The sequence below is a fragment of the Equus asinus genome, chromosome X (genome assembly GCF_041296235.1).
Source record: "Equus asinus isolate D_3611 breed Donkey chromosome X, EquAss-T2T_v2, whole genome shotgun sequence".
Taxonomy (NCBI): Eukaryota; Metazoa; Chordata; class Mammalia; order Perissodactyla; family Equidae; genus Equus; species Equus asinus.
The window spans coordinates 96,005,884-96,077,972 of record NC_091820.1 but is presented as its reverse complement, the minus strand read 5'-3'; the positions used below and the strand labels follow the sequence as shown (position 1 = coordinate 96,077,972).

Here is a 72,089-nt window from a genome sequence, read left to right as displayed (position 1 = left end):
CCTTAGAGCACTTAGATGACTGGGATCCCATTTCTCACATTCTTCCAAGAACAAAAGAAAATTCCTAGCTAGCCTGACTCCAAAGGGAACTTTACCAAAGTTTCAGCACACTTTTGAAAGGAAAACAGCTGAGTACTCACCAAGGATGAAGTTTTGATACCAAGGACAAAGCCTTGAACCTGAAAGGACAAAGCCTTTAGTGACCCCGAATAAAGTCAGAGAGCTCAAAATGCAGGGAGAGCAGAGCTCAGAATCTGACAGGAGACTTACCAAACCAAAAGTAGGCTGTGACTCATGGAAGTGATGAGCACAAGAGGCTCAATGTGGGTACCTCACTCAATTCCGGGAGTGACCATCACTCAGGGGTCACATCCCTTGGATCCCACTTTCTGACGCCATTTAATGTCAACTTTAAAATAAAATACTTGTTCACCTTACCAGCAAAATAAGTTTACTCAGGAATAGCCAGAGGAATTGCAATTCAGGAAATGCAAGCTATAGCACACCATAGGCAAATCCAGAGAGCAAAGGAGGAGAGACTGCTCTTATAGAAAAACGGGGGCGGGGGGGGGGGGGCGGCCCATGGCGGAGTGGTTATGTTCACGCACTCGGGTATGGAGGCCCGGGGTTCGCCGGTTTGGACCCTGGGCACAGACCTACACACCACTCATCAAGCCATGTTGTGGCAGCATCCCACATGGAAGAGCTAGAATGACTTGCAACAAGGATGCACAACTATGTGCTGTGGCTTTGGGGAGAAAAAAAAAAGAGGAAGATTGGCAACAGATGTTAGCTTAGGGCCAATCTTCCTCACCAAAACAAAAAAGAAGAAGTAGAAAGCATAAAAAAATTAAAAAGAAAAGAAAAGGAAAAAGGGGGAAGTTGGGAGGGGCTGTTCTAAATGAAAATTCATTGGAGGACAGTAAGAGTTCAGGGTGGGAATGGCTTCTCATTAACTGGGCTGTTGCTAGGCAAAGAGAAAAATCTTCCTTCCTCCTGCTGGAGTACTAAAGTAGTTGCACTTCCTGCCCAAAATTGTAAGGTAAGCTTTGATGGAAGGTATGGGTGTGAGAGCACTCCGTACAAGGCTTCCCACCTCCATTTAAATGAGGTTTCCCTTTCTTAATCTTCATACCATCCTTCAAAACTGAAGGAGAAATTAAGACATTCCCAGATCAACAAAAGCTGATGGAGTTTGTTGGTTCTATCCCAGCCCTACAAACATCACTAACGGGAGTCCTTCACACTGAAATGAAAGGACATTAGACGGTAACATGAAGCCACATGAAGAAACAAGGAACTTTAGTAAAGGTAACTACATAGGTAAACTTAAAAGCCAGTATTGTTGAATTTTGGCTTGGTAACTCCTACTTTGTCTCCTACATGATTGGAAAGGAATTTCATGAATCAATAATTATAAATCTATGTTAAGTGTCACACAAAGTGAAAAGAAGTAATCTGTGAGAATAAGAGCATAAAGGGGGGCATGTGTCTGTACAGAAACAGACTTTGGTATGCCTCTGAAGTTAAGTTGGTGTCAATTCAAAGGAGATCTTTTAAAATTTAGGAAGGTTAATTGTAATACTCATGCTAACCACTAAGTAAATTATACACACACACACACATACACAGAAGTGAATCAAAAAGATAGGCTAGAAAAGAAATCAATAAACCACAAATAATCCACTTTAGTGGGAATTGAGGGAGAAAAAAGATATAAGACATATAAAAAACGAATAACAAAAGGGCAGAACATTCCTTCATTATCAGTAATCACTTTAAATGTAGAGCAGTTAACTTACCAATTAAAAGACAGAAACTGGCAGAATGGATTTAAAAAATATATACTGCTATATGCTATCTACGAAAGACCATCTTTAGATGCAAAAAAAAGAAACAGGGTGAAATGGAAAAAAATGTAAAAAGGTATTCCATTCAAACAGTAAGAACAAGAGAGCTGAGGTGGCTGCACCAAAATCAGACAAAATAGACTCTAGGTAAAAAATTGTTACAGGAGACAGAGAAGGTTATTAGATATTGATAAAAGCATCAATTAATCAAGAAGATAAAATAATTATAAACATATGTGCATCAAACAACAGAGACCCAATATATATGGAGCAAACGTTGACAGAGTTGCAGGGACGAATAGACGTTCTACAAAATAGTTGATGAATTCAATATCCCACTTCCAATAATGGATGAAAACGTCTAGAGAGAATATCAGTAGGGAAGTAGAGGATTTCAACAACACTATAAATCTACTATAACAGACATGTATAGAACTCTTCACCCTAAAACACTGGAATACACATTCTTCTCAATGGTACCTGGAACATTCTCTAGAAAAACTGTTATGTTGGGCCACAAAAGTCACTCTCAATAAATTTCAAAAGACTGAAATCACACAAAGTATCTTCTCTGACCACCATGGAAGGAAGCTAGAAATTCATAACAAAAAGGAAAACTAGAAAATGCACCAATATGTGACAACTGAACAACACACAGTTAAACTATTGGTCACAGAATAAATCATGGGGGAGATTAAAAATACCTTTAGACACTTAAATACAGAAACACAGTATACTACAACTTGTGAGATTCAACAAAAGCAGTGCTTGGAGGAAAATTTATTAATTGTTAGGTAAATGGAAATCAAAACCACAATGAGATACCACTTCACATCCACTATGATGGCTATAACTTTTTAAAAAAGGAACATAAGGCGTGTTGGTGAGGATGTGGAGAAATTGGAACTCCTGAACATTGCTGGTGGGAAAGCGAAATGGCTCCGCTGCTGTGCAGAACAGTTTGGTGGTTCCTTACAAAATGAAAGACATAAGTACCATATGACCCAGCTACTCCACGCCTAGGTCTATACTCAAAAGAATTGAAAGGAGATGCTCAAACAGATTCTTGTACACGAGTACTCACAGCAGCATTATTCACAGTATTCAAAAGGTTGAGACAATTCATAGGTCCGTGAGCTGTCATCAAGGGACGAATGGATAAAGAACTGTGGTATATACATACATTGGAATATTATTCATCCAGAAAAAAGGAATGAAGTACTGATATACGCTTCAGTGTGGATGAACTTCAAAAACATTATGCTAAGTGAAAGAAGCCAGATACAAAATCTCACATATTGTATGACTCGATTTAAGTGAAATTTCCAGAAGAGACAAATACGTAGAGACAGAAAGCAGACTGTTTGCCAGAGGCTGCAGGAGAGGGGGAAATGGGAGTAGCTGGTTAAAGTGTATGGGGTTTTATTTTGAGGTGACAACAATGTTTTGGAGCTGAATAGAGGTGGTGATTCCACAACATTTTAAATGTACTAAACACCAATGTATTGCTCACTTTGAAAAGGCTTCTAGAAGAAAATATAGGCAGTACACTCTTTGACATCAGTATTAAAAGGATCTTTTTGGACACCATGTCTTCTCAGACAAGGGAAACAACGGAAAGAATAAACAAATGGGACTTCATCAGACTAAAGAGCTTCTTCAAGGCAAGGGAAAACAGGATTGAAAAAAAAAACACAACCCACTAATTGGGAAAAAATATTTGCAAGTCATATATCCAACAAAGGGTTAATCTCCATAATATATAAAGAGCTCACACAACTCAATGACAAAAAAATCAAACCACCTCATCAAAAAATGGGCAGGAGACATGAAAAGACATTTCTCCAAAGAAGATATACGGATGGCCAATAGGCCATGAAAAGATGTTCATCATCGCTGTGCATCAGGGAAATGCAAATCAAAACTACACTAAGATATCACCTTACACCCATTAGAATGGCAAAAATAACCAAAACAAAAAGTAACAAATCTTGGAGAGGTCGCGGAGAAAAAGGAACCTTCATACACTGCTGGTGGGAATGCAAACTCATGCAGCCACTATGGAAAACAGTATGGAGATTTCTCAAAAACGTATAAATGGAAATACCATATGACCCAGCCATCCCACTACTGGGTATCTATCCAAAGAACTTGAAGTCAGCAATTCCAAAAGTCCCATGCACCCCTATGTTCATTGCAGCATTATTTACAATAGCCAAGACGTGGAAGCAACCCAAGTGCCCATCAACTGATGATTGGATAAAGAAGATATGGTATATATATAAAATGGAATACTACTCAGCCAGAAAAAAGGATAAAATCGTCCCATTCACAACAACATGGATGGACCTTGAGGGTAATATTATGTTAAGTGAAATAAGCCAGATAGAGAAAGACAACCTCTGTATGACTCCACTCATCTGTGGAAGTTAAACATGTAGACAAAGAGAACAGATTAGTGGATACCAGGGGAAAGGAGGGGTGGGGGTGGGCACAAAGTGAGAAGTGGTGCACCTACAACATGACTGACAAACAATAATCTACAACTGAAATTTCTCAAGGTTGTTAACTATCAAACTCAATAAAATTTTTTTCTAAAAAATGGATAATTTTATGCTATGTGAATTTCACCTCAATTTAGAAAAAACACATCACTACAAATTCCAAAAAAAATCTTAAAGGATAATAAGAAGTGAGTATTATAAACAAATTTGTGTCAATAAATTTGACAACTGAAAGGAACGCACGCAATATGTATTTACGTTATGATTCTCTTTATATGAAAATGTGTGTACATGTATATGTGTTGTGTATTTATGACTAAATTGTTCCAAATTATGCTAAAGAATGGCTACGCCAATGTAGGTGCTCAGACGCAATGTATAAGAGTACCTGTTGCCCCCCAACTTCAGAAATAATCTTGCAAAGCAAGATTGCCTCAGCATTTACACTTCAAAAACCTGTCCTGCAGGACAGTTTGCACAGAGACCTCTGTATGAGGAGGAAGATAGCAGGGTCAGTATTTGCCCAGGTCATGGGCCCTAGGGAATTGAGGGAACTGGCAGGAGAATGAGTAACTGGAAGACTGTGGCATCTGAGGTGGCTAGGGAGGGAGCCCGAGGATGTGGAAGCCTGAGGATGTAAAGAGACGAAGTAGACGGGCCATGCAATGGTTTCCAATGCCCCTGCCCATGAGGGAACTCAGACAGCTCGGAGAGCCTGAGTTGAGCCAGACAGTGCGACTGTTTGCTAACGTGTGAGACTGCCTCTATTCCTCAGGGTGCGGCTGAGAAGTGTGCACTGTGGTCTCTGTACTCTAGGTGAGAAGGCCGAGACTAGACTTTGATCACTGAGGTACCACATAGAATAACATGGAATTATTCCTTATGTAATGGCAATTATCCCCTTAGTTCATATTTTTAAGACATGCAACGCGCCAATGTATGGATCCTTCAAGTAAATATACGTAAAGAATGGAAAAGTGGCAAGTGGTTGGAAATACCGGTAGTATGCGAGACCCAAAATTAGAGGCATAATTTGTAAACAGGTGGTACACCTCACCTATGTCATCATTTATAAGATTCTAAGTTGAAATTTGTTATTGCTGTTATTTTCATTTCAAAAGTTATGCCTGCTTGTCGTCTAAAGTGCAAACGTCACGGAAGTGTGGAAAATGAATTGTGTAAGTGTCTCTTTCAACTCTTGCCTGCAATTCTGAACTACTAATTGCTAGTCAATGAGAATGGTCGCACAGAACTGACCAGAACGTGAGATCACGTGCTATTGTTGTTTGGAACTGAGAATGAACGACTGAACCTCCTCAAACACATGGACCTGGAGCACCTGGTGTCAGCTCCCTGAGAAAGGCACTGGGCAGACAGGCTCGTTCTCCCTCCCTCTCTCTCAGGTGCTAAAGTGAGATCCCTCCCACAGGCCACCTTGAGGAAGGGGGAGGGGGCGGTACAGTGCCTGGATGAGAAGACAAATGGAAGCATGGTGAGAGGTGTGAAAAGGCCCATTTCCCATTCCCCTGTGTGCAAACCATAAAATTGTTCGTGGTGTGGTCTTCGAATACATTCAAATGATGGGGAATAAGAAGTCAAATATGTGAGTCCTCAGCTTCCTTCCTTCCACAGCCCTCACCAGGCAGAAGGCATCCTCTGTGAAGCCCCTTTGTGCCAGGTCACATGCTTGTTTCTGCGGGCCTTCAGGCAGAGCAACTGACTGATTCACACTGCCTGCAAAGGCCAATCTCTGGAAGCAGCATGTGTCCCTTCTCACAGGATTTACTGACAAACTACCTATGGACTCAAGCCTGATGTGTCTGCTAGGGACTGCCAGGGTGAATGGGGGGCAGGAGGAGAGGGCAGGGCCTTTCAGTCCTGGACCCATTGGCTCACGGTTGGGGCAGGGCAAGAGCGATCCAGGACACACAGCATACAACGTGCAACGTCGCTCTTTATTATGAAAATAAACAGCAATCGTGAGTGGGGAAAATACAGAGAACAACTGATCCTTCGGGTCATTATGTTACCTGGCCTACAAGTTAACTTTGCCCTGTCGGTCAGCCAGGCCTCCCACCCCAGGCATGGGCATGGCCGTAGGCTGCAGAAAAGAGAAACAAAGATGACGTGGATGAAGGCAAAGACGAGATCCAAGGGCTCCTTTCAGGGGATTTGTTTGAAGGCCTCCTCTGGGATCTTGCCCCCTGTCTGGAGGGAAGGAGTCAGGATGTCAGAAGGGCCAGCTCCCTGAGTTTCATTCCCAGGCCACTGGGCTCCACCATCCTGGCCTTCCTGAAGGCCCAGAAACATCCAGCTTTAACCCACTTGATTCCCAGACCTCACCTTGAGCGTAGTGAAGGCCTGACCAGCTCTGGTGTAGTTCCACTCATTGTCCTGAAGGCACCTGGAATGGGAGAAGAACAGGTGATCTCCATTAGTATCGCAGTACAGACACGCTGACCACGCAGTGCCACCGCTAAATCTATGCCACGTTTTTGCTGGGACGCATGTACCAGAACGAGCACTATGAGTAATGATGAAGAAAGACCCAGGGAAAACCCAAATGTCTATCACTAGCATTCAAAACTGAAAAACAGAGCTGTGCAAAAGAACAAGGGAGCTTAATATATATTGATAAAGATGTTCAAGAAAATAACAAATGAAAATTTTAGAAATACAAGTTTCCAATCATTTTTTATTGAGATATAATGCACATACCATTTTAAAGTGTACAATTCCGTGCCTTTTAGTATATTCACAAGATTGTGCAACCATCACTACTATCTAGTTCCAAAATAATCTTATCATCTCAAAAAGAAACTCCTTAACCATTAGAGATCACTCACTATTCCTCCCCTTACCACAGACCCCGGTAACCCCTCGTCTGCTTTTGGGCTCTGTGGATTTGCCTGTCTTGGACATTTCATATAAATGGAATCGTACAATACGCAACGTTTTGTGACTGGCTCCTTTCACTTAGCATGGTTTCAAGGCTCATCGATGTCATGGCATATATCAGAACTGTGTTCTTTTTTATGACTGAATAATACTCTACTATATGGATGTACCAGATTTATTTATCCATTCACCAGCTGAAGGACTTTCGGGCTGTTTCCACTTTGTGGCTGTTATGAATAATGCTACTGTGAACATTCCTGTACAAGTTTTAGAGTGAACGTGTGAACTCATTTCTCCTGGTAGATACTTAGGAGTGGGACTACTGGGTCACATGGGAACTCCATGTTTAACCTTTTGAGGAACTGCCAAAATGTTTTCCCCAACTACTGCACCATTTTACATTCCCACCAGTAATACACGAGAATTCCAATTTCTCCACATCCTCACCAACACTTGTTATCATTCGTTTTATTGATGAAAGCCATCCTAGTGAGTGTGAAGTGGTAATTCATTCTGGTTTGGGTTTTTTTTCGAATTTATTTTATTTATTTACTTTTTTAATTGCGGTAACACTGGTTTATAGCACCATATATGTTTCAGGTGTACATTGTTATGTATTTTGACTTCTGTGTAGGTTCCATCATGTTCACCACCCAAAGACTACGATTCACCACCACACACATGTGCCTAGTCACCCTTTCGCCCTCCCTCCCCCACCCCAGGTAACCACCAATCCAATCTCTGTTTCTATGTGTGTGTTTGTCGTTTTTATCTTCTACTTATGAGTGAGATCATAAGGTATTTGCCTTTGTCCCTCTGATTTATTTCACTTAGCATAATACCCTCAAGGTCCATCCATGTTGTCGCAAATGGCCGGATTTCATCATTTCTTATAGCTGAGTAGTACTCCATTGCCTATCTAGACCACACCTTCTTTATCCATTCATCCCTTGATGGGCACCTAGGTTGCTTGCAAGTCTTGGCTATTGTGAATAATGCTGCGAAGAACACAGGGTGCACGTGTCTTTACGCATTCATGTTTTCATGTTCTTTGGGTAAATACCCAGCAGTGGAATAGCTGGATCTTATGGTAGATCTATTCTTAAGTTTTTGAGGATACTCCATAGTGTTTTCCATAGTGGCTGCACCAGTTTGCACTCCACCGGCAGTGTATGAGAGTTCCCTTCTCTCCACATCCTCCCCAACACTTATTGTTTCCTATCTTATTAATTATAGCCATTCTGACGGGAGTGAGGTGGTATCTCATTGTAGTTTTGATTTGCATTTCCCTGATAGTTAGTGATGTTGAACATCTTTTCATGTTCCTGTTGGCCATCTTTATATCTTGTTTGGAGAAATGTCTGTTCAGATCTTTTGCTCACCATTTAATTGAGTTGTTGGATCTTCTCGTGTTGAGAAGTATGAGTTCTCTGTATATTCTGGATATTAACCCCTTATCAGGTATATGGTTGCCAATGTCTTCTCCCAATTGTTACGGTGTGTTTTCATCTTGTTGATGGTTTCCTTTGCTGTGTAGAAGCTCCTTAGTTTGATGTAGTCCCATTTGTTTATTTTTTCTTTTGTTTCCCTTGCCCAGTCAGACACGGTACTTGAAAATGTGCTGCTAACACTGATGTCAAAGAGCGTACCGCCTATGTTCTCTTGTAGAATTTTCATGGTTTCAGGTCTTACCATACTGTTTTAGTTACCATGGCTGTGTAGTATATTTTGAAATCAGGGAGTGTGATACTTCCACCTTTGTTCTTTTTTTCTCAGGATTGCTTTGGCTCTTCGGGGTCTTTGCTGTTTCATATAAATTTTAGGATTCTTCATTGTGGTATTAATTTGCATTTCCTTAATGACTAATGACGTTAAGAAGCTTTTCATGCGCTCACTGACCATTCATATATCTTTTTGGAGAAATGTCTATCCAGATATTCTCCATTTTTAAAATTTGGTGGTTTGTCTTTTTATTGTTGAGCTGTAAGGGTTCTTCATATATTCTTGTCAGATACGTGATTTGCAAATATTTCCTCCCATTCTGTTGGTGGGATTTTCTTTTTTGATAGTGTCCATTGATGCGCAAAGGCTTTTAATTTTGATGAAGTCCAATTTATCTATTTTTTCTTTGGTTGCTTGTACTTTTGGTGTCATATATAAGAAATCGTTGCCTAACTCATGAAGACTTACACCTATGTTTTCTTCCAAGTTTTTACAGTTTTAGTTCTTACTTTTAGACCTTTGATCCATTTTCTGTATGTGTTTGCATAGGGTGTGAGTCAAGGGTCAAAATTTGTTGTTTTGCGTGCGGATTTCCAGTTGTCCCACCACCATTTGTGGAAGAGGCTACTTTTTCTCCATCGGAAGTTTTCGGCACTCTGGTTGATAATCAATTGACCATAAACGTGAGGGTTTATTTGTAGACTCTCAATTCCATTCCACTGATTCATGTGCTGTCCACATGCCAGTACCACTCAGTCTTGACTACTGTATCTTTGTAGCAAGTTTTGAAATCAGGAAGTGTGAGTCCCCTAACTTTGTGCTTCTCTCTCAAGACTGTTCTGGTGCACTTTCATGTGACATTTAGGATAGGCTTGTCGATTTTTGCATGGAAGGATTTTGATAGGTATTGCATTGAATCTGTAGATTGCTCTGGGTATTACTGCCGTCTTAACAATATCAAGTCTTCCAACCCATGAAAACGGGGTGTCTTTCTGTGTATTTATGGCTTATTTAATATATTCCAACAATGTTTTACAGATTTCAGAGTATAAGATATGTGCTTCTTTTGCTACATTTGTTTCTAAGTATTTTACTATTTTGATGCTACTGTACATGGGCTTCTTTTTTAATTTCATTTTTGCATTGTTCTTTGCAAGTACATAGAAATACAAATGAGTTCTGTATATTGCTCTTGTATCCTGCAACCTTGCTGAACTTGTTTATCAGTAGTCTTTTGGTGGATTCTTTCAGATTTTCTATGTACAATATAATGTCATTAAGCATTACACTAATTTTAAAATCCTTTACATATATAGTGGGATTATACCATTTTCATGGACCCAATTTGTTTTGGGAAGGAAAATATCCAAAAAGTTATTTTTCCAAATTGCCGGCAAGTTTTCCTGATTCACCCCCCGGCTGTCCCAACTCGCCCCTATTCCCATGCACACCCAGCACTCACTTCTGAGACCACTCGAGGTTCATCCCAGACTGGGTGGAGAAAGCCTGCACCATTTCCTGCTGCTCCTGGGAGACGGTGGGCACGGAGCTGGAGGTGGGTGTGGGAACTGGCATGAAGAACGCTCTCTGAGTCTCGTCGGGGGTGGCGTCCCTCACAAACAGCTGGTCATTCACGATGCACAGACTGGAGGAAAAATGGGCCCCCGGACAACTGATGAATGGACAACCCCACAACCCCGGAAATGAGCCTGCTCCCACGGCCACTCAGCAACCAGATTCCTTCCAGAGCCCTATACTGTGCCTGCCCTCTAGATTCCTTGGCTCGTACCTCCACCCTTCTCACAGAGCTCACCTTTGGAGAGACTGTCTACCAGCTTCACTACATTTGTACTTTACCTGCAACCCAGGGACAATTTTGCACTTGCATTTACCCTGTACAACAGCCCAAGGGGCGGACAGTCTAATCTCCATGTTCAGAGGGAGACACTGAGTCACAAGGAAGTCATGTGACTTAACCAAGGTCACACAGCTAGTGAGTGTTGGGGCCAGGAAGAGAACCCAGTGTTCCGACTCCAGACCCCATGCTCTTACCCACTAGGCTAGGCTGCTCCTCGGATCTAACTGGTGGCTTTCCACAATACTGAGAAAACCCCGAGGTCAACACCACCACATTCCCACCCACTGAGCCCAGGCTGGGCTGGGTGTTCCCACTCACAACACAGTACTCACCTGGAATTGCTGGCAGGGACAATGATGAAGGTTCGTGTGAAGGCACGAACAGAACTCTGAGACTTTCCTACCACTTTAAAAACAAACAACAAACAAAAATACCCCCGAAGAGTCACACATGCTTTACATGCTCACACGGCATTACCTAGTCAGGATCTGACTTGATAGTCATGCTGAAGGGGACAGTTGTTCACTGGGAGTCAGGGTGTTGGGAATGGAGCGGGCAACAATAGGAGCAATCTGCTCCCAGTCCAGGGACCCTACTATGTGTCGGGCTCTGTGACAACCACTTTACAGGCTCAGTTGATTCATTTTTCACAGCGACCCAAGAGGTGGGTATTATTAGCCCCATTTTCCAAATGAGGAAACCCGGAGGTTAAGGAACCGGCCAAAGTTCACAGAGCCAGGATCTGGGATGAGAGACATCAAAACTCCACAGCCTGTGTCCCTGTACCTGAGCTGTGCGGGGCAGACAGGCATGGACACAGGTCAGACCAGGACGGTTTGGAGGCAGAGTGGGGACTGAAGAACACAGATTACTGGAGTAGGAAGACAGGGGAAGGGACCAGGGAAGCTGGGAGAGTTCTGAGAGGGAGCCCAGCCGGGGGGAAGGAGCAGTGGGGCATCTGGGGTGGGGACTCCACATACACTCACCTTCACTGAACACCCCGTTGAGAGAGATGCACAGCACCCTTTCCTGAAAGGGAAGAGCCCAGGGGCTCAGTCACCACCTAAACCTCCTACCCACCTGCGGCTTTCTGGGCACGCCTGAGGGAGGAAGCAGGTGCTCACCGTTTGGAGCCAGGTTTCTACCAAGAAGGAGCTGAATTCATGCTGAGTTCTGGGCAACACACAGAGGGAGCGCACGATGTCATGTTTTGTATGTTTCAGCAGCTGAACCCGCAAGTCTGTGGGGGGGTGAGAGTGAAGGTCAGGGACTGCCACACTCTGGGCCTTGACTGACCCCTCCACACCCCCTTTCCCTGCCCAATCTTCCCACACGCACAGGGGTCCTTGAGCTTCTTTATGTTCCTGTTATACTTGACGTACTCGCACAAGCTGCTTCTAGGAGAGAAGGAGGAGCAGGAGGTGGTGATCTGTCCAGTGTGGGTGTTTCCAGGAGCTGGCCTGTGTCTGCTGGGGAGCCACAGGGCCCAGGAACAGAGTGTGAGCTGTGATACTCACAGAGCTGGGTCCTCGGGGTTGAAGGGAATGCTCAGAGAGAAGTAGGCCTCGTCGTGGTAAGCACCAAGAAGACCCTGTCGGTCTCCATAGTCATAGATGAAGTAATACCTGTGGGGGAGCAATGAAGACAATCTGTCCCCGTGGTGTAGACGTCAAATAAGACTCAAAAACTCCCACAAGCAGATCTGTGCTTGGGTGGCCTGGCCTGTCCCAGCCTTCCCCATTCCTGTGCTCCCGGGAGTACTTACTGCTGCAAGAATTGCATGACTAGATTTTTCAGTGTCTCAGATCCTTTAGAGCTTTCCTGGAATCAAAAGACATTGAGATCATGTGGCTGATAAAGCCTCCCTTGTGATACCACAATGTTGTTGATCCTTCTTGCTCACCTTGCCAGGCTTTAAGTAGCAGGTGTCAACGTCAACGACAATCGGCGTGGGTAACTCCCGGCCATCCTGGAGAAGGGAAGAGGAAGTCAGCAGTGCAGACCAGGGAGGTGGCCCTAGATGATCAGGGAAAAGGATGGGCCCAGGAGAGGGTGAGGGTCAGAGGTCAGGTGTGAAAGGCCCCTGGAAAATCCATGGGCAAGACTACAGTGGGCGTCTTCATCATGAGGTCTTGGAAGTCTCTACTATTAAATGCAACTTTTTGTGTGTGTGGGCGTTAGCATGGGCATTTTCCCACCAAATATATTCATGTCTTTCTCAGGAGTCCCTGTCCCTTAAAATGGATAAAGGTCTCATGCAAACATATAACCTAGGCGAGCCCCAAAGGGCTTGGGGGCAGATGTGGAGGCCATCAATGTGAGTGAGAGACAATCACAAACGTAGGCACTTACCAGGCGTAACAGCTTGGGGAAATATTCCTTGATGGCACTGTCCAAAACCGAAAATAGAAAGAAGTGGTTGATAGTTCGGGGCTGCAGCACTTCTTTTGATTTAAAATACTGATACCATAAACACAGCCCAGTGTCTTCTGCCCATCCAGAAGGCCCCTTTGCCCAACTCAGCCTCTGATTTCATGGCTATTGGGGCCACTTCCCCGCTGAGCACTGAGCATCTGTCATATGGACTGTCTGAAAGGCGCAGTCTCTAGATCTCACTCCACACCTTCACATTCGTATTCCCTCCCTCCTGCCTTCCCTTCCTCCTGGCTTCCCTCCCTCCTTCTCCTTCCCCCTGGGTGGCTCTCACCTACACTGCTCTCACTCCTCCCCATGCACAATATAGCATTTGGAGCCCAGGTCCAGGGTTTCCTTCCCCTCCCTGCCCCCCTTCCTTCCTCCAAGACCCCACCAAAGGCTGCAGAGAGGAGAGGGAATGGGGTGGGAGCCCAGGGCTCTGCTACCTCACTGGGGGTCCAGCATTCTGCCGGGACCAGGACACCTCCAGGGATGGCCCATGATGCTGAGGCAAGGAAGTGAGTGAGGCCAGGCTCAGGAGGCAGGGAGGGAAGGGGAGGGGATGAGAACAGAGAGGGAGTGAAGGTAGGACAGAGAGATGAGAGAGACACAGGGGAGTAGAGACAAAGGAGAGAGAGAAAGCAAAGCAAAGGGAAGAGAAAGAAGCTCTGCCCTGGTGGTGGGGATCAGGGAAGAAGAGAGGAGAAAGGGGTGATGGCTCCCCTGCTGCAGCCCTTTCCTTCATATGCCCTGGCTGGCCCTGGACCCGAGGTAGGAGTGGAAAACATGCACTTGTTTGGGCTGGGGGCCCACTGGATGCTGGTTGACACTTTGCCACTTGTGTGAGCTCAGTCTGAGCTGGGAATGGGAAATGGAGGAGCCACGGGGGCAGGAGACCTTCCCCAGAAGGAGTAAAGGGTCAGGTCCCAGCTCACCATGGGGTGCAGGCCTATGGCCCCCTCTTATGATCACCACCTTCTCTCCTGATGGCCCCTGTGCACCTGTGCCTGTCTTAGTCGATTCCTTGTCTGAGGAATCACAGCCTTCTTGGGTGACCCGCAGTTCTTCAAGGAAGGACCAGGCAGGATGATGTGACATGTGGATGGAGGGAGGGGCAGTGCCCCCGAGAGGCCTTTCCTTCTGTCTCCTCAGCCACCTCTGCCCTCTGCCTTTCACTCGTGCCTCAGGAAGCCCTCTCAGTGGCGGTGACCCACTTCTGGCCACTTGACTCAGGGAACCCAGCTTTCTCCCAAGGAGTGCCCAGCTCTTGGCATTGTGCCAGAAGAACAGATGTCATGAAGACAGCAACCCGGGGCCTTGGACCTCAGCATGGGGTAGGAAAGATCCTATGGCAACCTGGGATCGGAGGGGAGACCCATTTGAACTAAGGGAAAAAGGATCCTTCTCAGGGCAGGAGAGGGAATCTCCCTATTGGCTCATAAGCAAGAAGCCCTGTCTCAGCATGAGACCTTGGTCCAGAGGGCCCTTCTCAGTCCAGGGCACCAGCATCTGGCTCAAGGCTGGTGAGTCCTGGTCCTGGCAAGTAGGAGGAGCCCTGCCGCCTGGAACACACTCTTGGGAGAGCATGCTAGAGCAAGCCAGGTGCAGACTCCGGAAACAGACCCCAGAGCACGTGAAGAGGTGAGCTGGTCAGAGGAAGGAAAGGAGCCCTCTAAGCACAGATGAGGGACACAGAAAAGAGATGGCAGGGCCTGTGGTCCTCCCAGAAGACCAGGCCCACCACCTCTGCAGAGGGGCATTGTCAGGGGTCGTTCAGGCTCCCGTGCGTGAAAGTCCCCAAGAAGGGTGACAGGGGTTCACACCGACCTTATGTAGGTGGACTGGTCTCGAAAGGTGTCACACAAGGGGTTGCCTTCCAGCCACAGCTCTTCAAGTTTCAGCCCTTTCATCTTGCCCACCTCCCACGCGGAATTCAGCTGAGGAACATGGGGAGGAAACTGGAAAAGGAGTCCCAAGGAAAGACAGACATCTGGGCCCCTGCACACCCAGCCCCCACCCTCTCCCACAGGCACCTTCACCTGCCTCCTGTCATCACTCTGATGAGCACCACCACCTACTCTCAACCAACTTTGGTTGGCTCCCTCTTCCCACCTCATTTTTGGAGAGGTTCAGGATCTTGACTGTGGGGGCCTTCTGTATAATGTCAGACAGGCCATCCAGCTGGTACAGTTTGTTGTTGCACAAGTTCAAGGACAACAGCTTTTGAGGAAGAAGAGTTAGAGTGATGGTGACATCTGGGGCCTGGGAGACAAGTCTGTCCTCCATCCCATCTGTTCCACCCCCTATCATAATATCAGCGCTAGGCCTAAGGCCTCACCTTGGGGAAATTCGTTTCGATGATCTGCAGGGTGGCAGCCATGCAGCTTCTTCGATTCAGGATTATATCAATATCATGGTCCACCAAGTCTTCAGAAAGCCAAGAAGAGAGAATGAGAAGGTTGAGATGGGTCCAGGGCCAGCACCAACCCCTCTCCACGTCACCATCCCTAAGTCTCCCTCCCAGGCAGATCTTTCTGTCCTCACCTGCCTCAGAATTACTGCTGTCAGGCATACCTGGGTCAAAGCGGAGCGTTTGGAGGTCAAGAGCTTGCTGGGAGACATCATATCGTTTGCTCATGGCCAGCTGCAGGGAGAGATGGAGAGAGAGGCTCTGAGGCTGTGGTGGTGATAGGGAAATCAGGGGCTGGGGGAAGAAGAGGTGGGTCTGGGTGTGGGCATACAATGTACCTTGAATCTGCATTACCTTTAGCTGCTCCATTTCTTCTGGTTCCAACTTATTCTGCACAGAGTAGGGTTCAGCAGAAGGATCAACAATGATAGATATCTGCAGGAAGGCGAGGTGGAGTAAGCACCATGAACTTTAATTCCAAAGACGACCACCGGCCCCTGGCCTGTCCTCCTCCCCCGGGACTGGGTACAGGTACGGCCCTCAACAGACACCTTTTGGTTCTCCACGCCACAAATCTTGTAGCTCACATCCCTCAAGGCAGAGGCAGGGCCAGCATCCTGCACAAAGAACCGAGCCCAGTCTTTCACGTAGTGGAACTACAGGGATTGAAGGCAACAGCAACAGCGTCAGAGGCCATGGCCCCTGCCGAGCCAGGGCTCTCCCCCTTTCCTGTGCCCACTCATCTGACTTCGCCATCGTCTCTTACATCCACTGGAGTGAAGGGGACACTGCAATGGCTCTGGATTGAATTCATTAGCCATGTCTTGTCATACTTTCTCCCATATGGAATCTGGGGGTGAAAAGGGTTGGAGAGAAGAGAGACAACATGGAATCAAGCCTGGAGAACAGACCCAGCAGTGTTCTTTTCCAACCTTCTATTGCGCTTCAAAGGATTTCAAAAGAAGGGACGACTGGCATGATTTCTTATGTTTGTGCCAAATATAGATTTCCTACATTCCTTTTCTCTCTATCCAAAGCTCTCCTCCAAACAATCAACTTAAAGTGGTAGGCATGATCTTCTTTTTGTAAAGTTCCAGGAGATCCTCCCTAGGGCAGACCCTGCTCGCACCTCAGACAATGTCTCCAGAGACTCGACCCCCATCCTCCACACTCAGCTTCAGCCAAACTGAGACATCCAGTGTGGAGCTGCTCCACCTTTGTGACAGTAGTTTCCATCTTTGCCTTTAGACAGGCTCCTCTGTTCTCCCTACAGTCAGCCTGTTCCTTTTATATGGCTTCTTTGAATTTTCCCTTAGATGAACAAGGTTAACTCCTTGTAATAAAAAGGACAGATTACAAACTGTCCCCAGCAAAGTACTTAGTGTCTCTACATGAGCCCAACACAACCCCCGAAACCCCGACCTTTCTCCTTTCTCTCCTGTGCATTGCCTACAGTTTTGTAGGACACTCACTGTGATCTTGAACCAGCTCCCTGGGGTTCCATCCTTTGTGTTATCCCCCACTTCTCTCTCCAAAGGTTTTCTGTTTCTCCACGCAGCCCTCTGGATATGGTCTTCATTATGCCATTTCACTCTTCTGTTTTTGTGTCGAGTAGTGTAGGGCGTCCTGCGGGGGGAAGTGCAGAGAAGGGGAGTGGCCATCAATGCTAAGAAAGTCTTCTATACACCTTTGCCTCTCTGACAGCAGGACTACAATTAGGATTGCTCAACCATTATTCCACTCCCAGTATTCTCCAGTTTTCCAGTGAGAGAAGGAAATCACCATGGAGAGTGAAACAGCTGCATAGTCCCAGGAGCTGCTACATGCAAACCAGGCTGCCTGGTCACTTACCGTCTTACTTGGGGGTCCTCCTGGACATCCCTCATCACCATGTTTCCATCATGCTCCTGGTGGTGTGAAGGCCAAGGTTCATATCCACCGTGATCACGAGGGTTCCTTTTGCCAAAATTACCTCGGAAAGACCTCCAATTTCTATTTCTTCCTCGAGGTGAGCTGCCACTATCATTGTATTCTGGAAAGGGGAACAACAATACAAGTTTGAAGACACATCAGTGGTCCATTTACCATCTACTACGTCTTGAGCTAACACCATGGTAGGGCAAGCAAGGTGCCAACCTGCCCTAAGGGACCAATCCCACAAACTCCAGAAAGGAAACTCCTCTGCCTGTGCAGACAGGAGAGCCTTATCTGACAGAGGGCACTATCAGGGAAGATATGTTAGAGGAGGAGGAGCAGGAGGAGCGGGAGGGGGAAACTGTGTTGAATCTCTTAAAAAATGCAGCAGGGTTTATAAAGAACAGAGGCGTGTGCGTCCATGGGTTAGATGGGACACCAGCCATACACTAGAAAGGTATCTGAATCTTGCCTTCTCTCAGGCCTCTCTAGCGACCACACCAGTACCTGGGAGGGAACCTCTCTCACTTCCCAGAGCCAATCGGCCACCAACCTGATTCCACTAACAATCAGCAAGCTGTACTTCCTCTGCTGGTGTAGTGCAAACTTTAATGTCAGGTGGGACTGACGTTAACAGCCTCCAGCCTAGCTCTCAACAACACCCTGTTTGAAATATCCAGAGTGAGCTTTCTCTTTGCCTAGCCTGAGATGCCTTCCTGCTCAGGAGACAGCTCTTTCTAACTTCAGCTCTTCTGCAACAGGCGTCTGAATGACCAACTGGAATGATGTATCAACTACCATATCCGAGGGTTCAGGCATTCTCCCTTTCTCTTTCTACTCTTGGTTTCTAATTTGATTCCATTACGGTCAGAGAACATACTCTGTATGGTTTCAATGCTTTTTAAGTTTGCTGAGATTTGTTTGATGGTCCAGGAGATGGTCCATCTTGGTAAATGTTACATAGACACTTGGAAAAACATTGTACTCTGCTGTTGTTGGGTGCCCTATTTACACGATGTAGATCCTGTTAGTTCATGGTATTATTCAGATCTCCTATATCCTTGCTGGTTTGCTCTCTAGTAATTCTATCACCTGCTCATAAGGGGGGGTGTTGAAGGCCCCAATTATAATTATGGACATGGCTGTTTCTCCTTTTGGCTCCATCAGAGTTTGCTTCGTGTACTTTGAGGCTCTGTTGTTTGGTACATACACTTTTAGGGTTGTTATGTCTCCCTGGTGGATTGATCCTTTTATCATTATGTAGTGCCTCTGTTTGTCTCTTATTAATTTCTTTGCTCTGATGTCTACTTTAGTGGGTATTGTAGCCACAGGTACGCTTGTAAAGTGTCTTGGTTATATTTCAGCCTGTATTCACTCCTAGGATTTGTGTTGCTGTTCACCCCTCCCACCCAAACACTCCCCACCAACATTTGTAATTCACCATATGGAGAGATTTGGAAGTTTTTCTGGGCATCTACAGAAATAAGATAGTCTCAGTTCTATCTCCTGTAGGTAGATTAACTAAAGGTATTTTATTTTTTATCACATTCAAGTCAAACAGTGTACCAGCAGATAATAATCCTAGTGGTTTGAGGGGAGGGAGGATTACTCAGGTAATTAGGCTGTTAGAAACCAGCTTCCTTTTGGGTTCTAATACTTAAGGTTTTCTAGGTTTGTGTGCTGTACATTTTGTACATTAATTACTCCCCATGTTGGCTGAGGGCACACTTATGAGTAAAAGTTCGTTCACTGCTGATCACTCCACGATGTAGTGATTAGGACCAGCCTCAGATGAACTCCTCTGAGAAGTCATTGCTTTCAATGTGTGGCCCGCTGTCAGGACCCTCCTGCTGCTCACAACCTTTGGGACATTGCCTGTGTGGCACTGGAAGTGAAATTAGACATGAATCGAGCATTTGAGCCAGAAATGCCACTTGCTCAGTCCCCAAAACTTGGAGGCACCCTGGAGTGTTCTCTTTCTCTCATACTCCACATCCAACCGATCAGGAAATTCTCTTGGCCCCCCTCTCAAAGTATATCCCGAACCTAGCTGCTTCTCCCCACCTCCATTACTCCCACCCTAGCCAAGACACCAACACCCATCTCCTGGATTATAGCAGCTACCAACTGGTCCCTCTGCTTTCATCCTTGCTCTGTCACCATCTGTTTTCAACCCAGCAGCAGAGCATGAGGCAAGTCATTTCACTCCTCTGCTCAAAACCATACAACAATGGTTTGAAGCCCATCAACGTGTTAAAAAGCCATGACTTCATAATCATACTAAACCACAATAACAACCACCAAGAGAAACACTATCGGGGACCTTTGGACAATGCCAGGCAACCAACTCGTTTTCCTGAAAATCCACCAATGAAAGGAAGAAATCAAATGTTAAAGGGAGGAGTAAGGGCATGCGGTCAACATATGGCATATAACAAGAGTCAGAATCATCTTCGAGAACTAACATTACTTCAGAAATACCATCGCGGAGGGGAAAGTGTCCAAGTGAGCCAGCTAACAGCTACAGCAATCCCCAGACTGACCAAGTCTGGTGCCTAAACAGGGCGAGACCCCTCCCTCATCAAGGTGATTCAGACACGAGCAATCTCAGGCATGGCCTTGTTTTGGGAATCTCACAGGAGAGTGGGCACGTGATAAGAAGCCAGAGAGGGACAACCGTCCCTCCCGCCCCCCCCCCCACACAGACATCCACTTACTGAATGTTTGCATCTCAGCACAATCCCTGTCTCACAGTTGTTCTGCCAGAATCAAAGGTGATAACAGGAGTATTATAAAGCACCTAGTGCCTGTCACCCAGGCTGCCTGGGTTCTCCTTCAGGCTCTACCATATAGTAGCTGATCCTCCCACAAGGAAATAGTCATGAATATCCTTTATGACACCCTGTGTGTTCAGACGGCTACTTCCTGTGTCATTTCGGAATTCCCCGACATCATTGCTATGTCGTTGAGTACAGGGCAACGGCACCCTGCTGTGGTAGGGAAGGATGTGGTGACAAGGAAGCCAACACTTGCCCACCAGCAACCAACAGTTGCTCCGTGTTGGGCAGACTCACTAGATTTCTTTGACCTCCTCACACACAGAAATCCATGACACTGTAGCCATGGTCCCTTTTCAGATCAGGAATATTAGGCTCACAGGGGTTAGGTACATTTCCCAGGATTTCTCAGCCAAGTAGGTGGCAGGACAGGAATTGTGTCCTCACCTATTGATCTGCCTCCACATCCTAAGTGTTCCTCCAGCTACTGCACGGGTTCTCCTCTAATGGTGAACTTTCAGGTCCCACGGACAGATTTCTGTAAGACCGGGGTGATGTTTTGTGACTGGAAGCTAGGCTAGTTTGGGTGGGCCCAGGTGTCTTGGATCAAGTGGAATATCTGTCTTGAACTAGATGCAGAAATCTGTTTGGATCACAGGGTTTGCAGATTACGAGTCCCTTTGGGCTGGCAGCGGCTGGCATATAATAAGGGTCTAATTAATATTTGTTAAGTGAACGTATGTAAGGTAGACCTGGGATCATCAACAAAGCCACTTTTGAGAATGCATACCACTCAACCATTTCTACCCACATCTATGTATTCCAGAAAAATTTGGGCTGCAGAACTGTTTTACAACCTGCTTGTAAAACCAGCATGTGTTGAATTTTCCTTTTGCAAACTTAATATCTCTCGTTATTGTCCAGTTGGAAATAGAGTTGCGTACTTCCCTGTTGACTAATGCTAAAATTACAGGTTTTCCGATCTCAGGAAGGGAGGCTTTTGCAAACAGTGGTGACAGAAACGAGGAGAAGCCTTCCTTGAATCCAGCAGACATGGCTTCCTGGATGTCTGGTGTGTGTAGGAAGAAAGGTCTGGACCTGCAGGCGTGTCTCTAAGTGCTCAGCTTTGTGACAGACAGTAAGGACAGCCACCGTCTCAGAGGAGGGAAGAGTGTGTGTGTGTGCATGGCGTAAAAGCAGTGCCACACAAAACTGGATCTGACTCTACATTTTCTGGATCCTCCTGTATTACATATGACCATTATATATGCTTCTTGGCCTTAATATGCTTTTTAATCCATTTTTAAAATAAAATTGGTGTTTGAATAGTTGAATTGATTTTTTTAAAATTACAAAATAGAGTTCTCAGTACAAAACAATTAACGGAACAATACCCATAGGTTGACCGGGGTTACACAGCGTCCCCAGTGGTGGAGACCAAAAGACCCAGTGGAGCACAGCTTGGGCTGCAGGGCAGGTCCAGTATCTGAGTCCCTGGTCTACAGCTTCCCAGAAGAAGTGCATCCATATTTTTAAATGTAAGAGATATTTTCTTAAGGATATTTGATGATATTTACACCAATATGCATTTCTACTAACAGTATTTGAGAGCCTAATTTCCTACTGTATGGTTAAACTATTCACCAGCCATTCTTACGCTTCGTGACCCAGACGTTTCACTTTTTACATTTACCATACAAAATATTCCCTGCCTAAATATATGCCTTCAGCCACATCGCTGTGCTGTACAGGCTCTTTGGCACAGAAGGATGAGGGGACCGGAGAGTGGCTGATATTGTCACAGAGGGGTAGAAATGATTGTCCTTGGAATCAGGGATAGATGGGAAAGAAGGGACATGAGTACCTGACATATAGAGTGAAAAGGCCAAGGGAAGGATGCAAGGTCAGAAAGATGAGGATGAGCCTTGGGAAGAGAACGAAACACAAATGGAAAAAGCCTCTGAGGAACTGAGTTCATCCTGGCAATATGCACGCCTCTAGAAACCTTCCTCTGTGTCCATGTAGTAGATCTTGTCTGTCTCTGTTCCTTCACGGCGAACACTGGAGAAACAGTTCCCACAGAGTCTGAGAAAGGGGAGACAGTAAGGGGAACAGCTGCAACGATGGGTCTCTTAGACAGAAGGCTACAGTTCAGTGCAACTTGGTCTCAGATGGCACACCCATCAGTGCCCACCGGACTTTGAGTGAGGCCCATCCCAGTGCTCATTTCAGCCTTAACACAGAGCCACACATTATTGGTTATGGGCATAGGATTTGAGGTCAGATCAACCAGGGTTTGAATCCTGCTGCTAAATTACATGGTCCAGGGCAAGTAACTTTGACCTCACAGTGACTCAAGTTTTTTTTCACCCCCCACCCCTTAAATTGAAGGTAGTAAAGAGTTTCTACCTCGTGAGGCAATTGTGAGAATTAACTGAGTTAATATTTGGAAATACACAGAAAACCCCCGGAGAAATGCCTGTGACCTAATAAGCACTACAAACAAGTTAGCTATTACTAAGTCAGGTACCTTGCGCAACGTCTGGTGTTTAGTAAGGGACGAACGTGTGTTAGTTGTACATTCTGTTGTTATGAGAAGGAAGACAGATGGGTGTATGGGGGCAGGCCGCAGTGTCAGCTAGTAACCTATGTTATAAAGTGGCGATGCTAAACCACGGCATCCCCGGTAGGAAATAATCTGACATCTTGTTTAAGGGAACCAAAATTGAAAGATCAGACACCAAAACAGGCATATGGCAGGATTAAGTGGGGGGCTTAAGTTCCCATTTCCAAACTTTTAACCTTTAAAAAAGAAGCATTATTAATCAAGAAACGGTTGCAGCTTAAGTGGCAGATTACAAAAAACAACACGGAATATTCCTCACATCACATGATACAACGTGAAAGAAAAAAAGCCAGGGTAAAAACTGTATATTACAGTATGGCTCCTCAGAAGAGGATGTTAATGAATGTTTATGTTCTTACGTGTAAATATAAACATAAAGAAGCCAAGGTAAAGGGACACGTGAGACTATCAACTGTGTCTATGTATGGGTGGCTGAAATGCGTAGTATTTTGGCTCTCCTATCTATGCTTTACGTGCAGAAGAGGATGCTTGTGCCTGGGTCGGGGTTTTGCCAGGTGCTCGAGGGAAGCACTATTCCTACTGTCTCCTTACGCGGCATAACAGGAAGAACTTATCACTGATAAGCAGATGTGAGCATCTTCTTGCTGCTTAATAAGCTGCATCGCTTTAGACGATTCACCCACCTTCTCCTGGTCCCTGGTTCCTTACTCGTAAAAATCAGGGATCAGGGATCAGGGCTAACCACCCCCTTAATGAAGATATAGAAGACGTGCCACACCCCAGAAGGCTCCCAGTTTAACTCCTCTTCATCTTCTGTCCCTGGGCAAGCCTTCATCTGCTTTCAGTCTCTCTACATTAGTTTTTCCTGTTCCATGATTTCATATAAATGGAATCATACATCCTGTACTCCTTTGTGTCTGGCTGCTTTGACTCAACATAATTTTTTTTGAGATCCATCCACGTTCTTGCCTTTTTATTGCTGAGTAATATCCCACTGTATTGATTTGCTTACCCCTAATATTGTTTTAACGAACTTTCAGGAGGAGGTGAAAGCAGATCCTTGTGTTCGAGCAGCCATCTTCCTGGTCAGTCTTCTGTTCTTATATAATGGATATAATTTCTTCCTTCATCACTCCTTTATCTCTCTGAGGAAATATTATCTTAAGGTCTTTTGCAGCTTTCTCTGTTTCTTCTCTTCCCTCAGTACAAATCACTCCATTTGCTGAGTTTCTTCCATCCCTTCCGTGCTCAGCCTGGGTTCTCACTCTCTCCTACGGAGGAGGCTTCACTGCTGAGTCAGCGCTGGGCTCGCTGGGGCTTGGCTTGACTCTACACCTTGCTCTGGCCTCGCCGCTGGCTGAGCTTCCTCCCTGGCCCTAACACTGGTGGCCTCTGCCTTGCCACTGTGTTGTCCCAATTCCTTTTTTTTTTTCTTACCTAAGAGAGTCTTCCCCATTTCTTACACGGGAATTCTTATTTCATACTTTCAGCATAGCTACATATTGATTGTTATTGGAATGTTGTATGTATTTATTATTAGAATATTATTATTCCAAAACCACAATTATAAGATTTTAAAATTAAATATTGTACAACACTTGCACTCTCATCATTTAAGTTGTTCAGGTAGTTCTCAACCTTGTTTACACACTAAAGCCACTTGGGGAGATGGGAAAAATCAGTAGCACCAGGCTACAGCCACAACCACCAAAGCGGAATTGGGGGCAGCCCCAGGCAACCACATTTTTAAAACTCTTCATGTGGTTGCAGCGTGCAACCAAGTCTGACAACCACTGTGTTAAAAAGCACCAGCTTTTGGGATGCTTGCCAGAAGACCCTAGGAATGGCTGCCACCTCATTTTGCTGAGTTTCCACTCAGCGCTGTTTTGGGGGCCTAGTGATTCCATTAGCTTGGCTCGAGCAGAGACTGATGAACTATGGCCCATGGGCCTAACCTGGCCCGCAGCCTCCTTTTGGATGGTCCGCAAGCTAAGAATGGTTTTTACATATTTGAATGGCTGAAAAAAGTCAAAAGCAGAATACTATTTCCTGACACCTGAAAATCATTTGCAACTCAGACGTCCGTGTCCATACATAAAGTTTTATTGGAACACAGCCTTGCTGCGTCTATGGCAGCTTTTGTTCCACCACAGCGGACTGCAGTAGCTCCATTGGAGCCCAACAGGCTTGCAAAGCCTCAGATATCTATGATCCGGCCCTTTCCAGGAAAAGCTTCTTGAGCTCTGGCTTGGAGCAAGTGTCCTTGAAGCAAGTGCACAGTAACTGTGGTAAATGGCTGGAGATCCCTCTGCCTAAGCCCAGGAAGAAGATTTACTGTAGTTTCTTGTGACTTCATTGTAGGGAATTTCTTCAGTAGTCCCTTCGTTCATGGTGCTGTGGGTCAGGCTGGGAACTGAGTAAGGGACCATCACTCGCCATCAAGATGGCTCAAGTCACCAGATGTAAAGTTTTATTTATTTATATTTTATGTTCTTATATTTTATTGTAAATAAATATTTGTTTGAATTTTACTTACTTTTACACTGGTCAGTTGCAACTTTAGAGACTGTTCAGATATTTCAACATCCAAGGGATCTGTTGATCAGGTAGCCACCCTCAAATGTTACGGTAGGTCAAATCAGTGTGACCATCCTGCCATCTGTGCTGTCGAATAAGGTCAAGAGCACTCACCTTGACGCTGGGGGTTAAGTGCTTCTACTTGGCCTGTGGCTCCAGGATCCCAACATCCCCACTGAAATGAGGGTGACCATGTCAGTGGCAGGACCTCCCACCTCACCTGTGGCCTACACAAGTCAGCCACTTCAGAACGCTTCAGATGTGAAGACGCTCTCCTCACCAACATGTTTCCCGATACCATGGGGAAAGGAGTGTCCTCTGAGTCCCTCACAGCAGCTGCTTGCTCCACTGACACACTGACTTCAAAGACATTTCAATTCCAGTGAACACACGTGATAATTTTTGCAACTCTTTCACCACTGCGTGCCCTGGAGTGCCAATACCCCATCCTCTAATGTCAACTGGATCCTTACTCTCTTCAGATCCAACTAGGTCACACAACCTATCCCAGATCCCCGCCTCCTTCAGGGCCCTTTGCTTGCAAACAGTTTCGGTGTCAAGTTCTCTATTAACCACGGTTTCTACTTGCCTATGCCAGAATTCATTCTAGCTATTTTATAAAAATAAGATATCTTAGTAAAATATGTTATACAGCTTACAAAAACCCTGTGACGGCCAGAAAAAGTACCCTTGGATGTTGCACAGCCAGGGGAAGCTCACTCACACTATCGGACTTGTTAGACCTGAAACACCACTGCTGCCTGCCCACCACTTGACATGTATGACAGAGACTGAATTCTAGGCACCTGCTATGGTCGCTCCACAAAACCCAGAGACCTCTCCCATCACACATAGCTGACCGCGTCATTGAGCCATATGGGGCTCCCACGTCATTCAGTTACACCTCCAAGTCTCAGGATGGTGCATATGCCTGATACAACCGAGATTCCACTTGGGACCCTAGCTGCAAGGGATTCTGGTTAATGTGTGTGTCACAGACACACACCCACCAACTAGTTCTCTTTCATGTTTTAAGCTTTCTAGCCTCTATAGAAGAGGAAAGCATGTAAGAGTTTATGGATGTTAGAATAATTACCAAGGGAGCCGATTCACAGTTTATTTCACAGAATGTCCTAATTTTTGCTTTCGTAAATGGTACGTTCAGAATGAAAATGGTATTTTTCTATTTGTCACAATTATTTTGTGTATATTAGTCTTATGTCCTACAAACTTATTAATCTTTATTTTCACTTTTAAATTTTCTGTAGCTTCTCCTGAATTTATATGAAGATGACCATATGGTATTGAGAGCTTTATTTTCACTTATTATTACACTTATTTCTTTATGGATGTATAGATGCGTGTATGTATTCTGGCTTGCTGTACTGCTTAGGAGACGCAGGATGATGCTGAAAAGAAGTGGTCATATGAGTCATCTTTGTCTCTTTTCTGATTTTAAAGGGAATGCTTTTAATGTTTCACGATTAAGAGTGAGGTTTGATGTAGTTTGTTCTTTATTAATACTTCTTGTCAATTTAAAGAAATATCTTTCTATTTATTAATTGCCGAGAATTATTATTATTGTTGTTTAATCCTGATTGGTGATTTGATTTTTTTGGTAAACCTGTTTTTACTGGATATTTTGCGATAATCATCTTTTCCTCCTTCCTTTATTCCACTAACGTGTTAAACTGCATTACGGACCTCCTAATGTTAAACCTACGCTGCATGCTTGGGATTAAACACAACTTTGTCATGCAGTATTACCTGTTTTAGCCATTGCTGGATTTAGTTTGCTATTAATTTATTTACACTTTTCTGCGTTTATGTAACTAGTTGAGATTGGCTAATAATTTGGCCTTCTCGTGTATTCCTCGTCAAGAATACTTTTAATAATATTAAGATTTTCTGACCCAAAACTGAAATGTACAACTATGTACTGGGGTGATTTGGAGAGAAAAAAGCAGAAAGAAAAAAAATTTCCTATTTAATCTAAATTTTAAATTTATCAGCCTATCTTTCTCATATTATCATCTTACCTCTTGAATCTTTGCTGTAACTGCAAGCATGACAGCTTTTTCATTCCACAAGTGGCTTATCTGTGCCTTATCTCTAATTTTCTTGACCCCTGTTGCCAGAGGTTTCTTTATTATCCTATGTCTCTAAAGTACTGACATTTAGGGGGCTGGCCTGGTGGCATGGTGGTTAAGGTCACCTGCTCTGCTTCAGCGGCCAGGGGTTCACAGGTTCAGATCGCAGGCGCGGACCTAGCACCACTCGTCAAGCCACGCTGTGGCAGCATCCCACATAAAACAGAGAAACACTGGCACAGAAGTTAGCTCAGGGACCATCATCCTCAAGCGAAAAGAGGAAGATTGGCAACAGATGTTAGCTCGGGGCCAATCTTCCTCACCAAAAAAAAAGTACTGACATTTAGCATTTTTGTTGAATTCTCTCATATCAGTTAGCAGTTTCATTCTGCTCTTGTTTTTATTATTTTTCCTTGACAATGGTGGAAAGACACGAGATTAGTTTTTATTAAGCAAATGATCAATAAACAGTCTTTTCATCTACCATCAGGTCCTATTTTCTAATTTTTGTTCTTGAATATAACGGACGCTCAAAAGTCCAGGAGCTTCTTTCCTTTGGAAGAGAGGTGTGGCCTAGCAGTGCTGTTGTTTTTGGTCAATGCCATCATGTCTGTTCAGTTGCACTGTTGGAATAGCAGATGATTAAGGAAGAGGGAACTGGAGCATTTAAGTCATGGAATCTCTGTTACAAATATATATGAATGTCATTTAAGGGCATAGCATACAATGTTGAAAGGAGGATAGAGAGAACATCGACTTTGAAAACATACGTGTCTGGCTTCAAATCCCGGCTCTGTCACTTACTGCCTATGTGATTTTAGGCAAGTACTCAGTCTCCCTGAGTTTCAGTCCCATCATGCACAGTAGTCAGTGGTGCTGTCTGCCAAGTGCTTCCATTTCTCCCCTGTTCCAGGCACCTGGTAGAACTGCCTTTCTCGCTTGATGCCCTTTGTTTGGGCAGGGCCGTGTATATGACTAGTGCTGGCTAATGGCTTGGGAGTGACATGTGTTATTTCTGGGCCAGAGCCTATGGTTGCTGGTTTGAGACCCCCAGGGCCCTCTTCCCCTCGGGCACAGTGACTGACAGTTTTCCAGATGGTGGCTGCTTTGCCAGTTTGGGGTCTCCAAATCATTCCAATAAGAATTGCTCAGACCCCCAACATCCACCATCCTGTGATGGACGTGCACCTGCCGTGGACATGCAGTAGGAGTGAGGAGCAGCCGCTGAGATTTGGGGATTGTCTGTTGCTACGGCATAACTCAGCCTCTCCAGACTCTCATGTCTCGTTTGTAAATTAAAATAAACCCTCGTAGGATTTTTCTGAAGATTAAACGAGTTAACTCAGCCCACGAGGTTATCACAGTGCTTGACATATAATAGAGAGTCAAAACATGGCAGCCAGAATTGTTAAATAATAATAACAAAACTGTTTTGACAAAGTGTGGAGTATTTGTATAAAATGAGAGGCATTGTGTCTGCTGATCCTGATAGATAAGTTGTATCTTGCTTTCTAGATGGGGGCACTATATTTGCTGCTACAGATAAGCGTTCCTAATGATTTGCACTTACGCACTTATTCTTGCCACCAGGCTACGAGAAACATGCTTAGAAATTGGGATTAGCTCTGAAGAACGAAAAACTGACAAGATTTAAGCGAGAGAGAGACTGGCCAATGAGATAAGATAAAAGGAATGAAAGAGCAGTAAGTAATTTCTTAGTGAAAACAAGAGTACATTATAATTATTATAAACATACATCCCATTGCTCTTAGTAAACAATGACACAAGGCTTTAAAGTGGTAGAGATTTAGTTTGGACAGGATTTCCCAAAACATTTTCTGAAGAACACTAGCACCTGAGACGCTCCATGGAAAAATGTTCCATTCCCACGTAAGTTAGGCAAACTATCCCTTCCTTGGAGATTCGTACTGCATATTAGCATATTCTCTAAAAAATTCCTACAGTGTGGAAATTAATTTACCTTCAGTCCTGTTTGTCCTATCCTTCTGTAAAGTAGAGTACATTTTTGTTGTTGCTCTTTCTTGGCCCTGGTGTTTGCAGAACAAACTTGGAAATGCTGAAATGAGAGAAAAATAAAGTGTATTATTTCAGCCACATGTATTACACACTATCACAAATGACAGTATTCTTGAACCTTGAAGAACTGTTGAACTCTTGAATATACTTGTCAAGAAGTACTCAAATCCCCCATAAATGTAAGCACAATCTTGCTATTCGCTCAACTTTACCTACTCAATACCACGTTCGTGACGTGCCAAATGTGAGTATCACCCACAATTTTACCTAGTGTTTTCTTAAATCAATTCACTATTATTTTCCAAGTGAAGGAACGGAGGGAGTTTTCAAGGAGTCTAAGAAGCAATGGTTAGAAACTCATGGGGGGAACCAGAAACAATAGTGTCTGGCTGAACTGCTTTAAGCCATTTAGAAATCCTAAGCATGGAAAAATCGCTGCCCAGCTCCCAGAAGTATTTTGTAAAACCCCTGAACTTCAAATTAAGTATAAAAATAAAGTCTGAATCTTCACAGCAAGGCTACTTTGACACTTTTACTGAAATATCAAATTCCTGAAAATAAACTCACTCTCTCTCTCTCTCTCCCCTCCCTTCCTCCTCCTCTCCCCCTCTGCCGCTTCCTCCCCTTTCCATCTCCCTCTAGCTCTGTTTTGCTTCTTTCTTTCTTTCTGCAGGGAAAGATTCGCCCTGAGCTAACACCTGTTGCCAACCTTCCTTTTTTTTTAACTCCCCAAAGCCCCCGTGCGTGGTAGTTTATCCCAGTTGTAAGCAGTTCTACTTCTTCTATGTGAGTCCCCGTCACATTATGGCAACTGACAGACGGTTCCAAACCCGAACCAAACCAGGCCAGCAAAGCGGTGAGCACCAAACTTCAACCACCAGGCCATCAGGGCTGGCTCCGCTTTGCTTCTTTCTTGAGCACACGTTTGGAATGTTTGTGGGGGGAAAATACATCGAGGGAATAAAGAAGAATCTTTACAGAATCAAGTAAGTGGCAGAAATTAAGATAGGATTTGGAATCATCTATACAAATCGGCATCTAGGAGGTCTCTGGACTCCTTAATCACAGCATGGTCAGAGGAGGCCGTCACACTGCACGGACAGCGAAGATAGAGGGGTGCTAAGCAGGCATGAGGCTTTAGTGTGGGGGCGGGAAAGGGGGTCCCGTCCGGGTTCCAGAGCCCTGCTGCTGAGACGACATACAAGCCCAGGAAGCCCCGCAGCCCCCTCCACGGCCCCCCACCCTCCGATGCAGAACACTCTCTGCCGCTTCACTCTCCACCGACAGCAGCTCCCGTGGGTCTAGGATCAGGTCACACACACCCACAGGGCTGCTCTGACCGGTGGACAAAAGTCAGGCCACATTCAGAAGCTCTCCCCCTACGTCTGCCCAGCCCCCTCTCAGGTCTTCGGCCGCATGGCCGCCCCCAAAAGCCCAATTCTCTGACTAAACTTCTAATACTGGCTGCCGGCCCCCTTACCGAAAACTGCAGACCGCAGCAGGATATACAAGTTGGTGGAGAGATTACGATCCGAGCCCGAGTCTCAACAGAGTTCCCCCTGAGCCAGGGGGCGCACTGCAGTTCTAAAGTCTTCCGCACGGAATGGCGGCAACTCAGCAGGCTAAGCCGAGCTACACGACCACAAGGGGTCGCATGACCTCGGGATCCACGTTACGTTCAGGGTTCAGGAGCCCTCAATCTTCGCGTGACTAAGAGGGCTGAGTCTCGCGTGACCATATCCTGCCACGTGACCGCAGAATCCACGTGACCAATAGCGGTAGCGCAATGCCCACGTCACTGAAAGGGCTTCGTCTGCCACGTGTGGTAGGAGCCACATTGTTGCCTCTACATGGATCTGCAGTGTTTAGTAGCCCACGAGCTTCACGTGACAGAAACGGCTGAGTTTCACGTGTACCATGGGCACGGGGGTGGTACATAACCATAGCATCCAGGTGACACTAAGCAGTGGCTCACCTATATGACGTCAACGGCTGAGGCTTCCACATGCTCGTAGCCAGTAAGGGCTACATGACAGAAGGGTCCACGCTGCTGTCGTGACTTGAAGAGCTGGACCTACTACACGACCATAGCGGCAACAGGGCCAAAGAGACGGCATGACCTTTGGGTTTAGGAGCCCATGGCGCCGACATGACAGGTAGGGCTGGGCCTGCCAAATAACTATTGTCGACATGATGGCAGCCTCCACGTGACCCGTAGCCTTCGGAACCCACGATGCTCATGTGCTTCGGAGGGCTGAGTCACCTTCCTGACAGTAGGGTCCAAGACAGTAGGATTCTCCTGATCCACCTTTGCAGGAAAACATTATCCTCAGGAGACCTGGAGATCTGAGATTGCCCACATTCCTGGTCTCCTCTGTGATGTTGGTGCCTCCAGGTGACCCTCCACAGCGCACAAGCTTGGGCTTTACCTACTCTTTACATCCCTCTTTAATGTGTTCATTTTACGTGCTTTTTCCCCTAATAACACATGAAATTTAGTACGTAACATTGAAATACATCCTCCTGAAAACCATAATCGAGGGCATACTGTAGAAACTACTGTAAGAGCCTAAGCAGTGGGGACAGGGAAGCGTTGTGGACTTAAAGTCCCCTGCAAGCGTAAAGGAAACTAAAGAAAATCTAATGAGTTTTAGTTGTTAATTTGAAAAGAAAAGTGTACAGTGACTACTGTGGGCCATGCACTTGAAAAGGATAACTCACTTAAGAGAGGTAACTCTATAGACTAAGTACTGTTACAGAAACTTACAGATGAGGAAATTGAAGTACAGAGGGATTAAATCACTTTCCTAAGAGGTCACAGATATAGTAGTTGGCAAACCGAGAGTTGCCCACAGCCAGTCTGGCCCCAACTCTGTGTTCTGGTCAGCCACGAGGTTCGTCGACAGAGAGTAGTATTAGTGCAGCCTTACTAATTCAGAAAACCTGGAAAACCAGCCCCAGTGACTGACAAGTTGAGATCATCATGGGAGATCTCTGAAATGTCACTTAAGTAATTTCAAGTACTGTCAGTAATTAGACCTAGTCAAAGTTGAGTCTACTTGACGACCCCTAGTTGAGGTTTATGTATAGAAATAAACCTATCACTAATATGTGAAATATGTGTATATAAAAGTGCTGTATACAACTCTTGATGTTAGTTCAAATCATTTCCTTTTAAATAAGCACTGAAAAGGGAACCGTCATAAAGTTTAAACATCACACCTGTTCCCTAGCCTGAACTCCAACAATTACAAATGAGTGGAATCTGAATTCATTAGATTTTCCTGTATTTGTATCCTGTCCGTGCCTCCCCAGAGAGGACAGATAAAGGAGAAGGAAAATATATATTGTAGGTTTTTTTTTTTTTTAAATGGCAATTCCACGAGCACCTCTTTTGCTGATTTGTGCGGGAAACTGCAGCTTCGTCTGTATGTCCAGAAGAGATTTGCTCTGCTCTTTCTGGTTTGCTGGCTTAGGCAAACAATTTGGTAAAGACAAGAGACTGTGTCTGTGCTTCTAGACCTACTGAAGAAAGTCGAAATGTTTGGAGTGAAGAATAGTAAGAGAAGACAGTATTTGTGCAAGTCAGTGTGTCTCATGTAATTGTGGAGAATTACTTGTGGGACACGTAAATTCAGGATACAAAAATGGAGGCACACATTTAGCTACAACAGAGCCTATTACGAACCTTTAAGTTGGATTTAGCAAGCATCTATAAACAGTCACAGGATGGAATCTGACATCAAGACCTGCTTTCTGTCCCAAACCTAGTTCTTATAATTCCAAACAAATGAACAGATTGACAGTGTAAGATGCAGAAGAATTTTGTCTAGTCCACCTATGCTCAACTGATGGTGATTGGGATCAACTTTTTTCACCAAAAGACAAATCCTGGGGTTCTAATTATCACTCTTCTTTAAGTCAGATTTTGATCCTGTCAGACTCGATACTCTAATCAATCATTCTTTCTCTGAGATGACTATCACGAGTTTCTTAGGAACTTTTAGAAAACATTTGGTCCCATCAATGGGACTCTGTCAGCACTCTCCACTATACACTGAGGAGGGGCAGGGAAAAAACTCTATCATTAAAGATCTGCATGTCTGGGGTCCAGTTTAGGCGTTGCATTTATCAGGCACTGAGTTTATTTTGGTAAGGCAGGATCATAAGCCATTTCTCTTGCATGTAACTTGGCAGGATTTAATGGGAACAGCCTTTCCTTCTTTTATCTTTTTTGTTTTGTGGTGGACACTTTGGAGGTCAGAGCTAGTGGCTTTAGGAGAAGTGGCTTTATCCAACACAGAGAAATGGGAAAGGGGAGCAACAGAATAGTTGTGAAGCTGTTAACTTAAATATAAATACTCAAAAGCTTTTGGTTCTAACACAAATAGGTACAACTGACCTAGATGTCCTATGTGAATTTACTTTCAGAAAGCAAAATTGACTTACCTAGCAAGTGTAAACAGGAGATATCATCAGATAGGTCTGGGTCATTATGAAAATTGCATTCAAAACACGTTTTTCTTTGTTCCTTTGTGAAACTCATTAACTTATCTAGGAGTAACTTTCTTGTCAGTGTTAAGCAGTGGAGAAGAAGAGAGACAGATGCTGGTAGTGCTCCATGACAAATGGCTGGATATGCCCACCCACCCCCTATCACAGTGTAAAATTTGACATGTCTAGGTAATAGGCTCATACTTTGGGGACTACCATAGCATGGCAATAGAAAATTACATCCACAATGTAAACTTCTTCCAGGCAAAGGATGGAGAGATGTGAGAAGGTAGGGCTTCTATATAGTCTGTTTATTCATGAGCTGTGTCATTTGTGAGGATATGACTCTCCGGTACATTTTGATGAGCCCCTCCATGTGCAGCACATTAAAAATAAACAATTGTGGTTCACATATGCATATATTATTAGTAGAGAATGAGTATTTTCCTGGATTGCCTCTTGTTATTCACTCAAACATTTTGCCATTCAAAAAATAGTTCTAGAGTGTGACATCAGGAAGTTGGAAGAATAGGAGTTTTCAGCCCTCACATAGCCAAATAAACACTTACCTTGCAATCAATCATGGATGATAGTACCTTTGTGGGAGCCCCGGTGTCCAGTGCAGAAGTCCCAGAACCATGTGGGAGGAAAAGAATCTAAGAAAGACACATTGAGGAGGGTAAGAACAGTTTCACTTTACCAATGTCAATCCTCTTCCAAAGCTGCTCATCTCAAAGCTGAGAGAGACGCCCTCGGCCTGCAATTTCTCCCATGGGGGAAAGTCAGAGTGTAGTGAGCACTTGACTTCCCCCAGCTGTGCTAGACACTGCCCAAGAGGCCCACTTCTTTCTGCTCCCACCAAGAACACAGAGGGGATAAGCATGGCTGAATAGTCTGGGGAGACCAAAGAGCTGGGAAAAGCGTCAAGGGCTCACACTGAACAGGGCACCAACCTCGACAAAGGGCTGCAGTTTCCACAAAGCCCCTCATGGGCTCTACCACCAGGCCCACTCACAAACCTCATAGGATATGTCACCTACAGAACCGCCAATTAGCTCACGAGCACCCCCAGCACTTCATTTGCTGATCCCCCCTAGAGTCAGTGCCCCACGTGCACCCTTGCAGATGGTGCACTTGAGCCTCTGCAGATCATGCACAAGAACACAAAGTGAACTGGTTGGACTCTGCTCGATTGGGAAAAGGAACACAAGCTTGAACACTTCAGGGCACTGCCCTAACGAAAATAAATAGGAGGCTTTCATCAAGTGGCCAGGCTTTGCGTAATTTGGAGGAGACATACAATTTTAACACCTCCCTCACAAGAGTGAACAAGAGAAGTGGAGCGGGTGCATCCATAGAAAAGGCCTCAGAGACCCCTAGAATTCCTAGCCTGGCTGACTGCTGAAGGTCTTTCTCTCCTCAAGAACGTCAGTAAATGCTGGAGGAGGTGATTGCTTCCTCACACATGAAGACTGCAACACAAGACTTCAAGCAACAGGAAAAATCTAGGAAACGTGACACCACAGAAGAAACGAGCTAATTGTCCAGTAACCAGCCCCATAGAAGTGGAGTCCATGAATTGCCTGACAAAGAATTCAAAATAATTGCTTAAGGACACCCAGCCAGCTACAAGTCAACAGAGATAGACAACTCAGGGAAATCAGGAAAACAATACCTGAAGAAAGCAGAAAGTTCAACAAAGAAGTAAAAATCATATAAAAGACTGAAACAGAAATTCTGGAGCTGAAGAATACAATGAGTGAAATGAAAAACACCATAGAGAGCTTCAAGAGCAGATTCCATCGGGCAGAAAAAAGAATCCATGCAGTCAAAGACAGGTCAGTTGAAATTATCAAATCTGAAGAGAAAAAAGACAAAAAGAATGAGAGAGTGAAGAAAGCCTATGGCATTTTGGGGATACCATAAAATGAATCAATATATGCATTATGGGTGTCCCAGAAGGAGAGAGAGAAAGGGGTAGAAGCCTGTTTATAGAAATAATGGTTGAAAACTTCCCAAATAATTGGAGGGATATGGACATCCAAGTTCATGAGGCGCAAAGGTCCTTAAGCAAAATCATCCCATACAAAGTTGCACCAGGACACATTATAATCAAGATATAAAGCATAAAGTCAAAGACATAGAGAGAAGTTTGAAAGCAGCAAGAGAAAAGTCAGTCGTCACATACAAGGGAACAGCATAAGGCTATCAGGAGATTTCTCAGAAGAAATTTTGCAGGCTAGGAGAGAGTGGGACGAAACAGTCAAAGTGCTGAAAGGAAAAGACTGACAACCAAGCTGACAACTCTGTTCATAAAAGCTGTCCTTCAGAAATGAAAGATAAAGACATTCCCAGACAAACAAAAGCTGAAGGAGATAATGAACCACTAGACCTGCCTTACAAGAAATGTTAAAGGGAGTTCTTTAAGTTATAACAGAAAGATGCTAATTAACGACCTGGAAACATATGAAGGTATAAAACTCATTGGTAAAGGCAAGCACATAGCCAAATTCAGAACACTCTAACACTGTAATGGTTGTGTACAAATCACTTTTAGCTTTAGTATAAAAATTGAAAGACAAAAGTATTAAATATAAGTATAGCTAGGATAACTTTGTAATGGACCCACACTATAAAAAGATGTGAACTGTGACATCAGTAACACAAAACGGGAGAGCGGGGAGTAAAATTGTAGTTTTTGTAAACGATCAAAGTTAAGCTGTTATCAGCTTAAAATAAACTTATAACTATAAGAGATTTTATGTAACCATTATGGTAAGAACAAAGCAAAAATCTATAGTAAGTACACAAAAGACAAAGAGAAAGGAATCAAAGCATAGCACTACAAAAGAAAATCATCAAATCACAAAGGAAGACAGCAAGAGAGGAAGAAAGGAGCTACAAAACAGTCAGAAAACAATTAACAAAATGACAACAGGACGTCCTTATTTATCATTAATTCTTTTAAATATAAATGGACTGTACCTCCATCAAAAGACATAGAGTAGCTAACGGATAGATTAAACAAGATCAAAACATATTCTGCCTATAAACGGCTTGCTTTGGCTTAGAGGACACATAGGCTGAAAGTGAAGGGATGGAAAAAGATATTGCATGCAAATGCTAACCAAAAGACAGCAGGAGTGGCCGTACTGATATCAGACAAAATAGAATTTCAGTCAAAAAGTGTCACAAGGGTCAAGAGTCGTTATATAATGATAAACAAGCCAATTCTGCAAGGGTATATAACAATTATGTTTTCATATATGTATGTGTTGTGAAGTGGACAACGATTGCTACAATCAAGCTAATTAACATCTCCATCACCTCACAGTTACCTTTCTTTTTGTGGTAGGACACTTAAGATCTACTTTCTTAGCAAATTTCAAAGAACAGCAGAGTATCATTAACTATAGCCACCATGCTGTACATTAGATCTCTAGTACTTATTCATCCCATGTAACTGAAACTTGGTACCCTTTGAACAACATCTTCTGATTTTCCTCACACCCCCAGCCCCTGGTAAACACCATTCTACTCCCTGCTTCCATGAGTTCACCTTTATTCGACATTTTTTGGATTCAACTTACAGGTAAGTGACATCTTGCAGTATTTGTCTTCTGAATCTGGCTTATTTCACCTGGCATAACGTCCTCTAGCTTCATCCATGTTGTCTCAAATGACAGCATTTCGTTCATTTTAAGGCTGAATAATATTCCACTGCATATATGTTTGCATGTGTGTGTGTGTGTGTGTGTGTGTGTGTCTGTATACACACTGGAACCCTAATGCACTGTTGGTGGGAATGTAAATTGGTACAACCATTATGGAAAACAGTATGGAGGTTCCCCTAAAATTTTCTTTAAAAAACAGACCTACCATATGATCCAGCAATCCCATGTCTGAGTATTTATCCAAATGTTCTGAAATCAAGATGCCAAAGAGATACCTGCACTCCTATGTTCATTGCAGCGTTCTCAATAGCCGAGATATGGAAACAACCTAACTGACTCTCAACAGAGGAACTGATAAAGAAAGTGTGGTGTATATATATATATATATATATATATATATATATATAGAATGTATACCATAGTGGTTATGACTAACAATACTGTACTGTATAGTTGAAATTATGTAAGGGGATATATCGAGCCTAAGTTTTCTCACCAGAAAAAAAAAAAAGGTAAGTATGTGACGTGATGGATACATTAATTAACTTGATTGCAGCGATTAGTTCACAATATATAAGTATATGAAATCATCCAGTTGTACACTTAAAATATATTCAATAAAAATAATAAAATAAAAAATTTAAAAGACATAGTATCAGAAACTTTAGCAGAACAATTAGGCAAGAAAAAGAAGTAGAGGGCATGCAAATTGGAAAGGAAGAAGTAAAATATCTGTCTTCACAGATGACATGATCTTATATGTAGAAAACTCTAAAGATTCTAAGAAAGAACAATTGGAACAAGCAAACAAAAGCAGCAAGGATACGGGACGCAAAATCAACATGCAGAAGTCAATTGTGTTTCTATACACTGACAAGGAACAATCCAAAACGAAAATTAAGAAAATAATTCCATTTGCAATAGCATCAGTATGGTAAAATACTTAAGCAAAATTAACCAAAGAAGTGAAAGACTGTTGCACTGAAAGTTTCAAAGCATTTCTGAAAGAAATTAAAGAAGACATAAATAAATGGAAAGGTATCCCATATTCATGAACTGGAAGACTTGACATTTATAAGATGTCAATACTACGCAAAGGAATCCACAGATTTGATGCAACCCTTATCAAAATGCCCACAACTTTATTTTTCAGAAAAAAAATCCCACCCTGCAATTCAGGAATCTCAAGGGACCCAAGTAGCCAAAATAATCTTGAAAAAGAACAACAAAATTGAGAGACTCACAAATACTGATTTTAAATCTTTCTACAAAGCAACAGTAATTAAAACAGTGTGGTACTGGTATAAGGACAGACATACTGACCAACAGAAGAGAACAGAGAGCTCACAAAGAAACCTTTCCATATGTGATCAAATGATTTTTGACAAGGGTGCCAATACCATTTAATAGGGATAGGTGAATCTTTTCAACAAAATGGTGCTGAGAAAACTGGATATCCACATGCAAAAAATGAAGATGGACTCTTACCATACGCCACATACAAAAAGTAACTCAAAATGGAACAAAGACCTACATGTAAGAGCTAAAATTATAAAACTCTTAGAAGAAAACATAGAGGGAATGTTTCATGACATTAGATCTCATGACATTAGATCTAGCAATGTTTTCTTGAATATGTCACCAACAGGACAGACAACAAAAGACATAATATACAAATAGGGCTTTATTATAAAATTGAAAACCTTTGTGCCTCAAAAGGCACTATCGACAAAGTGAAAAGGTAACCCTCAGAAGGGGAGAAAATATTTGCAAATCATAAATCTGACAAAGGTCAATATTCTGACTATTTAAAGTGCTCCTACAACTCAACTGCAAAAGACCCCAACGAATCCAATTTAAAAAGGAGCAAAGGAGTTGAATAGACATTTCTTCAAAGAAGATATATAGATATCCAATAAGCACATGAAAAGATGCTCAACATCAGCAAGCATTAGGGAAAGGCAAATCAAAACCACAATGACGAACCACTTCACAGTCATTGGGACGGCTATTGTCCCCCCAAAATAACAATAACAGAAAATAACAAGTGTTGATGAGGATGTGGGAAAATGGATAACCTTGAGCATTGCTGGTGGGAATTTAAAATGGTGGCTCCACTACTGAACAAAGCATGGCAATTCAAAAGAATGACACAAGATGATCCAGTAATTCCACTTTTAGGTATATATTCAAAAGTATTAAAATCAGAAACTCTAACAGATATTTGTGCACAAGTGTTCACAGCAGCATTATTCACGATAGCCAAAAAATGAAAATAACCAAATTTCCATCTATGGATGAAGAGATGAACAAAATGTGGCATATACACACAGCAGAATAATATTCTGCGTTAAAAAGGAATGAGGCAGCCGCCCCAGTGGTAGAGCGGTTAAGTGCGCACGTTCCGCTTTGGCGGCCGGGGGTTCGCTGGTTGGGATCCCGGGTGTGGACATGGCACCGCTTGGCAAGCCTTGCTGTGGCAGGCGTCCCACATATAAAGCAGAGGAAGATGGGCACCGATGTTAGCTCAGGCCCAGTCATCCTAAGCCAAAAAGAGGAGGATTGGCAGCGGACGTTAGCTCAGGGCTAATCTTCCTCAAAAAAAAAAAAAAAAAAAAACAAGGAATGGGATTCTGATACATGTTACAACATGAATTATCCTTGAAAATGTTATGCTACGGAAAATAAGCCAGACACAAAAGGACAAATAATGTATGATTCGACTTGCGTAAGATACGTAGAATAGTAAAATCAATGGCTAGAGAGAGGAGACTAGTGGTTACCAGGGGCTGGAGGGAGGTGTGGTTGGGGGGTTACTGTTTAATGTGTACAGACTTTCAGTTTGAGATAATGAAAAAGTTATGGAAATGGATAGTGGTTGATGAGGATTTTTAGGCTGCTTAATTTTAAAACGGTTTATGATGAGGATTTTTAGGCTGCTTAATTTTAAAACTGCAGATGAGAATCAGGCTCCTAGGAGTGGAATTTGCTTGCCCTTTGATCAGAGACAATTGCATTTGTGAAGGAAATCTCCATGCCTCCCTCTCTGCGCCAGGAGGAAGGGGGGATGGCCTTATCTCTGGAAACTCTTAATGGGGAAGGCAAGAACTTAAGTTGTTTACTGTCTGGCAACCTCATGTAACTGACCCCCCACCCCAAAATCCTCCTTTGTCTTTAGCTGAAGATAATATTTGAGCGGTGACTTCTGCCATTTACTCAATCCGGTTTGATTCTTATCTAAAAGTTGTGGGACCGCCCAATGGCCGGACCCTACCGGCACTGGTACCATTTTAACTTTTTTTCCTTTGTCTTGTAAAGAGATGACTCACATACCCATGCCTTAAATTTAGCCCTAACCCTCAACTCCGGGCAGCAGCAGGAGCTCTGACTGCCCGTGGGTCCTGTCCCCACGCACCAGCTCTGCCTGCCCATGGGTCCTGTCCCCATGCCAGCGGGGGCAGCAGAAGCAGCGGCAGCAGAAGCTCTGACTGCCCATGGGTCCTGTCCCCATGCTATTCTATACTAGTCTCTAAATAAAAGAGCACTACTGCCAGATCTTGAGAGTCTAAGAAATCTTTCTTTCGATTCCTCGGCTCACCGACCCCGCATCAGTGGTGATGGTTTCACCACAATGTGAATGTTTTTAAAGCCACTGAACTATACACTAGAAAATGGTTAAAATTGCAAACTTTATGTCACGTACATTCTGCCATGTTAAAACAAAGTTTGAGTCCCTTCCTTCCCCCCAAATTTCTCAGTACAGAGTTTTCATTAAACTTGCTGAGATTAGGGTAGATGGAGAGTGGCGAACACGTGACATGGAAGCGTGAGTAAGCATCCCACCAGTAAGAAAGGCTTTGCATTTATTTTCACTTTCAGCTGTCCTGTGGTGGGCCAAGCTCAGCTAAATGAAATTCGCTTTTCGTTCCACCCAAAGTTCTTCTATCTTCTTATTGACACTATCTAACTTATCTTGGGGGCCCCTTGATTCAGCAGTGACAGCCATGTTGCCTTTTGAGTGGGGCTGCAGGGCTTGCTGCCCTCTTATCATGGCAACATCCTTTCCTCCTCTCCCACGGAGGGGAGTGAGCATCAAGCAAAGAACCACTCATTACAGCTTGTTCCAACCCTACCTCTTACCACTCTGTCTCTAAGCATTCATTAACAGGCAGGACAGTTCACCCTCACGTGCCACCCGGGATGAGAACATTCGATACCAGATCCTGGGGAGCCTTCTTGTATCCTCTAACCCAGGACAAAAGCCCTTGTCATTTCTTCTTTGTCAACATCCTCCTGCTGTCATCCAAACTTTCAAGAACTATGAAGGGTGTGTGATTTTGCTCTACTTGCAAGTTAAAAGTTAGCCTGCCATGGTTTCATAGATGCTGGAGAAGACAAGAGACTGTTACAGGCTCTTACCACCAGCCCTGATATCAGTTCCCCTGCACTGAACCCAGCATATATGGGGTTAAAAGTAAAACCCACCACCCCCTTTCCTGCTTCTCTAGCTCCACTTATATGTAAATACCTGTTTCCTTAACCTTTGACTCCTTGAGCTCTGCAACTAAATAGGAGTTACAAATTGTTAACAGTCCAGGTGGCCTGGAGTTGGAGGCACACTAAAGTTTAGCTAATCATGTGTCCTTGAAGTTTGCCAGGAAAGCTGCTGTCTCAAGAATATCAAAGGGCGGAGGCTTCCCAGACCTCAACTCCTTGACTCCTGGCGCTGGAACCCGCCTCAAATAGGAAGACAAGAAGGCGGCAAAGGATGCCCAGCCCACCTGCCATCCTCCTATCTCACCATCCCCACGCCCCCCACCTAGCTACAAGCAGCCTCTCAAGGCCAAACGCAGGCTGGTGGGAAAATGCTGGGCTGCGCAGCTACATGCGGCTCCTCCCGTACCCAAAATCCCAAATAAAAATCCCTACCCGTTCCTTATCGGGGAGCTAGCAATTTTGAGACATGAGTCCTTGCTTTGCTCCCTGTGCCTGGCATAGTAAAGACTTTCTGCTGGGAGCCGTGGCTACATCATTTGATCGGCTGTTTGACAGGGTCCAGCCGATTAACGCCTAGGGGTGCAGGGTCGCCCCTTGGTGAAGAATAACCGGCCAGCCCCTCACATAGTTCTGAAACCTGTGCTGCTTCTAATTGCCCTTCATTCCTTTTCCTGTCTTAACCTCCAGTTTTCACTCCTTTGGGTGGCTGCTTGGGAGGCACTACCTCCTGGGAAAATTAGATATAGTAAGAGAATGTGACCACCTGCAGGTAACTTTCAAGATATTTTTCAGTTAATTATTGGAGGAGCACACAGTCCCATTTGAGACAATCAGAAAGGAATCCTGCCCAGATAAGATGTCGAATTAGGTTTATGGCCTCTGTCTGGTTAATGTTTCCTTCTCCCTCCAGTTCTTTGTCTAAATATATATGCATCGTCCTTCTAAGTTTGTTGGTTAATTGGATGATCAAGAAGTATCTATATATTATTCTTGACCTTCTGCTTTCTGTTAAAATGTTATAGAGGTTTTCTCCTAAAAGCAATAAATAATAAATAATTGATGAGTAGAAGGGCCGAGGGGTGCAGGGATGCCCCTCGGTGAAGAATGGCCGGCCGACACCCCTGATATTTTCTGAATTATATGCATGCTTTCTAGCAAGGTTATGTCTATACTTATTTCTGTTTTTTATTCTTGAAGATATATAGTTTAGCTTAGCTTTTCAGCCCTTTACTTTACTAACAAAGTGATACTTTCTACGGCAGTGTGCTTAAGGGACTGTTAGCTCCACAATCAAAAAGACAAAGGAATGCTTCCACCCCCTAAAGGGCGAGAAAAAGTAAAGATGTTTAACTGCCCGCTGAGAATGCAGATAGCCCTGGGGATAAGACACCCTGGAGTCGCCTTTTGTTCCCATTAACCATCTACACTAATGGCGTAAATGATTGAGGGAGGCAGGGATGGCTCCACCAGGATGTAACCAGAGGGACTGCTGTCCTGTCCGGAGGCCTGGACCTTCTCTCTGTGATTTAACTTTACCATGAATTACAACAGATGCCTAGGTACCTATCTCTTTTTGCTTAGAGACAACAAACGCTAGTTAATTGCGGGGAAGACTACCATTAACCTTATGCTCTATAGAATAGAATGCTAATAAATATTCTTGTGCTCGTTTTTTTACTTCCTTATCTCTCTGAGAATATTTGTAGAACCATTTCTGTACTAATCCTGAAAAATATATAAACGACGCTTGTGCACAGTAAAGTCGGACTTGCTAACACCAACCCAAGTCTCACGTCCCCTTTATTTTCCCCTCATTGCGCCGACGCCGTCCATCCCTCAGGAACCTGGACTCCGCCGGGGCGGGACCCCGGCAACTTTCCTCTTCCACTCAAGACGCTGTTCTCGTTACTTGGATTGGCATCAGGTTCAGGGACCGAACTTTCGGTGACAAGACTTCTGGGTCAGAGGAGAAGGACTTTATTGCTCACAGAACAGCAGCAAGCATGAGCTGTATGTTTGTGCTGTTTCCTCCCCCAAATCCCACACAGCTGACGCTGAGTAGCCCAGGTGAAAACTGTGCACACAGTGGGTTTGCATCACAGATGAGGAATCCTGAGATCAGGAAAACCCAATCTTTTATAATGGGACGGCTAGCAATCATGCCTAACCTTTCCCGCAGGGGGAGTCATGGTCTTCATTAACCTGGACAGCAAAAGAATCTGTCCTCTGCCCTGGAGCGAAACATTATCTAAGTGCCTTCTAAGACGGTTCCCTAAAAGTCAAAGTCCTGGAAAATATAGCCCGGTACAGAAAAACAGGCAGACATGTGAGAAGCTCATGGAGAGTTGCCGCCTAACACCATTATTATTTGCTTATATTATAGTTGAGAGTCAAAAGGTAATCAGGAGTTGAGCTGGGTTTTGCTTTTGTTGATGACGCGATTATCTTTGGTGCACCACAGGCTTCAGATTCCTCTAGTGTTACTTTGTTCTTACGGGCTTGATTGGGTGACACAGGTTGGTTTGTTGTTGTTGCTTTTTCAGTGTTCCCCCTCCATCTTCCACTTTCAGCCATCCCTGTATGCCTGCACCACAGACAGGGTCTGTTTCCTCACTCTCACACCTCCCCCAGGAGGAAACTTGTGTCGCTTTTCATGTGGTGCCTCTAGCCCGATGGTAGTAGGCAGGGTTTTCCTCCATGCTCTTGGTCCAGGCTCAGACTTTTTCCCCAGCTTTGTTGAGGTGAGATGGACAAACAAAAATTGTACGTATTTAAGGTGTACAACATGAAGTTTTGATATATGTATACACTGTGAAATGATTACTACAACCAAGCTAATTTAGGTATCAGTCGGCTCTCAGTTAACCTTTTTTTTTTTTTTTGTTGTGAGAACACTAGAGATTTACTCTCAGCAAATTACAAGTATACAATACATTATTTACAACTGTAGTCACCATCCTGTACATCAGGTCTCCAGAACTTATTCATCTTATAACTGAAAGTTTGTACCCTTTGACTGATATCGCCCCGCTTCACCCGAACGCCGAGCCTCTCATAACCGCCATTACCAGGGTAGAATGGGTCCAATTTTTTTTAAAGGTTCTGCATATAAGATTTTACCAAGAATGAGTTTAATTTGTTTTTAGATTCTACATATAAGTGAGATCATACAGTATTTGTCTTTCTGCAAAATGTCTTCCAAGTTCATCCATGTTGTCACAAATGACAGCATTTCCTTCTTTTAAAAGGCTCTATAATGTTCGTATGTCTATCACATTTTCTTTATCCATTCATCTGTCAATGGACCCTTAGGTTGTTTCCAGTTAGGGAGCCGTGAATAATGCTGCAGTGAACGTGGGAATGCAGATGTTCAGGTACTGATTTCGTCAGTTGCGGAAATATGTCCAGAAGTGGATTTGCTGGATCATACGATAGTTGTATTTCTAAATCTTAAAGAAACTTCCGTGCTGTTTCCCACAATGGCTGTACCAATTTACATTCCCACCAACGGTGTATTAGGGTTCCCTTTTCTCCACATCCTCAGCAAAACTTGCTGTCTCTAGTTATTTTCATAAAAGTCATTCTAACAGGCATGAGGTGATATCTCATTGTGGTTTTGACTTGCTGTTCCCTGATGAGGTGAGTACCTTTTCATGCACCTGTGGGCCATTTGTATGTCTTCTTTAAAAGAAAAGTCTGTTCTGGTCCTTTGCCCTTAAAAATGTTAAAAAAAATTAGGTTATTTGGGGCTTTTTGCTGTTGACTTGTACGTTCTTTACAAATTTTGGATGTCAACCTCTTATCAGATAAATGGTTTGCAAATATTTTCTCCCATTCTGCAGGCTGCCTTTCCATTTTGTTAATTCTTTCCTTTGCTGTGCAGAAGCTTTTTAGTTTGATGTAGTCCCATTTGTTTATTTTTGCTGTTGTTGCCTGTGCCTTTGCTGTCAAGTGAAAAAAATCATTGCCAAGACCACCGTCAAGGAGGTTTTCCCGTGTGTTTTCTTCTAGGAATTTTACAGTTTGAGGGCTTATGCTTAAGTCTTTAATCCATTTTGAGTTGATTTTTGTGTATGGTGCCCAAGATAAGGGTCCAATTTCATTCTTTGCATGTGGATATCCACTTTTAACAACACTATTTACTGAAGAGATTATCTTTTCCCCGTTGTGTGTTTTTGGCCCTTCGTTGAAAATTAGTTGACCTTATATGCGTGTGTGTTTCTGGACTCTCAATTCTGTACCGTTGGTCTGTGTTTCTGTTTTTATGCCAGTGCCATACTGTTTTGATCACTATAGTTTTGTAATATAATTTGTAATCAGGAAGTTTGATGACTCCAGTTTTGTTCTTCTTGCTCAAGATTGCTTTAGCTATTTGGAATCTTGTGGTTCCATACAAGTTTGAGCATTGTCTTTGTATTTCTGTGAAAAATGCCGTTGGAATTGTGATAGGGATTGCATTGAACCTGTAGATTGCTTTGGGCAGAACCGACCTTTAAACGATATTTTTCTTTCAATCTGTGAACATGGGATGTTTTTCCATTTATTCGTGTCTTCCTCAATTTCTTTCATCAATGTTTTATAGTTTTCAGTGTACAGATCTTTCACCTCCTCAGTTAATTTTTTTCTAAGTGTTTTGTTCTTTTTGATGCTATTGTAAATGGGATTGTTCCCTGTTACAGATAGTTTGTGGTTAGCGTATGGAAAGTGTGGCTGAATTTTGAATGTTAGCAACAGCTAACACTTCAGGGTCCTCAGTGGTGAAAGGTATGGAGGGTCTCTGGGGGCTGTTGAGGTCCTCAGTGCTGAAGGCTGCTGGGGTCCTCTGCAGAGCAGGCCACTGGGGACTGTGTCCTCCCCTGCCACATGGCTGATACCAATAGCCCCTGCCCTTCTTTATTCCTAGATGTCTCCAGACATCTCACTCTGCCGGTCTTCCCAGCGACCTGGGTGGGGTCAAACTGAAGCAGATCCCTCATGCAGTGCCCTGAAAGGCTGGGGAAGCTGGTCGTTCAACCTGCTCTTCTTTTCCCTGCGAAGGGAGCTCTCTGGCTGGGGAGTTCCCTCTCGACACTGAGCAGCACTGCTCTGGGGGATGAGATGATGCAGGCAAAATGAAACTGTTCTTCCTACCCTTTGCGTGTGGTTATTCTCAGGTTTGTTGCCCCAGCATGTTGCTGCAGCTCCTTAAGTGGACTCCTGAGTTCTCCCAGAGCTATGTTGGCTCGTGGATAGCTGTCTAATTGTTGCTTTTATAGGAGAATGGAGTCTGGGATCTCCTACTCTGCCGTCTTGCTGACATCTCGCCCAAGCTCAGTCTCAAGCAGGCCCTATGTGCCTGTGTTCCCGGGGTTGGGCCCTCTCAGCATTCCCATCTCTCCCCCATGTGGTAGCCTAACTCTGCCTTGTATTTGTGATTGACTGTGTGCAGACGAGTGTTTCCTTCCTCCGCCTCCTCGGTGGTAGGAAATTTCCAATCTTATTGGTAAACGATAATGAGCCCTGGCCTTTTCCCTGCATCTCATCTAATGGTAGAGGGTTCTTTTCTTCTGCCTTTCCCATGACAATGATGTGTTTTTACCTGTGACGTGTTGGTGATAAAGTTTGCTTAATGCTTTTGATTCACATGAGAGAAGGGTATGGGCAGGGGTTGAAGATTCGTGATTTTTCTGCAGCAATGGCTTATCCTCTCCAGCAAGCTTGCACCACTCAGGAGGGCTCTCTGTGATCTCCTACCCTGTTCACAATCTCTCTTGCGGGTACCAAGTAGAGGTGCATGGGTGAGAGCTTGCAAATGACTGTGAACTCCCTTTCTGTCTGGCGCTCTCAGGGGTTTTATACTGTCAAACGAGCTAACCCTTGATCTTTAGTAATTCATTAAAAATGTTAGCTAAGTTCTTTTAGCCTGCTTGTATAGGTGGCTAGTGTTCCTTCTTCCTGTGTTGTGTCAAAAGCCCATGCACCCAGTCTTTTCCTGGAGAGACCTGACCCTCCTTGGAATTCAGTCTACTTGGGTGCCCTATAATGACTTCAGCTCTCTGATGGGGTCAAGTAAAATGACTGTGTAGTTTCTTTGGCTTTTTCTCCTTGATAGGGTGGGAACGATGCTCTTTCCAGCTTTCTGCAGCTGACATGAAAGTGGAACTCCTCACTCTGAAGCTTCCTTCTCTTTGAGACTCTCTTACTCTACTTTATTGCTTTAATGGGAAGTAATGTAGCAGTTCTAGTTACCCAACGAAATGTGCTTTTAAAAATGAGTTCTAAGTAATCAGGCCTCCTGCAGGAAACAAAATGAATTCCCGGGCTTCTGTCAGTCTGTGTTTGTGGCCCTAACAAATAGCAATAGAGGAGTTTTGTGTAGAAATAGCAGTCGGTCCTTTGAATGTCTTACGATATCCTCCAAAGTTATTTTTAATGATCCCCTCTCTGACAAATCATTTAGATCATTCTTCCAATCTGCTGAAAGCAAAGAATTGGGAACCAACAATCTTGCAAGAGAAATGTCTAAACATGGCATTCGTGTTGTCAACAACGCACCAATAATGTTCCTAATCACCCCTCTGCTTAGTGCTATAGAAGTTTTCACCTCTATTGTGGTTTCTAAGGGAAAGAAAAGGCAAGGCAGGTTCGATAGGTTTAGGATTAGCTAGTTTGAGTATTTTCAGCGGGCACTGGGGCATATGGCTTGTCCCTGGTGGTCTGGTACCTGTGCGTGGGGTGATAAGGGCAGGGGAATAGTAGCCCAGAGGGTAAGAGCCCTGGGAGAGCCCATGAAGAAAGTGATTGGGGGGTCAGGGTTCTGTCTGGGCTGGTGTGCATGAGAAAGGCCCGCTCACAGGCAAGTAGTTTACTATCTCTAGGAATTCCCTAGCCTTGGGAGGGGCAGTCTCTCCAGTGTCAGCAAGTCCCCAGATGTCAAAACATCACAAAATACAGAAAATAAAAGGGCGTGATTAATACAGAAACTAAACAGAAACAGCCTCTGCCTGCATGGAGCTAGCGGTCTAGCGCCATGTTGTCCAACAGAAACATAAAATGAGCCACATCAAAAACAAATAAATAAATAAAAACCAAAAGGAAACGTCAAAAGCAACAGGTGAATTTAATTGTAATAGTTATTTTATTTAACACAAAAGTAAAAACAAATTATAATTTCAGCATGGAAACAATATAAGTAAATTAATTTTATACTTTTTAGTAAGTCTGAAACACAGTGCATTCTTTCAACGTGTAAGCAATATGAACAGATGATCAATTCTGCATTCTTTTTTTCTTACAGAGCCTTTGTGCTATCGTTTCAACAAAACACAATAATGCCATGTGTTATCATTTCAACAAAGAAACAACGTACACAATTCATTTATTATTTTAACGTCGTCTTTCTAAGTCAGAAATGCAGTGTGTTATCACAAAATGGAAATAAGAACAAATTATTAACTACATTAATGAATAATTACTTTTTACATCCTTTTCTCTAAGTCTTTGAAATGTAGTTTGTTACCACTGCAAGGTGTAAGCAATAAGAAAAAATAATTTTAAATTATTTGTTTCCTGAGTCATTGAAATGAGTGTGTTATCATTTCAACATGGAAACAATATAAACATATCATTAATTACTTTTACGTTCTTCTCGCACACTAAGTCTTTAAAATGCAGTCTGTTTCCATTTAAACAGGAAAATACAATATACAAACTATTAATTATTTTCCCTTCTTTTTTGGTTACTAAGTCATTGAAACTCAGTACGTTATCATTTCAACACGTAAGCAATAGGAACAAACTATCAATTAATTTTACATTCTTTTTTCCCCATAGGTCTTTGAAATGCAATGTTTTATCATTTTGACATGTAAACATACAAACAGATCATTAATTAGTTATTTTAACGTTTTTTCCTTAAAAGTCTTCGAAATGCAGTGCTATCGTTTCAACACGTAAACAACATAAGCAACTTCATTTACATTCTTTCTTCTTTACTGTCTTTGACATGCAGTACGTCATCACTTCAACATGTAAACAATGTAAATAAATTACCAGGGATTCTACCTCGTTTGTTTCTTACTAAGCCTGGGATGTACAGCGTGCACTTAACACTTAAGAGTACATGACATTTCAGAGTAGCCCCACTTCTAGTGCTCAGTAGCCACATATGGCTAGTGTGTCCCGCACGGAACAGTGCAACTCTAGTGGAAGAGCAGAGGGAGCAAATCCATAAGGAATGGTGTAGACCATGAAGGAAACGTACATGGTACATTAAGAGAGAGCAACAGCAGAGTAAAGCTACTTAAGTAAGGAAGTAAGAGAAAATCTATCTGAGGAGGTAAACCTTTAAGCCATGACCTGAGGGTTGAGCAGCTATCCAACAGCATCAAGAGGCCAGCATGGATTGAGCACAGTATGTAACGGAAAAAGCGAAAAAAAGCTGGAGTTTGGGGGAAGAAATAATTTTCCTAAATGCCCTAAGAAAGAGTGGAGAAACTGAAAAATCACAGGAACATGTGTACTGTGAGTGGTTTGAGATCAGGGACTTTATTTTTCTTAGCACGTGAAACAGTATCTACATCGGAACAGATACTCAGCGAATGTATGTGAGATAAGGAATAACTGAGCCAGGGGTCTGAGACCTGAGAAAGCGGGCAGCCACAGGTTGATGAAGACACCAGTAGGTAGTGGGCAAAGTCTGTTTCCTTTTACTTGCATTTGGTTTCTCATAAGCAACCTAAGGCGATCATAACTACAAGATGTTTGCAGAACCCTAGAGGGCAAAGTTATCGGCTTCAACCGCTACCACATCCGGGAAGAGTTCCAATTGATCTGACTTGTGTCAAGTGCCCCTAAGTGGATAAATGGGCCAATCAGTGTGGACAGGGAGGTGATGTACCATGACCAGGTTACCTTACGTCACATACCCAACGCTGGGGTTAGTCACCAGAAGAGGATGTCGAGGGCCAGGGGCAAGAGATCCACAGGGCCTTTCAAATTCCTCTATTTTTTTTCAGAGTTCCTCTTTTATAGAGGTCCACTACTCAGTCAACCTTCCTATCCCCGGTTTCCTGGAATAGTAGAATTTTATATATGTGTCTCCACAAACTTGGGCTTCAGGAAAAACAGTGAGTGCTTGAATGGCCACACTTGAGTGTTGAAACAGCTCCTTGTACTGTGGAAATCACTCAGCACAAGTGGTCCAGGTCATGTCGTCCCGCTGTACTGCCTGCAGCATTGCCTTCACCTGGGCCTGCACTTCGGCAAGTTTCCGTGGGTCCAAACTGCCACGAAAATTCCACTGTTCATAGCAATGGACAGGCACAGGATAAACTACATGCTTCAGCTCCATCGAGGATGCCAAGTGCTGCAGAAGGCTCGTGAGCACAGGCATCGTAATGGGGTTGAAGGCAAAGCTAAGGACACGGAGATGGGAACATTGGCTCAGGGCTGGGAGGACAGCAGAGAGAGCGGAGTCAGTTATCAGGCAATTACTCATCTCCAGATGCTGCAGGGTGCCTGAGACCTTCTCCAGCAGAGTCTGGAAGGGCTCATAATCTTCCGAGAATATCTGGTTGTCACTGAGATTCAACAGCCTTAGGTGGGTGGCCTGAGAGCTCTGGGACAGGACAGTGACATCTCTGTCAGACAGGCCACAGAGAGGTAGACACAATGTATCCAACTGAGGCGGCAGAACTCTATACAGAGAAAAAAGAAAGGTTATTTCAGAAGAATGAGGATTGGAGCAGGGCAGCCAGCCCTGAATGAAACGTACCTAAGGCTCTAGAATAAACTAATTTGCACATATTTTGCAACAGTGGTTAATCATGTGGGCTTGGAAATCAGACTTAAGAGACTCGTGATGCTGAGGAAGTTACTTTTCCACTCTGAGATAATACAGGTTTTTAAGCTTTAAAATGTGTATAAAGGTAATTATTATACAGGGTTGTGGAAAAGATTAAGTGAAAAAAATTGGATGCACTTAGGATTTATGACCTAATCCATGGTGAATCCTGTTCACTTATTTAGTGGGGATGGGTCTGGGAAAGCAGCCAACTGTGGGTTCCCTTTGACTAGTTCCCAGATGACAAGTTCTCCATTCAGGGTCTAAGCCTTGGGGAAAATACAGGAGCAAAGCGAGTGGGCAGTGTTAGCTACTGTGGCCAGTCCATGGGGATGTGCATCGGCGCTACAGCATAGAGCGTTTCTCCATCTGAATGCCTCCCCTTCCTCTCTAGAGAGCTGTAAACTCCAACAGCAGAAGGACTGAGTCTTCTTCACCAGTACATTCACAGACTTATCACAGTGTCCGCACATGGTCGACTGAGTGACTGACTGAATGAAAGGATGAGCACGACTTCCTTTTCTAATCTTGTCTTTCCCCTCACCATGAGGTACCCCTCTCTAGCCTGGCCAGTTTCAAACTCCCAGCAGTGCCCCTGCTGAGGTGGAAGGAGAAATAGGTGACAAGGAGCTCAGGAATATCCAAGCATGGTCTCTTCTCCTCTTTTAACCATGGGGTGGTTCAGGGAACCCAGGTTCCTTCCCACTCCCTCACCTGAGCAGTTTGTGCAGTTGATCTGTGAGGTGGAAGAAAGACAAGATGAGCTTCTGGAGGTTGTCCAGCCGCCCAAGCCGGTTGAGAAAAGTTCTGAAGTTTTTCCTCTGACAAGATTTAAAGGCGATGTTATACAGACTAAGGCTGTCCAGGTGGATCGTCCGAGCCAAAAGGGTGGTGACTTCACTCAGATCTGCCTCACCCACATCCAGGTGATCAACGCATCCCAGATCCAGAAACTGCAGGATACTTCTGTGGGCAGACATTTTATCAATCTGCAAATCTCTGCAGCAGAGGTGCAAGGACCCAAAGCTCTGCTCAACCTTACTCCGAAGGAAAGAAAGAAATTGCTTTGCTCTCAAGGTATCACTGAGGGAAAGGTCCACTAACAATTCCATGGGTTCCTGGGCTGACTGAAGCTCAGACTCTGAATTAACAATTCCAAGGCACCTGACTCTATGCCGGGCTTCTTCTAGTTTAAGGATAGAGTGCCGAGAATAAATACAACACTGAAAACAGAAAGGGAATGTGGTCCCAGTCTCCAAGCATGTTGTCTCACAGTCCAGGTCCTGCCTTAAATCTAGGATCCTCAGTTTTGGCCCCCTGTAAGGAGAGGAGGAGACAGAACACATGAGAGGTAGACAACTTGAATATCATCCAGCAAGTTCAATGATGGGAAGCAGGAAGGAACTCTTTATCCCCAGTTGTCATTCCACATACCATTCACCAAGAAGTTCTTTCCACACAAATTTAGCATCTTTTATTCTTTTTCCCACACTTTCTTCACCTCTGGTCCTCCACAGTCTCAATACCCATGTCCTTCTTCTTACTCAGGAGGTAAATCCAACCACAGTATCCTCAATCACCTCTATTCTATAATCAACTCTGTAAGACACTGGAGTCCCTAAGGTGACCCCAAGTGTTGGAACAATAGGCCCACAGAGATCCTCAGCATTCACCATTGGCTACTTTCGGGAGACTGTTAGGTATTCCCCTGCCCCAGGCTCCAGCATACCCTCCTGCTGACTCACAATGTCCCTATCAGCTATAGTCTTACCAAGAGGAAGGGCTCTGGACAGGGGGGATCTGCAGACCATCAATCACGGCTTCCACGATTTCGTAGTATGACTCTCGTACACTCAATGTCCCAACATGGAGACAGCGAAAGGGCCAAACCCTCACCATTGCCGTTAGTATCTTCTTATGCCCACCCAAGAAGGCAGCAATGAACAATGGAACAAAGAGGTCTCTTGGGAGTTCTTCCAGGGCACGGATAGCTGCAGGCTCATTACTCAGCAGACTCCTTGCAGCAAGCTCGAGCAGTGTGGCTGTGGCCTTTTGGTGCATCTTCGTAAACCTGCTTCGGGGTGCAGAATATTTAGAAATCCCGAGAAGACACCTACAATCTCTTGTTTGCCTCCAAGGTTAGCAATGGACAAAATATTTATCAAATAAATATATAGTGAATCAGACGGCCACCTCAGATGACCTCTACTATAAAAATAGACTTGTGTGTGTGCCTAAGCATATATGTGCATACACATACACACATACATAAATTTACGTAAGATAAAATGCCATGAGAAATCAGAGGTAAGCTAGCAGAAGACAACGTTGACCACCTAGCTGCCTTCCTCCCAACATTTCCTCCCCAAAGACTACAAACCAAGAAGAAGGAAAATGTAAACCTACATAAAATCCACACCCTCATCATTGCTTTAAAATGGAGAGAATGCCAAAAGTTAAAAATAAATGTGAGGAAAAAAAGAAAAATCATGAATTCCTGGCATACAATCTGTCACATCCCCATCACTCGGCTCTGTGGCAAAGCAAAGACAAACCAAGAAAAGCCACAAGACATGCAGAGTGAGGAAGATGGTGAGGGGCTTAAAGCTGATCTAAAACTACAGCAGAATGACTAAGCACGGAATAAGTCTGAAAATATTAAAAAGGTGTCGTGGAAGATGAGAGCAGGGACTACAGGGAAGGGACTCCAAAATAGGAACACTGAAAGGGGTAGGGATGATTTAAGGTGCAGTCTTTGAAAGACATAACTTCTAGGAAAGAATAAAGGCAAAGAGGAAGGGAGAAGTATCTTTCGGCATTTAGGTAATGATGGGGAAAGGAAACAAAAAGGAAAAATTAAGGATCTTGCAAGACTAAGAGAGCCACAAAATCAGAGCACTCACAACTTCTCCCTCCATCACCAAAACAACCCAAAACAATGAATAAAAGAACTGGACTTTGCTATACTGGCAGGAAATGACATCATTAAACTAGGAATCTCGTGAAACAACCCAATTTCATACAAACGAACAAAAGGAAGGGGAATACCACAGAAAAACATGGCAAAAAAAAAAGACAAGGAAGCAAAATTTCACACATATTTAACAACCACAAAGCAGGAGACTGTAAGTCAACACTCCAAACAGAATTAATTATACTCAAGCAAGCATTCGAGGATATGAAACCTACCTGGAATCAGAATATTTGTAAAAATCTAAAAAGAGAAATGGACTAAAAAGAAAGTCTGAAGTAAAGGTTTTATATCCAGCTGGGCTGTGCCTCAAATATCACAGCCTACAGAAAAACAGTTTTTCAACACAGAGGAACTTAGGAAATTCTGTACGCCTCAGCCCTGCCTGAGGAATCTACTAGAGCAGTGGTCTGCAAACTGTGGCCCATTGTGCCAAATCTAGTCCACTCCTTGATTTTGTAGATATAGTTTTATTGGAACAAAACCGTGACCAATCATTTACATACTGTGCATGGAGGCTTTTGCACTACAATGGCAAAGTTGAGTAGTTGTGACAGAGGCACTGTGGCCCACAAACCTAAAATATTTTCTGTCTGTTTCTTTACAGAACGTTTGCTAGGTAATCTGAAAGATGAACCGGGATTGTGATCCCCCATGCAATGACAGAAAAACTTCACCAAAATATCTGATGGTGAGCATTTTACACCTAATACTAAAATCAAGGTGGAGGAAAGGGAGGAAGACTAACGTACAAATGCTTTATGTTGTGAAAAAAACATAAATTGCACCACTAAAAATGAGAGAAAGGAGAGGAGTAGAAGAAAACAGAATAAAATTTTTGTCATAGCTCAGTAGGCGAGTGTTAAATGACACTGGGGACAAAAAACACAACGAATGGACCACATAGTAAAGTGTTAAGAAAACAGGGGGTTAAGGATGATTTTTAAAAAAGCATTAAACGTGACAAAGAACATGTCTTAACGATAAAAGCCAAGATTCACAAGGAAGATACAACACCTAGGAATATCTATGCACCAAATAACACAGCACCCACCTCTCTAAAGCAAAAGGGCAAGGAGATTTAGATAAAAACACGGGAATTGTAGGAGTACACCAATCTCGGTACAAGACAGATTAAGTGATATAAAAGCAGACTAGGGATATAGAAAATCTAAACAACATAATCAATAAGGCAAACTACACACACACACACACACACACACACACACAGACATTCTGAAACTAGAGAATACATTTTCTTGGCAAAAATCGATCATAATTGTCACACAGAAATGACCTCATTAATTTCCATCAAGTAGAAATATCACAAACAATCCTCTCTAATCACAATGCAAAAAAAGTTAACATTACTAACACAGACCGAAAAAGGAAAGGCCTTTCTACCTGGAAAGTTTTTAAAAGCCTCTGCCAAAAAATGTTGAGTTAAAGAGGAGACAAACTGCAGCTGTAGAAATTTTTTTAAAAGAATGAAAAGCTACACATCAGAATCTATGGGATACATTTAAATCAGTGATCAGAGGCAAATTCAGAGTACTAAATACTTCTATGAGTAAAAATGAAAGAAGGAAAATAAATGAATTACAGTATGGCCTCAGAAAACTGAAAAAAAAAGAACGAAGTAAAGCAGGGGAAAGAAATAATAAATATATAAGCAGAAATGAAGAAGATATAGGATAGAGAAACAAATAAAAATCTTGTTTTTTAAAATAGACAAGCCACTAGCTAGCTTGATAAAGGAAGAAAGAGATCACAAATACACAAAGTAATAAATGACAAAAGATAACCATTCAAACAGAGAAAAGAAAATAAAAGAGATTAGTTTGCAAACCTCTATGCAAATAAATTTGAAAATCTACACGAAGTAAATAATTTCCTGGAGAAATACACATGGCCACAATTCTACTTCTAGTGTTAGAAAGCTGAAATTAGCCAATTTTCATAGAAAAAATAAAGTAAGTTATTAAGGAATTACCCCCAAGACGCATCTCACTCGGATGGTTTTACAGGTGAATGCTGGTAAATCATCAAAGATCGGATACCACCAATGCTCTATAAATTATTCAAGAGTATTAAAAAGGAGGGAAAATTTCCTAACTCCTTTTATGAAGCAAGTATGACACTGGCCGGTCAAGTGTAGATACAAAAATACTAAATAAAATATTAGCAAACACCCAACAATACATTTAGAAATTAATATACTGTGACCAAGTGAGATTTATCCCATTAATAAAAGGTTGGTTCTACGTTAGGAATTCCATTGATATCATTCACCACGGTAATAGAGTTAAGGTCAAATATCACATGATTACCACCGTAGATGCTGAACAAACCTTTGGAAAAATTCAATACCCATTCATGTTAAGGAAAAAAGAAAAACCTCAACAAAATATGAATCAGAGGATGCTTTCTTAACACGAGAAAAGATATATCATTAATTCCTAATGCCAGTATTTTACTTAATGGGAGACCACTAGCGGTTTTCCACTAAGGTTGGGGACAAGGAGAGGGTGCCCAGTATTTCGTTCCTATTCAGTCTTGTACTATAAGTATGAGTCAGTTGACTACAGAAATCCATAAGATTCATAAGACCGGATAACAAAAAGTAAAGCCATCTCTCTGTGCAGATGATATTATAGTATATCCGAAAAGCCCTATAGAAACAATGACAAATCAACTGAATCAAAGAAATCAGTAAGGAAAACAGACATAAAGTTAACATACAAAAATCAGTAGTCTTTGGACACACACAAAAACCACTTGGAGAACACATTGATAGAGAAAATCCCATAGACGATAGCAACAAAGAAGATTAAATGCGTAGGAATAAACTTAATCAGAACACCTATATGAGGAAAATTTTAAAAATACTCCTGAACGACACAGAAGAACCCTGAATAGACGGAAAGACATTCACTGTCCTTGGAGAGAACAACTCAGCATTAAAAAAAACGTCAATTCTCGGCGCCAGCCCCATGGCAGAGTGGTTAAGTTCGCGCACTCCAGTTTGGATCCTGGGCGCGGACCTACGCACCGCTCGTTAGGCCATGCTCTGGCACCATCCCACCCAGAAGAACTAGAATGACTTGCAACTAGGATATACAACTATGTACCGGGGCTTTGGGGAGAAAAACAAAAAAGAGGAAGACTGGCAAGAGATGTTAGCTCAGGGCCAATCTTCCCCCCTTCCCCGAAAAAATGTCAATTCTCCCTAAGTTAATGCATAAATTTAATACAATCTCAAAAACATCAGCAAACATTTTTATGGAGTTAGACCAGTTGATATAAAGTTCATATTAAAAAAAAAAAACAAACAAACATGCAAGAATAGCCGGAACATAAGGGAAAAAGAAAACCTCTGAGAGGGGAGTACTGATACCAGACATTAATGCATACTGTAAAGCCTCTGTAATTTACAACATTGTGGTTCTGGTACATGAACAGACAAGTAGCCCAATGGAATAGAACAGAAAACCCAGAAATACACTCAAGTACATGTGGAAATTCTAGTATATGATAAAAGGGCATGTAAAAGCACTGGGGCAAAGATGGACATTTAATAAACGGTGCTGGAACAATGGAGACATTTGGCAAAAAATTAAAGTAGGTCCATATCACACACCATACACAAAAAACAAACTGCAAATGGGTTAGGGATCTAAACATAAAAAGTGAAGCCGTAACAAGGTCTCGAAGAAAATATGGCAGAACTCTTCTTTAACCTCAGTGTAGGGAAAGCCTTTCTAACTGTGACTCAAATTCCACAGGCAATGAAAGAAAAGAATGATCAACTTGACTACATGAGAATTTCTTGTGTATGACAAACACATCATAATATACATATTAAATAAATCAAAAGACAACTGACAAACTGGGATAAAGTATTTACGGCATACACCAGAGACAAATGGATAATATCCCAAATATATACAGAACTCTTAAATATCAAAGGGCAAAGGGCTAAAAATTCGATAGAAAACTGAGAAAAAAGATATGGACAGATAATTCACAAAAAAATGTATAAAACGATCCTGAAACACACGATGAGTCAAAACTTCTCACAATCAGACAAACGCATATTAAAACAATGCCGAGATACCATTTCTCACCTACCACGTCGACCAAAGTTAAAAAAGCAGGGCAACACGTTAGTGAGACTGTGGGGGAACAGTCACTCTTACACATTGCTGGTGGGAATAAAAACCAGTGCAACCGTTCTGGAGAGAAACTTGGAAATACCCAACAAAAAAACATACGTACTTAACTTTTGCCCCAATAATCTCACTACTGGGAATATAACTTGAAGATGTATTTCCACCAATACAAAAATACTTAGGCCCAAGGTTACTCATTGCAGCACTGTTTGTAATTGCAAAATGTTGAGAACAACTTAAATGCCCATACATTGGTGAGTGGTTGAATGTGAGTGACCCAGCCACACAATGGAGTCCAGAGCAGCTGTAAAAAAGAATGATGAAGCAACTCTATGGAATGATAAGGAGTGATTTCCTGGCACACCGCTAAGTGAAAAAGAAAAAGTGCAAGGATATGTATGGAATGCTATCCTTCGCTTAACAAACAAGGGCATAGAAAAAAAATACATGTATCTGCTCATTTGTGTGAAACAAATACAGGAAAGATTACACTAGAAACTAAAGGGATTGGTTATCCACAGGGGGAGTGTGGGAAAGGAGTGGAAAGAAGTGGGGGACAGGAAAGGGACAGAAGGCATGAGGAAAGAGTGACATTTCTTTGAGTAGACGTTTTTGTATAGCCCTGACTTTTTGAATCATAGTAACGTTAGTTAAATAAACAATTAAAATCTACCAGGATGTGGGGAGAAGCCAAACTCAAATTCAAACACCAACAAATTAACCTAAGTATATTACAAACGAATATCTTAACCACACTGAAGAGGTGAGGAAGAACAGCTAAGCTAAGAAACCTGGGAAAACTGCATTCTGATTACATCTTTTGAGGCTAAAGACAAAAAGAACTGTACACAAATACAAGTTGGTAAATCTGTTTCTGACAGGGATATTGTTAGCATTTCTGCAACTACTTTATGTATACAGCAGGAAGTAAATCTTGTAGATAATGAGAGCCAGGCAAGAGAAAGAAGTTACAAATAAAGCTGGAAGGGACTGAAATCAGAAGTATCAGTACGAGCTCCTGGCTTTTAATATCTGTACAGATGGGTAGGTACAGAAATAAATGTAGATGTATCTGGAAGCACGGGTGTATACACATACAATATATCTCCTACTTTTGTGGATAGACACGGCCTAGCAGCAATGAAACCCCAGTAGCAATGAATACACATTGAGATATCAGTTTCTAAAATGTCATTCTCCAAGAAATGGAACTGGGGCTCCTTGCAGAAGCGGTTTGAATCCAGGGCTGCGGTGGGGGAAAAACACCAGATGAACATGAACATCTTATAGTAAGGAAAGAAATATACAAAAGAAAAGGGTAGGGTCACGTCAAAAGAACACAGAACCAACGAAAAGGAAATCCCAATGACCAAAGATGGAACGATTCAAGGCACAAAATCAGTAATGATATAACTTGATTATAACTCATAGTAAAACATAGTTATTCATGAGTCAATACTGATACAAATAATTTGAAATACATTTTATAAAATAATTTTTATAAATAACTTGAAAATCTATAAATAAATGAATGAGGGAGAAAGGACAGCTTTTCAGGAGAACTCCAATGAATAAATGTAGCAGGAATGAAGAAAATAGAAAGTCACCATTAGGTAATGGATTATAAAAGTAGCGAGTAAAAGTTTGAGGAGAAACACGGTATTTTCATGGTCTTAAAGTATTGCCCACATGATATTTATCACTTACCAATGGGAAAATAGTACCATTACAATGGAGCAACATAATTGCCACCATCTTAATCAAGAGATCAAGCTGAATATCATCAGTAATACAACCTAAGGACATCACATACCCCTGACATGAGGCACAGAGAAGGGAGCAAAATCACTTTTGCAGTATTGTGGCATAAGACCTAAAATTAAGGCCCAATAACATGTATGCCTTAACATCTGGGGAAAATCCAGAGGGCCTCAAATGGCCTAACCACAGGTTCTCCTCCTTATTGTGCTTGCACGAATAAGGCTCCTTAGCCAAAGAATCTTCCTTATCACGGGAACTAGGCACTGTGCCTGCTCATCCCTGAGTAGCAGGTTTCAGTTCCCCACCAGCCCAGAGAATTACGCAGACAAGCCAATTACATTCTCCCAGGGGAACCAAGGGTCACTTCATCCTCTCGTTACTGCAAAGACTGCCCGCCCACAGCCCCTGCTTCTTTACTCGCTTCCAGAGCGTGGCACCCATGAGGCTCCACCTGGTGCATAGTGTCCTCCTCCCACAGGCTGTGAGTCAGTGTTACTAATAAACTGCTATGGATCTCACGTGTCCAGTGTCGGGTATGATGTGTTCAGCCACACCCATAACACTAGGTTGGAAATCCCTCCATCACTAGTGGAGTGAAGGGGAGAAGAATAAAACAGGTTATCTTGCCCAAAATGTCTGACTTCAATCTAATCAAAAGAAAACATCAGACAAAGCCAAACTGACATTCTGTGAAGTACCTGACCAGTATCTTCAAAAGCGTCAGGGTTGTGAAAGACCCAGGAAGACTGAGGAGCTGTCGGCCGGGAGGAGACTAAGGAGCAACGATGGCCAAATGCAATGCGATATCCTGGAATAGAAAAAGGACATTAGTGAGACAACTGGTGAAATTCAAAGAGAGTATCTAGGTTAGTCAATAGTACTGCATCAGCGTTAACCTCCTAGTTTTGATGATTTTTCTGTGGTTATATAAGAGGTCCACATTAGGGAAATCTGGGTGAAGACTTTCTGTACTATCTTTTGCAACCTTTCTGTAAGTCTAAAATTATTTCAAAATAAAGAATTAAAAAAGACAAAATCAGTAGTTACAGGAATGGTTATTCTATAAACGACACTGTTTAATAACAGTTTAACCAACCGAAATATAGTTAGAAGGATGGATAGAAAGATGGAAAAATGCTCCTATCACCATCATCCATTTAAAAATGAATTCCAACTTCTTTAGAGAGCCTGTAGTAAGAAATGACACTGTAGTCCTCTCCAAGATGTAGATGAATATTTTTTGGTCTTCAGGTGAGAACAGCATTTTTAAGTATAAAAGAAATGAAACAGAAACAGAAATATACTTTTATACATATATTTCAGTGTTTACAATTTAAAGTCTGGGATTCAAACCTAACCGCAAACAAAACTAAGATGCAAAGGAGAAACATAATTTCTTTTTAAGAAGAGAAAGGCTGAGGGATTTTAAAGAGGGGGCATGAAATGATTGGCTGTACAACTGAAGCGAATAAGACGTGAGGATAGACGGATGCATAGAGGGTGGAGAGGAGAATGGATCACTGAGCAATCCAGCTGGATTGCCTTGTTTATTAACCCCTAAACCTCGACCCTGGGTAATTTAGGCCACTATTAGGTTTAAGTTCTAGAAAACGACACTGTTGTACCTTACCTAACTGGAAAAAGAGTTGGGAAAAACACGGAAGCCATCCAAGACCTCGGCGGCGGCAGCCCCTTACCTTCCCTCGCGAGCTTCGCAGAAACCAGACCCAACCCCGGTCACGCCCGGCGCCTTCCTTAACGGTTCCTTCTCAAAGTTAAACTAGCCGGAAGAGGACTTCGATTGGTGCAGCTTAGGTCAGGTGACCCCCTTTCACTCAATCAGCTCTGTCCTGGGAGGCGGGGCCAGGCTCGCGGGGCCAGGCTCGCGGACCCGCCCTGAGGAACAGAGTTCTGTCCAAGTCCGCAGCGGTTGAAAGGCTTGTGGTTCCGCGTGCGCCCCTCCACGGCTTCGATCTCCTTGCGTGGAAAGCGAGGCACAGTGTCTCTGCTTGTGGCCTGGGCCCTGGCCTGACAGGGCTTCTACCGGGCCGGGTCTCAAACCCAGAGAAGTAATGTTCAAATTCGTTGGCTATGCTGCAGGAGGTGTTAAACATGAGCGGCCGCTTGACGACAAAAGGCTCTCCGATATTCCTGTCCCTGCTGCTCTGATACATTAAACAAGGAGTCCAGACCCCACCAAAGATAGGAAAAATACGTTCTGACCTCAGGGCAGTGAGGCCAGCATAGCGTTTACATGGACACCGGACCAAAGCAGCACAAAGGAGAAAATTTCCGCCCATCTAATAAGAGTCCTATCAATTACAAGGGTAGCTTATATTTGTTCGTTTCCAACCCTCACCCCACACTCCTGGTTCCGCTTCTTCCCTATTTGTTTCTTTTTCTTTTCCACATTATTTACCACCCTTTGGAATACAATATGCTTTATTCATATGCTGTTTTCTTTTTAATTGTCCATCTCCCAGAGTGGAAAAATATAAATTCCAACAGGGCAGAAATCCTTGTTTATTGTTTGTTAAGCTATCCTAAGTGCCTATAGTAGTGCCTGGCTCAATGGGTACTTGAATATTTGTTGAATGAGTAAATGAATTTTTCCCCAGCCACAGGAACCTCTTTTTTGCTCCTCTAACACTAACTTACCAAGCATGATCCCATGCCTTTCTGTCTTTTCCTGTAACAGCCTGCCCCCAGATATCCCTGTAACCAGCTTCCTTACTTAATTCACATCTCTGGTCACCTTGTCAGACAAGTCTTACTTGTCTTCATGGCACTCAGCATGTGATCATAGTTTTTGGTTTATGTGCTTTGCTTTAGTTTTTTCGTTTCGTTTTTCTGTTTTCTTTCATAAAGGTTTCTTTCTTATGTTCTAATTGCAGGTAAAGAAGTAGACCGGCCATGACTGTTTTAATTTTTGCGGTACAATGTCCGTCTTTGGGTAGATGGGATAATGGCATCAGATATCTTAAGATTAGATCCCAGGGTTTATGGCTTTACCACTTAGTAGCTACACGACCTTGGCCAGGTACATTAACTCTTCCAAGATTTCATTATCCATCTTTGAAATGAGAATGGCAATTGATGTGACCTCATAAGGGTATTGATGGGGTTTCATTTGGATAACACATATCTAAGGCTTAGCAGAACACTTGGCGGTGTTGAAAAATGGATGCTTAGAATGATTATCACTGACTGTAAGTTATCAGCATTGAGGGTCAGGAGATCTGGGGTTCTTCCCAGTTTCTAGATCTTAAATATACTTTGTGAAAGATTAGCTGTCCATAGATATGTGGGTTTATTTCTGGGCTCTCTAGTCTGTTCCATTGATCTGTGTGTCTGTTTTTCTGCCAGTGCCACACTGCTCTGATTACTATAGCTTTGCGGTATATTTTGAATCCAGGGAGTGTGCTACCTCCAACTTTATCCTTTTTTCTCAGGATTGCTTTGGCTTTTCGAGGTCTTTTGTTGTCCCACATAAATTTTAGGATTCTTTGTTCTATCTCCATGAAAACTGTCTCTGGGATTCTGATTGGGATCGCATTGAATCTGTAGGTTGCTTTAGATAATATGAGCATTTTAACTCTATTTATTCTTTCAATCAGTAAGTACAGAATTGTCTTTCCATTTCTTTATGTCTTCTTTGATTTCTTTCCGTAATGTCTTATAGTTTTCAGTGTATAGGTCTTTCATCTCCTTGGTTACATTAATTCCTAGCTATTTTATTCTTTTTCTTGTGATTGTAAATGGGATTGTATTTTTTTTAAAGGTATGCTTTTTTGGTGAGGAAGATTGTCCCTGAGCTAACATCTGCTGCCACCCTTCCTCTTTTTTTTTCTCCCCAAAGCCCCAGTACATAGTTGTATATCATAGTTGTAGGTCATTCTAGTCCTTCTATGTGGGATATCACTACAGCGTGGCTTGAGGAGAGGTGTGTAGGTCCATGACCAGGACCCGAACGGGCGAACCCTGGGCCACCAGAGTGGAGTGTGCGAACTTAATCATTCGGCCACCGGACAGAAACCTGGGATTGTATTCTTGATTTCTCATTCTTCAGCAAAGAAGCCAAGAATATACAGTGGAGAAAGGAAAGGCTCTTCAATAAACAGTGTTGGGAAAACTGGGCAGCCAAAAGAATGACAGGAGACCATTATCATACACCATACACAAAAATTGACTCAAAATGGACTAAAGACTTGAATTGAAGACCTGAAACCATAAAACTCCTAGAAGAAAACATAGGCAGTGTGCTCTTTGACATTGGTCTTAGAAGTATCTTTTTGAATACCATGTCTACTCAGGGAGGGTAAATAAAAGAAAAAAATAAACAAATGGGACTACAGCAAACTAAAAGACTTCTGCATGGCAAAAGAGACCATCAACAAAATGAAATGACAACCCACCAACTGGGAGAAAATATTTGCAAACCATATATCTGACAAGGGGTTAATTTACAAAATATATAAAGAACACATACAACTCAACGACAAAGAAACAAACAACCTGATCAAAAAATGGGCATAGGATATGAAGAGACTGTTTTCCAAAGAAGGTATACAGGCGGACAACAGGCACATGAAAAGATGTTCAACATCACTAATTATTAGGGAAATGCAAATCAAAACTGCAATGAGATATCACCTCATACCTGTCCGAATGGCTATTATTAAAAAGACAAGAAATAACAAGTGTTGGAGAGGATTTGGAGAAAAGGGAACCCTCATACCCTGCTGGTGGTAATGCAAACTGGTGCAGCCACTGTGGAAAACAGTATGGGTACTCCTCAAAAAATTAAAAAGTGCAAATACCATATGATCCAGCTATTCCGCTAGTGGGTGTTTATCCAAGGAACTTGAAATCATCAATTCAAAAAGAGAGATATGCACCCCTATGTTCATGGCGACATTGTTCACCCAAGTGCCCATCAATGGATGAGTGGATAAAGAAGATGTGGTATATAGATACACAATGGACTACTACTCAGCCATAGAAAAGACAAAATTGTATCATTTGGGACAACACGGATGGGCCATGAGAGTATTACGCTAAGTGAATGAAGTCAGACAGAGAAAGAGAAATACCATATGATTTCACTCATACGTGGAAGATAAACAAACGAACACATAGATGAGGGGAACAGATTGACGATTACCACAGGGGAAGGGGAAGGGAGTCGGGGGAGGGAGAAAGGGGGAAAGGGGCACGTATATATGGTGACAGATAAAAACTAGACTATTGGTAGTGAGCATGATGCAGTCTATCCAGAAGCTGAAATATAATAATGTGCACACAATGTTATAAGCCAATATGACCTCAATAAAATAATTTTTTAAAAGAAGATATTTTGTGATTTCCAAGGCATTACCTTAAACCACACTGTGCGTTAGATTGTTCTTCAGTCAAAAGGAATAATAAGCCCTGTCGTTACTATTTACCGTAAGTGACTTGAGGACAATTTAAATCTCTAACTCATCACGAACCCAGTATCCCTTTTTCAGTAGGTGATACACAGTTGCAGTGCTTAGGATGTCTAGAAAAGATACTAAAAAACCTCAAGCAGGGATAATGAGAAAGCCTGTTCTCCTTCCCTCAAAGGACAGAACATTAGCCCAGCCTAATGTCAGGTGCTGCCCAGAGAATTCTGAACAGAAAACAATTGAGAGGCCAGATGGGAGTCCCCTTGCGCTGCGGGGAACCAAGCAGGGTGGGATGGTAAAGCACTTCACAGCTTTCTCTAGGGGGAGCATTGCTTGGTGCAGATCAGAGCAGCAGAGACTTTTCAAAAGCAGAATTTCGAGGTCTTTTTTTTTTTTTTTTTTTTTTACTTTTTTCCTCTCACATTCCCTAAAAGAATTTCAAAACCAGCCCTCTCGTATTTTTAATTCGCAAAGGATGTAATTTCTGGTGTATTGTATATTTTATGTGTGCTGTAAATTGGAAGACTCAGCATAGTAAAGACATTAATTCTCCCCAAATTGATCTACAAGTTTAATGCAATTCCTATAAAAATCCCAGCAAAGCTTTGTAGGTTTAAAAAAACTTATTATAAAATGTATATGGGAAGACACAAGCCCTAGAATAGCTAAATCATACTTGATAAAGATTAATAAAGTAAAAAGAATCACTTGATGTGATGTTAACCTTGCTATATAGCTACAGAAACCAAGATAATCTGGCATTGGTAGAGGTGTGGACACACATATCAATGGAACAGAATATAGAACCCAGAAATAGACCCCCACAAATATGCTCAAGTGATTTTTGAGAAAAGTGCAAAAGCAATTTAATGGAGAAAAGATAGACTTTTCAACAAATGATGCTGGAGCAATTGGACATCCACAGGCAAAAAAACAAAAAGAAAAACAAAAAAACCTGAAACTTGACCTAAACTTCACACCTTATATAAAAATTAACTCAACATGAGTCACAGACTTAAATGTAAAATATAGAACTATATACTTTTAGGAAACATCACAAGAGAAAATCTTTGGATCTAGGGCAAGGCAGAGTTCTTTGACTTGACATCAAAAGCACAATCCGCAAAAGAAAAAGTGAATAAATTGGACTTCATCTAAATCAAAAACTTTTCTCTGTGAAAAACTCTATGAAGGGGATGAAAATACAAGCTACATACTGGAGAAAAATTTGCAAAGCATTTATCCAACAAAAGACCGGCATCTAGAAAATAAAGATAACTCTCAGAACTAAACAATCAACAACCATAGAATCCAAGTAGAAAGTGGGCAAAAGACACGAGCAAAAATTAACCAAAAAGGACATATAGATGGCAAATAAGCACATCGAAATATCTTCAACATCATTAGACATCAGAAAAATGCAATTTAAGACCTCAATGAGCTCTCACTACACACATATTAGAACAGTTATTTTTAAAAAGTGGTAACACCAAATGCTGGCAAGGCTGTGGGGAAACTTTATTGCTCATACACTGCTGGTGGGAATGTAAAATGCTTCAGCCGCTTTGGAAAACAGCATGGCAATTTCTTTGAAAATTAAACGTGGACTTAGCATACAAGCCAGAAATCTCACTTGTGAGCCTTTAGACCAGAGAATTATAAAGTCTAATTTCACACAGAAACTTGTACACAGTTGTTCATAGCAGCTTTATTTGTAATAGTGAACAACTGGAAAAACCCAAATGTCCTCGAATGGGTGAATGGTTAAACACATGGTGGTATATCTGTATCATGGAATACTATTCAACAATAAAAAGTAATAAACTCTTGACACATACAAAAACTTTGATGGATTTCTAGGACATTCTGTTGAGTGAAAAAAAGCCAATCTCAAAAGTTATATACTACACGATTCCATTGATATAATATTTTTGAAATGACAAAATTTTAGAAATGGAGATATTCTAGTAGTTTCCAGAGGTTAGGAATGGGGAATATTCTAGAAGGCATTTAGGTGTGGTTATAAAATTGTAACATTAGAGAGATCATTGTGTTGATGGAATTGTTTAGAATCTTGTCTATTTTGGTGGATACATGGACCTACATGGGTAATAAAACTGCCTAAAACTAACTACACACACACAGAGAACTGGAAAAATCTAAATAAGATCAATGGAGATCATCAGTGTCAATATCCTAGTTCTGATATTCTACTATAATTTTGCGATATGTTATCATTGGGAAAAACTGGATAAAGTGTACAGTGTATCTGTACGTATTACTTCTTACAACTGCATGTGAATCTACAATTATCTAAAAATAAAAAGTTAAAAGTTCTTTTACAAAAAAAAAGACGTTCGTCTCATTCATCCTGAAACTATGCTGCATTCCTGCAGGGGAAGAAAGATCTAGTGTTTCTCTTATTGAACTTGCACAGATCTTGAGAGAGAGTTTTGAGGCCGCAAAGTAGGTTTGTTCTAGCTAGCTTTCTATCATACTACCCACCTATCAATACTAGATTTAGGATTCCAAAGGAAGATATCACAGAGAGTCATTTATACATTTACTGAAATTGAAAAATGAAATCAGACCTTTTCTTATGAAAGGCAATTCGGATCAGATTTGATTTTTTTTCAGTGACGACTAATTTTCCAATTGAGTAACATGCTGAACATTTTCCATAAATTGATTGAACTATATTTGGAGGGCCAAGATTTACGAGAAAAGGGGGAAAGAGGGGGTGGGGGGAGGGCACAGAGGGTGAAGTGGTGCACCTGCAACATGACTGACAATAACGTACAACTGAAATTCCACAAGGTTGTAAACTACCACAATCTTAATAAAAAGTAAAAAAAAAAAACTTTGGAAGATATCGTAAGACATTCAAAGAACTGACTGCTATTTTTACACAGAAGTCCTCTATTACTATTTGTTAGGGTCACAAACACAGACTGACAGAAGCCCAGGAATTCATTTTGTTTCCTGTGGGAGGCCTGATTACTTAGGACTCATTTTTAAAAGCACACTTTATTAGGTAACTAGAACTGCTACATTACTTCCCATTAAAGCAATAAAGTAGAGTAAGAGAGTCTCAAAGAGAAGGAAGCTTCAGAGTGAGGAGTTCCACTTTCATGTAAGCTGCAGAAAGCTGGAAAGAGCATCGTTCCCACCCTATCAAGGAGAAAAAGCCAAAGAAACTACACAGTCATTTTACTTGACCCCATCAGAGAGCTGAAGTCATTATAGGGCACCCAAGTAGACTGAATTCCAAGGAGGGTCAGGTCTCTCCAGGAAAAGACTGGGTGCATGGGCTTTTGACACAACACAGGAAGAAGGAACACTAGCCACCTATACAAGCAGGCTAAAAGAACTTAGCTAACATTTTTAATGAATTACTAAAGATCAAGGGTTAGCTCGTTTGACAGTATAAAACCCCTGAGAGCGCCAGACAGAAAGGGAGTTCACAGTCATTTGCAAGCTCTCACCCATGCACCTCTACTTGGTACCCGCAAGAGAGATTGTGAACAGGGTAGGAGATCACAGAGAGCCCTCCTGAGTGGTGCAAGCTTGCTGGAGAGGATAAGCCATTGCTGCAGAAAAATCACGAATCTTCAACCCCTGCCCATACCCTTCTCTCATGTGAATCAAAAGCATTAAGCAAACTTTATCACCAACACGTCACAGGTAAAAACACATCATTGTCATGGGAAAGGCAGAAGAAAAGAACCCTCTACCATTAGATGAGATGCAGGGAAAAGGCCAGGGCTCATTATCGTTTACCAATAAGATTGGAAATTTCCTACCACCGAGGAGGCGGAGGAAGGAAACACTCGTCTGCACACAGTCAATCACAAATACAAGGCAGAGTTAGGCTACCACATGGGGGAGAGATGGGAATGCTGAGAGGGCCCAACCCCGGGAACACAGGCACATAGGGCCTGCTTGAGACTGAGCTTGGGCGAGATGTCAGCAAGACGGCAGAGTAGGAGATCCCAGACTCCATTCTCCTATAAAAGCAACAATTAGACAGCTATCCACGAGCCAACATAGCTCTGGGAGAACTCAGGAGTCCACTTAAGGAGCTGCAGCAACATGCTGGGGCAACAAACCTGAGAATAACCACACGCAAAGGGTAGGAAGAACAGTTTCATTTTGCCTGCATCATCTCATCCCCCAGAGCAGTGCTGCTCAGTGTCGAGAGGGAACTCCCCAGCCAGAGAGCTCCCTTCGCAGGGAAAAGAAGAGCAGGTTGAACGACCAGCTTCCCCAGCCTTTCAGGGCACTGCATGAGGGATCTGCTTCAGTTTGACCCCACCCAGGTCGCTGGGAAGACCGGCAGAGTGAGATGTCTGGAGACATCTAGGAATAAAGAAGGGCAGGGGCTATTGGTATCAGCCATGTGGCAGGGGAGGACACAGTCCCCAGTGGCCTGCTCTGCAGAGGACCCCAGCAGCCTTCAGCACTGAGGACCTCAACAGCCCCCAGAGACCCTCCATACCTTTCACCACTGAGGACCCTGAAGTGTTAGCTGTTGCTAACATTCAAAATTCAGCCACACTTTCCATACGCTAACCACAAACTATCTGTAACAGGGAACAATCCCATTTACAATAGCATCAAAAAGAACAAAACACTTAGAAAAAAATTAACTGAGGAGGTGAAAGATCTGTACACTGAAAACTATAAAACATTGATGAAAGAAATTGAGGAAGACACGAATAAATGGAAAAACATCCCATGTTCACAGATTGAAAGAAAAATATCGTTTAAAGGTCGGTTCTGCCCAAAGCAATCTACAGGTTCAATGCAATCCCTATCACAATTCCAACGGCATTTTTCACAGAAATACAAAGACAATGCTCAAACTTGTATGGAACCACAAGATTCCAAATAGCTAAAGCAATCTTGAGCAAGAAGAACAAAACTGGAGTCATCAAACTTCCTGATTACAAATTATATTACAAAACTATAGTGATCAAAACAGTATGGCACTGGCATAAAAACAGAAACACAGACCAACGGTACAGAATTGAGAGTCCAGAAACACACACGCATATAAGGTCAACTAATTTTCAACGAAGGGCCAAAAACACACAACGGGGAAAAGATAATCTCTTCAGTAAATAGTGTTGTTAAAAGTGGATATCCACATGCTAAGAATGAAATTGGACCCTTATCTTGGGCACCATACACAAAAATCAACTCAAAATGGATTAAAGACTTAAGCATAAGCCCTCAAACTGTAAAATTCCTAGAAGAAAACACACGGGAAAACCTTCTTGACGGTGGTCTTGGCAATGATTTTTTTCACTTGACAGCAAAGGCACAGGCAACAACAGCAAAAATAAACAAATGGGACTACATCAAACTAAAAAGCTTCTGCACAGCAAAGGAAAGAATTAACAAAATGGAAAGGCAGCCTGCAGAATGGGAGAAAATATTTGCAAACCATTTATCTGATAAGAGGTTGACATCCAAAATTTGTAAAGAACGTACAAGTCAACAGCAAAAAGCCCCAAATAACCTAATTTTTTTAACATTTTTAAGGGCAAAGGACCAGAACAGACTTTTCTTTTAAAGAAGACATACAAATGGCCCACAGGTGCATGAAAAGGTACTCACCTCATCA

At 42.7% G+C, this 72,089-nt stretch overlaps 2 protein-coding genes across 2 annotated transcripts; both read right to left on the bottom strand.

Moving 5' to 3' along the window:
* Positions 1-6,517: 6,517 nt before the first annotated feature.
* Positions 6,518-17,678, bottom strand: LOC139042613 (nuclear RNA export factor 2-like). The gene is made up of 20 exons (XM_070501770.1): positions 17,509-17,678; positions 17,130-17,283; positions 16,424-16,507; positions 16,209-16,313; positions 16,012-16,092; positions 15,822-15,891; positions 15,586-15,674; positions 15,360-15,467; positions 15,075-15,184; positions 13,185-13,221; positions 12,736-12,801; positions 12,598-12,653; positions 12,350-12,457; positions 12,171-12,229; positions 11,957-12,072; positions 11,819-11,861; positions 11,165-11,237; positions 10,437-10,619; positions 6,698-6,758; positions 6,518-6,562 (listed from the first exon to the last, which is right to left on the bottom strand). The coding sequence occupies exons 1-20, from the start codon at positions 17,547-17,549 to the stop codon at positions 6,518-6,520; spliced, it is 1,689 nt and encodes a 562-aa protein (XP_070357871.1). The 5' UTR covers positions 17,550-17,678.
* Positions 17,679-51,467: 33,789 nt separating this feature from the next.
* LOC123282550 (melanoma antigen preferentially expressed in tumors-like) lies at positions 51,468-54,188 on the bottom strand. Its single transcript, XM_070501769.1, has 3 exons — positions 53,899-54,188; positions 52,842-53,444; positions 51,468-51,981 (listed from the first exon to the last, which is right to left on the bottom strand). Exons 1-3 carry the CDS (start codon positions 54,186-54,188, stop codon positions 51,468-51,470), a joined length of 1,407 nt encoding a protein of 468 aa, XP_070357870.1.
* Between the last annotated feature and the right edge of the window lie 17,901 nt (positions 54,189-72,089).

Excerpts from the sequence above, each read along its gene's own strand:
- LOC139042613 (XM_070501770.1), bottom strand. The coding sequence starts at position 17,549 with ATGGTGATGAGGGATGTCCAGGAGGACCCCCAAGTAAGACG. Across the intron at positions 13,222-15,074 it reads GACCAGTCCACCTACATAAG|TGCCATCAAGGAATATTTCC; the intron begins GTCGGTGTGAAC and ends GGTTTTGGACAG. Across the intron at positions 12,230-12,349 it reads AACCCCGAGGACCCAGCTCT|AAGCAGCTTGTGCGAGTACG; the intron begins GTGAGTATCACA and ends CTTCTCTCCTAG.
- LOC123282550 (XM_070501769.1), bottom strand. The coding sequence starts at position 54,188 with ATGCACCAAAAGGCCACAGCCACACTGCTCGAGCTTGCTGCAAGGAGT. Across the intron at positions 53,445-53,898 it reads GTCCAGAGCCCTTCCTCTTG|GGGGCCAAAACTGAGGATCC; the intron begins GTAAGACTATAG and ends CTCTCCTTACAG. Across the intron at positions 51,982-52,841 it reads CAACTGCACAAACTGCTCAG|AGTTCTGCCGCCTCAGTTGG; the intron begins GTGAGGGAGTGG and ends TTCTCTGTATAG.